Raw genomic sequence first — 68,899 nt, 5'->3', positions numbered from 1 at the left:
CAATCCACGAAAATACATACAGAACTTATCTAACAAAAACTAAATCGAATTGAAACCGAAGCACTCTGCCTTGGATTCAAATTTCATATCCCAAGAAAATGCAACAGAATAGACACTGAGACCAAGTTTGAATACTTATATCAACAACTTTCAGACTTTAAACCCATGAACGACGAAAAGCACAGTTGGTTTAAATCTAAATTAGTGGATATCACAAACCAGTATGTTACGACACCAATCCCACACTCAAGGGTGTTCACCGAAGACCACCATCAAGCATTGGAAAAACTTATTAAAGACGAAACAATAATGCTACTTCGTCCGGATAAGGGTTCCAGTGTAGTCATTCTTAACAGAGAGGAATATATCAATAAAGTAATCTCCATTTTAAATAACTCCACCAGATTTATCATCGACAATACCCAGAAAGACTTAACAGATGCGACAGAGAAACGTGTCTTAAGAAAGTTGAGAGAACTTGTTAAGAAAAATCTAATAGATAATCATACGTATAACGAACTTAAACCAAAAGGGTCACAATTGCCATACTTATATGGGCTACCCAAAACACATAAACCCGACATCCCTATAAGACCAATATTATCGATGGCCAAATCACCCTTCCATAAACTTGCCCGCTGGCTTACTAGATGCTTGGAACCGATTCGCAAAAAACTAGCAGCTTACAGTTTGAAAGACAGCTTTGAATTTGTACAAAAACTTGATAACCTTAATGTCTCTGACAAATTCATGGTTTCATTTGATGTCTCTTCGCTTTTCACAAATATCCCTTTGGAAGAAACGGCAGAGATCATATGTGAATATCCAGAACTCCTGCCTTTACCACCCCAGGAATTTAAACAGCTCCTGTTTTTGTGTACAAAAACATACAATTTAAATTCAACAATGTTCTGTACCGACAGATTGATGGAATAGCAATGGGCAGCCCTCTAGGCCCAATTCTTGCCGACATATTTATGGGACATCTGGAACAAAAGAAATTGAAGCACGCAATCGACAGTACCACACTCTACTGCAGATATATGGATGACACGTTCCTTGTCTGCAAAAATCACCAACACTCCATGTACCTACTTAGTCTGTTCAATAAAGTCCACAAAGATATAGAATTTACCATGGAACATGAAGTTGATGATAAATTCCATTTCCTAGATATTGGAATTAGGCGAACACCAGATGGCACACTACAAAGACACATTCACCGCAAAAATACTTGGAGCGGAGTTTATCTCAACTTTAATAGTTTCTGTCCATTGAGTTATAAAAGGGTATTGTGCGAAACCTTTTTGACCGCGCACGAAAAATCTGCTCAAAAGAATGCCTCGAAGAAGAAATTACTACAATCACCAAATGCTTACGTGAAAATGCATATCCGGATAAATTCATCCACAAATATGCTAATACAAACCCTCCGATTAAGCATGATACAGTTGAAAAGAAAACCTGCTTCCTATCCTTACGCTTTAAAGGAGATGAAGTCGCCGGAATTATCAATCACAGAATTAATTCCGCCTTAAAAGTGACCTACCCGGCAGCCAAACTAACTACGTTATGGAAAACATACTGCTCACTGAAACAAACGAAAATCGACAAGTCCTCTCCCCTCAGTTGCTCCAACTGCATTTACCAATTCACATGTACGTGCCGTAGCACATACATTGGAAGAACTGAGAGAAGAGTACAGGTTCGCATTTCTGAGCATATTCCGAAGAACTTGACGCTGCGAGGGACTAAAGCTTTTAACAGTGCAATAGCTCGGCATCTACTTGACACCGGGCATACCGTCGATATTATGCGCGCGTTTAAAATCATCAATAGACAAAAAACTACTACCACTCTCCGCTTCGCTGAATCCATTGCAATTAAGAAACTGAAACCGGACTTATGCATCCAAAAAGAGACTTTAATAAACTTATCACTACCCTGGTAATCTTTTTGTTTCTGTTTGTTTTGTGTTTTTGGTTATTTTATTCCTTTACTTATTCTGAGATAATTTATACCCCTATTACCTAATTTTTAAATAAATTTTATTCACACATTTCCATCACCTGATCCTCTTAAATCATCTTAACTTTCCAAACCCTATTTAATTATTATTACGTAATCTACCTTATCATTATTTAATTCCATTAATCTCTACAATTATCACACAATTTGTGGACTTCACTAAATTATTACACCACCCACCCTGGATTAACCCCCTCTTTTGACCTCTGACCTGTTTCTAGCATATATATATATATATATATAGTTATTATTGTAATCAAGTTATTTACACTCATTTATGTCAATTGTTTCACACTATCTCCATGTAAAATTCTATCACAATTTTGGTTTGTAAGCAGCTGACGAGAAACCTCGAAATAATATGAATTCATACTATTCTGCATCAATGTTTGTTCTTGCTCTATTTAAATTCATAAAGGGAACCAATTGCATGAAATTTCTGAAAAACCGTCTCCCCGTCCACATTTTCAAGTCACTCAACAAGTTGGTGACAATTCGTTGCAGGATATCGAGAGAAACAACAAGATTAAAATTTTTGTCACGTTGCCTTAATGATGGATGCTTTCCTCGCCACATTTTTAAAGCTGTCCGCGCCTGTAAAATACCTCCTTCGTTAAAAATCTTCGACGTGTCACCAAATCCCAAATCGAATGCACTAAGGATCTTATCTCTAAACTTAAAATAGAATCCTTTGGTTATGACAAAATCGTTATGGATTTAAATATTGTATGTCGTATTAAACTTATTAACTTCATTCGTGATGTTCAGTCGAAAACCAGTCACAAATTCATGAAGACATTAACCAAAACACTTGTTAAAGAACAAAACCACGTGGCATTTCCTACCAATCCACGAAAATACATACAGAACTTATCTAACAAAAACTAAATCGAATTGAAACCGAAGCACTCTGCCTTGGATTCAAATTTCATATCCCAAGAAAATGCAACAGAATAGACACTGAGACCAAGTTTGAATACTTATATCAACAACTTTCAGACTTTAAACCCATGAACGACGAAAAGCACAGTTGGTTTAAATCTAAATTAGTGGATATCACAAACCAGTATGTTACGACACCAATCCCACACTCAAGGGTGTTCACCGAAGACCACCATCAAGCATTGGAAAAACTTATTAAAGACGAAACAATAATGCTACTTCGTCCGGATAAGGGTTCCAGTGTAGTCATTCTTAACAGAGAGGAATATATCAATAAAGTAATCTCCATTTTAAATAACTCCACCAGATTTATCATCGACAATACCCAGAAAGACTTAACAGATGCGACAGAGAAACGTGTCTTAAGAAAGTTGAGAGAACTTGTTAAGAAAAATCTAATAGATAATCATACGTATAACGAACTTAAACCAAAAGGGTCACAATTGCCATACTTATATGGGCTACCCAAAACACATAAACCCGACATCCCTATAAGACCAATATTATCGATGGCCAAATCACCCTTCCATAAACTTGCCCGCTGGCTTACTAGATGCTTGGAACCGATTCGCAAAAAACTAGCAGCTTACAGTTTGAAAGACAGCTTTGAATTTGTACAAAAACTTGATAACCTTAATGTCTCTGACAAATTCATGGTTTCATTTGATGTCTCTTCGCTTTTCACAAATATCCCTTTGGAAGAAACGGCAGAGATCATATGTGAATATCCAGAACTCCTGCCTTTACCACCCCAGGAATTTAAACAGCTCCTGTTTTTGTGTACAAAAACATACAATTTAAATTCAACAATGTTCTGTACCGACAGATTGATGGAATAGCAATGGGCAGCCCTCTAGGCCCAATTCTTGCCGACATATTTATGGGACATCTGGAACAAAAGAAATTGAAGCACGCAATCGACAGTACCACACTCTACTGCAGATATATGGATGACACGTTCCTTGTCTGCAAAAATCACCAACACTCCATGTACCTACTTAGTCTGTTCAATAAAGTCCACAAAGATATAGAATTTACCATGGAACATGAAGTTGATGATAAATTCCATTTCCTAGATATTGGAATTAGGCGAACACCAGATGGCACACTACAAAGACACATTCACCGCAAAAATACTTGGAGCGGAGTTTATCTCAACTTTAATAGTTTCTGTCCATTGAGTTATAAAAAGGGTATTGTGCGAAACCTTTTTGACCGCGCACGAAAAATCTGCTCAAAAGAATGCCTCGAAGAAGAAATTACTACAATCACCAAATGCTTACGTGAAAATGCATATCCGGATAAATTCATCCACAAATATGCTAATACAAACCCTCCGATTAAGCATGATACAGTTGAAAAGAAAACCTGCTTCCTATCCTTACGCTTTAAAGGAGATGAAGTCGCCGGAATTATCAATCACAGAATTAATTCCGCCTTAAAAGTGACCTACCCGGCAGCCAAACTAACTACGTTATGGAAAACATACTGCTCACTGAAACAAACGAAAATCGACAAGTCCTCTCCCTCAGTTGCTCCAACTGCATTTACCAATTCACATGTACGTGCCGTAGCACATACATTGGAAGAACTGAGAGAAGAGTACAGGTTCGCATTTCTGAGCATATTCCGAAGAACTTGACGCTGCGAGGGACTAAAGCTTTTAACAGTGCAATAGCTCGGCATCTACTTGACACCGGGCATACCGTCGATATTATGCGCGCGTTTAAAATCATCAATAGACAAAAACTACTACCACTCTCCGCTTCGCTGAATCCATTGCAATTAAGAAACTGAAACCGGACTTATGCATCCAAAAAGAGACTTTAATAAACTTATCACTACCCTGGTAATCTTTTTGTTTCTGTTTGTTTTGTGTTTTTGGTTATTTTATTCCTTTACTTATTCTGAGATAATTTATACCCCTATTACCTAATTTTTAAATAAATTTTATTCACACATTTCCATCACCTGATCCTCTTAAATCATCTTAACTTTCCAAACCCTATTTAATTATTATTACGTAATCTACCTTATCATTATTTAATTCCATTAATCTCTACAATTATCACACAATTTGTGGACTTCACTAAATTATTACACCACCCACCCTGGATTAACCCCCTCTTTTGACCTCTGACCTGTTTCTAGCATATATATATATATATATATATAGTTATTATTGTAATCAAGTTATTTACACTCATTTATGTCAATTGTTTCACACTATCTCCATGTAAAATTCTATCACAATTTTGGTTTGTAAGCAGCTGACGAGAAACCTCGAAATAATATGAATTCATACTATTCTGCATCAATGTTTGTTCTTGTCTAAAATAGTTGCTCTGTTTAGCGTGTGTTATATTCAAGAAGCACTGGTCTCTGTGAAAGACCCCTGAAGGTTATGGAAATATCGTCAATTATTGATTAATGTGCATCATTGGTCCACCTTTTCAAAACTTATTTTCATATAGTCAACTTCACATTCTCAGTTCTTAGTTATTTAAATCCTATACTAAAACACTGATGAGGCCAAAAGATTTAAACAAACAAAAGAAGTATCAAGAAAATTTCAATGGTTAAGATCATGAGTCAGTTGAAGCTAGACCACCATGGAAAACATGGAAGCATTGGACGGCCGTTCCGTCGTATTGTGGAACTCCTCAGCAGTGCGTATCCCCTGGCTTCAGGATGTATATACTGAAGTTCTAGTGAGAAGTAGTGACTAGTGGAGTTCAACCAGGTCTGTTGTGAGATAGTAACTAATTAAAGACAATGTTGGATGCGTCGCCCACTTTCGTGAATTAGTTGAAGTTAGACATTAACACCGTTGGATCCCGGCCTGCTCAGTGGTCTAATTGTTAAGTGCTCGGATGCGAAACCAGTAGGTCCTAGGTTCGAATCTCGCACGGGGCGAGGTCGTGGATGCACACTACTGCAGAGTCCCACAAGTGGACGAAACGGCCATCCAGTGCTTCCAGGTTTTCCCTGTTGGTCTAGCTTCAACTGACTCATGATCTCAACCATTGAAATTACTATAATATCCACAAAACCTGTCTGATTTATCAAGCAAAGTTGTTGCTTTTCTTAAGAGTTATGATTAGGAGTCAGGTTTAAAAGACTTTCATCATTCCAGTGTCATTTAGTGAAGAGTGGAAGTTTCCGGTCATGTGGACCCTGACAATACATGTATCTGACCAGCTTAAATGTAGGGTTGACAGATTTGGCAGATTGTATATTCGCTCTTATAACGTTTATGGAATTCACTACTACTAATTCTAATCAACTAGTTGATAGTTCTTTGATATTTTCAAACTTCTACAAAACAATCTGGATGTAACAGTTGACTGATATTTGGAGAGTACTTTCTGAAAAAATAGTTGGTTGTTATTCCGTTCTGTATTAGTTGTTTGGATCTTCCCATTGATGTTTACGACTGTGATTGATCGGTCTCTTATTGACACCTCTGTTTACAATATGTGTTTCCAATGTGTTTCTTTTTTAATTTTTAACCCTGACACAACTTTCACTAATTAACTTGATAAACAGTAGTCATGTGCACACTATCGATTATCTTTTCGAGATGAAGTTTCGAAGTTCTACTGTGATTTCTAGATTTCAACCATGCTGAGAATAAGGACGATAGATTTGATGGGATCAGACGAATTTCATGGCAGATTGTGTATTGATTGAAAATAAATGTAAAGATCATTGAAATATTGTTTGGATTCCTAAAACTAGCCTATTAATTGAGACAAATAAAGTTTCTGAATTTCATCTCATTTACATTTATGAGTGATTACTGATGGAGAGTTTAGAATCAGATCAAAACAATCAATTAATATTATTTAGTTGTTGCAAACGATCCACCAATTAAATTTCACTTTATGATGAAAATAGTCTTTCAGTTAAGCAAAGATGAATAGTGGCTAGCAGTGGAATCTGGGAAGCGCGTTTTTTCTAAACATCGATGCGAACTTTCAAGTGAACAATACCAAGTGATGAGAGAGGGATTTTGTGGATATTATAGCAAATTAATGGTTGAATTTACGAGTCATTTGGAGCCAGACTACCATGGAAAACCTGAAAGCACTAGTATATATACTAAATGACAAGGGTTCGAGTCCCTGAGCGAACATCAACTCTTGGATGCAGGTACATCCAGCTGACGAGTCTTAAATAGGACGACACGCGCATCAAACTGGATTTCGCTTCTAGTCATTATCCATCCTTGCTTAAAATGCTTGTGACTTAAGGCTATATCGAGGCAATCCACACAGGATGCACATATGGCAATAAGAGACTGATCAATTGTAGTCATAAATAAGAATGAGTAGATACAAGTAACCAATAAAATGAACGTCACTAAAGAAGAACAGTAAATCGTATGATAATAGTCTATAGATGAAAATGAATCTTATAATGAGAGGAATATGAATATACACAATCTAATTACTGAAAAGTTAAACAATAAGAATATATTTCTAGCATTATTTCATTGAGATAATCTGTTTCAAATGCCGATTAACTTGCGAAATGCAACCAACCATTTATAAATACTTGTACCTTCTTGACAAAGTTCGACCACTATGAGCAGCCCAATGTCCTTATTGGAATGCGACCGCTTCGCCATCATTGTAAAAATATATTACTTAAATTTTCTTAAAATTAACAAATAGATTTGTAACATAAATCGATTGAATTTTCTCTTCTTTTTATTATTTTTAATTCCTAGTCAAAGGAAGATATGAAAAGGACGTATAACAACTGGAAAGGGTTGGAGAGGGTTGACTAGAACATAGTTGAATGGAGAGTGTTGGTTGGCGGCCTATCCTCGCTCCTTCATGAGGAGTAACAGGGGTAAGTAGTCAAATATTAGCATAGATCATTGAGGATCTTAAAATATAGTCATTTCAAATTATCGCTCCATACAGTTATTGTGTGATAAAAGCATTTTGATTGATTTTTATTATTATTACTTTATTGAGTAACTTCAACTTCTGTGAATAAGCTAATATGTATGGATTATTAGATGTCAGTTTCAGTTTATACGTACATGATTATAGCAGAAGACAAAATACGAAGATTGTTATATTCTAATGAAGATTAAACTATGGGCAACTTCTGTCAACTAATAATGAACTAATACTATAAATATATTCTTATTGTATAACCATTCAGCAACTAGATTGTGTATATTCATTTTTGTGTATTCATTTTGATCGATAGACTATGATCATACGATTTACTGTTCTTAAATTATACTCAGTTTATTGATTACAGTCTCACCACAATCACTCCCACAGCCACATCTTGACTTCACATTTCATAAATGTTATTTCCTATTGGATAGTGTGATGCGGCGGTGTGTTTGGCTGGTATATAAACCAAGTATGTTTGAAATAAATGGTTTACATAATGGAAGCTTTTATTGATGTTCTGGACTGAAGTCGACGGGCTAGGAAACCAAAAGAACTGATAAGGATATTAGGCTGTTCATAGTGGTCGAACGTTATTGCTTTGGTACAGTTTTAAACCTGTATAAGTTTTATTTCAATTTGCGGATAACTCACGTGAAAACTAGCTGGGTTTCAAAGTCACAACAAAGTGTTAACAATTTCATAGAATGTGTTGTTCATATAACAGTCGATCATAATGCAATCACTAAATGAATTTAAATTCAGGTCGAAGTAGAAAATGGTAGAATGCTATATCAGTAATTCATAAGGTTATTGAGTTCATTGAGATAATCTATTTCAGATGCCAATTTACTTTAGAAATGCAACCAACTATCAATCCATTGATGAATACATATTGGTCCCATAACACCATTCTGTTGACGTACTAACGAGTTTCTATGCAGATAACGTGGAATATGTTCTAAATGATTTGCTGCCGAAAACGTTTTGAGTTTCAGGCTGAAAATTAATCATAATCTCTTAAAAAGAAATCTCAGTTTATACATATTTTTAGAATGGGAATGTGGGTTTGTGGAGATTGTAGTAATTGAATGGTCGAATTCATGAGTCGATTTAAGATAGGCCATCACAGAAAACTTGGAAAGACTGGACGGCCGTTTCGCTGTAGTATGGAACTCTTAAGCGGTGTGCATCCACGATCCCGTACTAAGGACTCGAACCCAGAAACCTCGATCTCGCTCTTGAACGCTTACCCTCTAGACCACTGAGCTGGAATCCAATAGTATTTATGTCTAACTTCGACCAGTCTGAGATATTGCGCGATCATCCACCATTATCTTCGAGTCGATAGTGCGATCAGTGGTCTGGAGTTTTGTTCTATGAGCTGGCCCGACCTTTGTTGTTACCTTGACCTGGTGGTCGGGTTTGCCCATCGCGATGAAACAACCGAGCTATACTGGCTGGAACAACCGTTCCTCAAGGTCCTACTATGTCCGACAGGTCGGTTGGAGAGCGGTGAGACTAAAAGCAACAAACCCATATTCCGGATGCGAAGTCGTACAGCTGGCTGTACAGAGGTGTGACAGCAGTAAGGTGTTTCCTTCAGACAACCAGCATGACAGCGATGCTGCCTTCCAACAAGGAGGGGTTGGGTTAGAAAAGGTTTACCTTAAAAATGCACACCTCGCCTTATCCCACGGATATCCGTCTCCGGCGATAAGGTCTCAACAAGTATGGAGCTGATACAAAAATTACCCATAGAAGATTGTTGCTCATTCTGGACTTTGACCATGCCCTAATATGGGCACGCATCTGCTTGCGCCTCACTGGATGCAAAAAAAGCCACACCAAAAATAACCATTAGAGTTGAATTGAGTAACGAGAAAACCAAAGTAGGTTCCAGGGACAACTGAGGTCACACTTAGGTAGTTCTGAAAACGAGGCTGATCCAGATGTTGCTTGGAAAGCTATACAAACAGCTGTGGAAACAGCAGTGACATCTATCAGTGATTAAAACCACAGGGTTACAAAGAACTAATGAATTTCTTCTAGGTCTATTGCACTGATGGATTCTCGTAAACTCATCTTATCAGGCCCTGAACACGATGAAGAGCGACAACAAAGCAGATCAAGATTAAGCAAAAGTCTAAGGAACGACCGTGAGCAGTGGTGGGCAATGAAAGCAAAAGAAATGAAAAAGGCGGCGACTATAGGGAACACAAGACAGCTCTATAGGCCAATAAAGGAAACTGAAATTAACAAGTCAAGTGTAAGTCAGGCTATTTCGGAAAAACACGACACCCTCATCTGCTCTCAGTCCAGACGTTTAGAACCATGGGCGGAACATTTCAGAGAACTGTTCAGCTGGCCTTCAGCTACTCTACAGCTACCCTCCGTTCCCAGACAGTGTGAATGGAACATTGAAGTAGGTCCCCAACTCTAGCAGAAGTTCAAAAGGCTATAGTTAATCTGAAACGAGGAAGGTCAGGTGGTCCAGATGGATTGGCTCCAGAGGTCTTTAAGGATGGTGGTCCAATTTTATCGATTACGTTGACGAATATTTTAGCTAAGATCTGGGAGTTAGACGTTATTCTATCTGACTGGCCACAATCACTTATCGTCCCAATATATAAGAGAGAGTCAAAATCATCCTGTGGAAACCATAGAGGGATTAGTTTAACTAATATAGTATCTAAAATACTAGCCTCGATAATTATCAGACGCCTAACCAAGACTCGTGAACTGCAAACACGAGAGAATCAAGCTGGGTTCAGACCTGGTCGTGGCTGCATCCACCACATATTTACCATTCTTCTGTGGGAGGGAACAAACCAGCTTCCAGCTGAGTAGGAAATTAGGAAACGACGATGGAAATGGATAAGACATGCGTTACGGACATCAGCAAACTGCATCACGATGCAAGTCCTAACGTGCAACCCTGAATGGAAACAGAAATGAGGGAGACCGAAGAACACAGTACATCGAGAATTGGAAGAAGACTTGAAAAGGATTGTCTAGGATAGCGTTTGATGGAAAGTACTACTAGGCGTCCTATGCTCCTCCATAAGGAATAACAACCATAAGTTAATCGTGAGTTACAAATCTTCTCCACTATCTTATAAACCCTCAGTCGTAAAAGAATTTTCAGTCAAATTGATTGCCTGATTATATTTACCAATAAAGTCTATTCGTTAATTTGACTATCATTTTATACATAAACTATATCCAATCATCAATTTAGGAAAATAGATTTTAACCCTCTGACCAGTCATTAAAACTATGCCAAAAACAAGTCAGACCTAAATTTTAGTTGTCCCTTATATGATGAACGCGCTTAGGTATGTGCATCCGTAAGGTATGTCAGTCCGTTACAGATCCACATATATATCCATCGATCTATATATCTGTGGGAAATACAAGCATTGGTTTTTATTAGATGTACATATAGAGTCAACGTTTATAGGTTCTATTTACCAGATCTATATCTATATTTAGGCATAATGTTTATAAACAAAACAGTAAACCCAGTATTATTAGGATACATATATCCCTATATCTATATAGAATGTTCTACATCAAAATGGATAGATATAACACATTATAACTGATAAACTATCGACAATATCCTCCTCCTCCTCCTCATCATCATCAGTATTATTCTTGTTTCTACATAGATGTAAATAGATCTTTTCTTTTTCTTCTTTTTCTTTTCTTTTTTTTCTTTCTTTTTGAGGGGGGCGGGGTTGGTGAATGTAACTTTGTTTCTTTTCTTAAATGGTTCCATCATCGAATTGAAAAAAAAACAAAATGAGTATGATCCAACATTTTCATAAAAGATCCGATTTGATTAGGATCATTCTATCGATTATAATGATTTGGTGTATGATTATGTTAATGGATTTATCCAATGGTCATTTATTGATGAAAGAAGAAAAATTTCACGGAAATTAGTCAATTTGATTCATGCCACAACAACAAATGATTTCAATCTATGTACAATTCATTCACGTCAATTACAATATTTATTATATACTACTTATAATACTACTACTACTACTGCTACTACTACTCATTATAATGATATTCCATCAGCAGCAGGAGCGGGAACAGGGGCGTCGTCAGCATCATCAGCAGAAGGATCAGGATCATCAACAATGATTAATTTAAATGAAACATTTTATCCAATATTTCATCATTTAACCACACAAAACTCTTTAACACAAAATTTCTTGCATGATATATATAGATCTATACAGATTATGAGAAATTTCAATCGTTGGCATAGCAACAACCACTACCACGACAACCACAACCTCAACAATCATGATACCAGGAAACAATTAGAAGTCTATTTATTTCATTTATTACAATTAAATCAGCCAAATGAATTTTATAATATGAAATTATTCAATAATTTCATCACTATGAATGATGATTATGATCAAAAATCCAATTTAATTGGTATTGGTTATTGTTGTTTCAATAGGATATTAATGGCTTATGTCAATAATCATACTACTACTACTAATAGTAGTATTAGTAGTAGTACTGATGATTCCTCAGATCGTAATTCTATATGTAGTCAATTTCTATTGAATGTAGAATTATTTGATAATAATAATGAGACTATACGGTTTAATGATTATAAATATGGAGAATTTTCATCCTTTGGGGCACCAATTCAATGTGAATCTAATTCAACCATATCAATAGTTTTACGATATTTTATTTATGCAAAAGGAAAAAGGTAAGTCTAGGAGTAAAGTGTGTTACGCCGGTTACTCCCAATGGAGTATCGACCACTGACCAGCATTCTCCAATTCACTCAGTTCTCGGCCTTCCTTTCTAGTTCTATCCAAGTTTCGTTTATTTTTCTCATGTTTGTCTCCATTTCTCGGCGTAATGTGTTCTGTAGTCTTCCTCTTCTCCTCCTTTGGCCTTGGGGACTCCATGTGAGAGCGTGTCATGTGATACAGTTGGGTACTTTCCTCAATGTGTATCCTATCCACTTCCTGCGTTTGAAGCGAACGGTACCGGATTCGAGTCCCGGAATGAGCATCAACTCCGGGAGACAGGTTCATCCAGCTGATGACTCCCAAATAGGATTAAACGCGCGTCAAACTGGATTCCACTGCTAGCAACTATCCATCTTTGCTTAATAAGCGATCTTGTTAGCACATTGATGTGTATTATTTTGTCATATTTTTGGTTATCCCACTAACAGTATATTCACTAATACTGTTACTGAATACATCATGATGTCCACAGTGAACACATAAATTCTTATATTGTCAAATCTCCAGTCACAGTATTTAATAGTCACCTAGGTCACTAATATTTCTATTTTTAGACCTATATGTTTTGCGGTTACATTTATAAAAAATGAGACCACAAAGATAATGATCAATAGTGGTAGTGGAATTCTGTGTATTAGGTTTGTAGTGTAACTACAAGGTTTAATGATCCAATAGTTAGTCACCATGGATTAGTCTATGAAACCAATTGATGTCAGACAACTTCTCCTCATTCAGTAATTTCAATAGAAACTTCATGGATAGAAGTTATTGGCAGAGAGGACTTTAGTTATTGATTGGCTTGTTCTGTCAGTCTATTGTTTGAATATCATACTGAACAATCTAAGAATCCATTCTGAATATAAATTTGGTGAATACAAAAGTCACTTATGAATTGTCATAAAAAAATTGACTGACCATAAATATACTGCGTATTTTTCATTTAAGCTCAAAGATTGTGTTCTTCACAAAATTTCTGAATTTATTAGGTGTGCAAAGATAGTTAGTAGTAAGTCCTTGACTTAAAGTTGCTACTGGTTGACGTCAGCAACATATACCTAGAATCTTAAACGGAACTGATGTTGTCTGTGAAATCTCATAAAAGCCAATCAGTTCGACAATTAGAAATGATATCAACAAGTTATTTGGGTTGTGGCAGATCTTCTGTACAACTTAGATGTCGACACTAATTTATAGCTGAATAATATCTGAAGTTGCAAAAATAAGCCCCTGGGTCTTGACTCAGTCACCGTACTCGCCGCACGGCCTGAAGTTTCTAAATGAAATCCGTGATAAATTATTAAATGCACACTACCTCAGAGTTGTAAACTAGAATCAAATATTGATTCCATTCATAGAAGGGGAGACAAAGAGTATATACATCTACACTAATGTGGTCGATTGTCAGCTATGTCACCCACAGTCTCCAAACGCTGGTTACGGCAGTCACGCGGACCCCAACCAAGTAGTCTACTATTATCTACCAACATGGTTCAGACTAGAAGTTAGTGACTTCAACCACTGATGCCACGTTTTGGTTTGGTCCCCCCCTTACTTTCTTCCAACCACCTCCAGCACCGGTTAGCATTGCACGTCGTGATAATCGGTGTTCGGGCATACGTAACACGTGGCCCAACCATCTCGGTCGATGAAGATTCACAACCTTATAGACTGATTTACCATCATCATTCCCTAATACCCTGCATCTAAACTCACTACTACTTATCCGGTGATCCCAGCAGATGCCAGCAATATTTCTGAGCCATTTGTGGTCAAATACTAGTATCTTACGAGTATCTTCTACTCTTAATGGCCATGTTTTACAGCCGCAAAGTAGAACAGAACGAACTGATATAGAGTGTACTTGTCTTTTTATTGACAGGTGGATATCTCACCTTCGCCATAGGTGACGTACGTCGGCAATGGCGAAATGAGCTTTTTGAATCTGTGCTGAGGTTTCGTCAGACACCAACGCATTAGGGTTGACCAGACATTCAAGATAAGTGAAGTTGTCGACACGTTTGACTACTTCACTTCCAATCTATAGTTCAGGTGTTGACGCGGGCCGGTCCTGAAGCAACAACTTGCATTTAGAGTGGGAGAAACACATTCTAAACATCCTGGCATTGTTGCTCATTGGAACCAAAAGACTGCATTTTATCAGCGTCTTCACCAAACAGAACTATGTCATCTGCATATTCTATGTCGATAAGTGGATCTCCTGGAAGGAGATCAATACCCGAGAATTCAGTAGACGAGAATGTTCATCCCATCAATAGGCCTATGATGAAGTTAAACAAAAATGGAGAAAGTGGACAGCCGTGACGGACACCACTTGAGGTTGCAAAAGTAGATGACAGATCGCCATAATTCAACTTAGTCAACAACAACAGAATGATGTTGAGTGACAGATTGCTCAAAACTATGAAATATGGGAATAACATTAGTCAGTGGTAATCTGTTGGCTAGTGAAAAGTCTGTTAACATTATCATAGTACATGCATGACGGCTTATCATCCATTTGATGATTCTGATAGATGGATTGAATAAATGAATAAATAGTTGAAACTAAATAGATAATGAGCATCCAAATTTATGAATGAGTTATTATTATTGTTTTTAAAGTGATTGTTTATCACATCACTTTAATCGTATTCTATGTAAAAGGACAGTAGGTAGTTAATGATCAGCCCCTCTAGACCAATTATGAAAACAGCTGCACACCTTCCAACGGAATGATGTATGGCGTTTGATCGATTTTCTTGAATTCGCCTAATAATACAAAGGCCTTTAAATAGCTTGCATTTAAGAATAAGATTTGATAAACTGAGAATTCTGTCCGATTAAACCGATTGAATATAGCGTAACACTGCGTTCTATCATTTCCTTTACTTCCTATATAATTTTCAAAGTAAAATTTATGATTTCTTATTCTCAGTGTATATTATTTGAGCATTTAGTTAATGAGCATATTTCTGTTGAACTCAAGTGTCTACAGAAACATCATTGATCATACTTTGTTGTTGTCTATCACCTCATTTCATCTCGTTAATCAAACAACATGGTATTCTCTTTACTGTATGCTGTATGGTGGGCGTAATATGAATCTTAATTAGAATAGAACTTATCGCATTCCAATGATGTGCTTATGTGACTAACCTCCACCTACATACATTCACGGAACTGAAATGAGTGAATTTTTCATTTCAGAAACGATTGATACTTTTCTAAATACAAAATGAAGTGAAAACAATTCATTTGGTTGTCATTTCATAGAAAGTCTTACTCTAACTATGAGTGAACAATATGACCATTCGCCATCTAATTTCGAGTGAGTTGAGTGATCGTTTACTCATAGAACCATTTGGTTTTCGCCTTCTTTAAAATCAAGAGAATGACATATTAAGAGTATTGACTGAAATCGAAGTAGTGAATAACTATTGTATGATGGTAAATAATTTGATCACTTCGATGGCGGATCATGAATCGATGAATGTCAGACCAACAATGAGAACCTGGAAGGGTCAAACGGTCGTCTTGTCACAGCACGGAACTCAGCAGCAGTGAGATTCGGATCCAGGTCTATTGGTCTCACGTGCGAACACTTAACCTGTATACCATTGAGTCGACCGGCATCCAACGGTTTCAATGTCTAATTTCAGTTAATCCACGATATTTTGCGACTGTTCACTATTGCGTTCAGTGAGTAAGTGCATCACAACACACATGGATGAAATCCAATCATCACGGCTTCTCACTATGACTTCATGGAATCCATCATGAAACCAGTCCCTAGTCATCACATGTAGTGGATAATAGCGGATAAGATAACAATAATTTCATCATAGAATATCGATGTTTGGAGAGTATTTGACAGACGCTCGATATCAGATATATGAAATGAACAATGATTTGAATAAACGTCAAATGCTCTTTAAGCAGACGACGTATGGAAGTAGTAAGTCACTGATCATGATATATTTTATGAGAACCGAAAGTATTGAGATCAATTGAAAAAATGTCAACACCTTTCACATCACTGACTACATCACATCAATTCATAGAACATGGCTGGAGAACAAATTAAACAGAATAGAGGGAAGTAGTATTTGGATCGGCCACAATTAACGGCTACTTAATTACGACTCTTCCTCCGCGAGGAGGAGCATAGGCCATTCAGCAGTATTCTCCATCTAACCCTGTCCTTAGTAATCCTTCTAGCTCCTTCCAGTTTTCATTCATCTTTTTCGTATGTTCTTATATTTCCCGACGTAGTGTGTTCTTTCGCCTTCTTCTTTTCCGCTTCCCTTCAGGATTCCAAGTTGGGGCTTGCCCCGTGATGCAGTTTAGTGATTTCCGTAACGCATGTCCTATCCATTTCCATCGTCGTTTCCTAATTCTCTCTTCAGCTGGAAGCTGGTTTGTTCTCTTCCACAGAAGGCTATTGCTGATGGTATCCGGCCAATGGATGTTGAGTATCTTGCGTAGACAGCTATTTATAAATACTTGTACCTTCTTGATGACGGTTGTTGTAGTTCTCCAAGTTTCAGCTTCGTACAGTAGAACTGCCTTGACGTTGGTATGGAAGATCCTCACCTCGATATTGGTTGAAAGTTGTTTTGAGTTCCATACGCTGTTGAATTGCAGGAATGCGGACCTTGCTTTGCCAATCCTCGCCTTTACGTTTGCATCTGAATAAATTGTTCATCGATGTTGATTCTCAGGTACATGTCCTAGAGAGATTCGTCACGAAGTATGATTGAGTGGTTGTCTTCCGTGTTGCATTTGGCGATGTTGGATTTTCCCTTGAGTATGTTGAGATCTACTGATGCAGAGATTGCTGCTACACTGGCTGTCTTTATCTGCATTTGCTGGTATGTATGCGATAGGAGGGCTAGGCCGTCTGCGAGATCCAAATCGCCTAATTTATTCTTAGCTGTGCATTGCATGCCATGTTTTCCCTCAGATGTCCAGGTCTTCAAAATTCATTCGACCAGCAGAAGAAGGAAGAAGGGGGAGAGCAAAAAGACTTGTCTGACACTGGAACCAACTTGGAATGCATCTGTCAGCTGATCTCCATGCAACAATTTACACTGTAATCCGTCGTATGAGTTCCGGATAATGTTGATAATCTTCTTAAGAACTCAGGAGTGTCGAGCAAGTTTCAATAAAGTCCTCCTATCTACACTGTCAAATGCCTTTACATAATCAATGAGGTTGATGTACAGTGTTGAGTTTCACTCAAATAATTGTTCGACGATGATCCGTAGTGTCTCAATTTGGTCTATGCACGATTGATCCTTACGGAATCCATCCTGTCGATCTCGAGTTCGGGTGTCTACTGCGTCTTTTGTTCGGTTCAGCAACACTCTGTTAAAGACGTTCCCTGGTACTGACATTAGTGTGATGCATCTGCAGTCCTCATATTTGCTCAGATCTACTTTCTTTGCTATCTTGATGATTTGCCTTTCTTTTCAGTCCGTCCGTATTTCGTCCTCCCCCCAATTCCTCGTCAATAGAAGGTGGAGCATATTCGCAGTTACTTGAATGTGTGACTTCAATTCTTCAGCTGGTATATTGTCAGGTCCTGCTGCTTTTCTGCTCTTGATTTGTCTGATAGCCATTCCGGTTTCTCCGGTTGTTCGTCTAGATAGGTCTGAGCGTGCTTGTCTGATGTCCGGTGGATTCTATAGAGCTGGTCTATTCAACAGTTCCCCAAAGTACTCTACCTATCTATTCCTCGATTCCTGAATCTTGATGATTGTCTTTTCTTCTTTGTCCGGTCTCTTTGGTTTAGTATATTTCCCTGCAAGTTTCTTCGTTGTACCGAATAGTTGTTTCATATTTCCTTCTCTTGCAGCTCTTTCCACCGTGGTTAATAGTTCTTCTTAGCATTCCTACTTGTCGGCTTTAATGTTCTTCTTCACTTGCTTGTTTGCTTCTATGTACTCAACCTGTGTCTTGACTATCTCTGCTCGTTTTCGGCTGTGATTAGTTGCTGTGTTCTTGTTCTTCCTTCATTCAATCTCGTCCAGTGTTCCTACAGAGATCCATTCTCTATAATGATGCTTGTTGCTGCCTCCTGGCACCTCTTAACACGTTGACGCTAGTGCTTCTTTGCTACCTTTCCAGTTGTCCTCCATAGTAGTTTCTTCCTCCTCCAGTAAATCCTATAAGGCTTGGAACCTGTTGTTGAGGGCTAGTTTGAATTCGTTGAATTTGTTAGTATCTCGAAGGAAGGGTGTATTATACCCCGTTAGTGCTGTTTGTTCAGTTGTTCAGTTCTTCTTTAGCTTCAGGTTTAAATTGGCGACAACTAGGTGGTGTTGTGATCTGAAGCTCTGTCAGCTCCTCTCCTGCTTCTCACTTGTTCAATTGTCCATGAGAGTTTTCGTTGATGCTGATATGATCTATCTGGTTCTCTGTGGTGTGATGCAGTGAGATCCAAGTAGCTTTGTGTATAAAAGTGTGTGGAAATATTGTGCCACCTGACCAAGTTGTTGAATGCATACAGATTTGCAAATCTCCACCCATTTTCGTTTCTCTCTCCCAGTCAATCCATGTCCTCTCATGATATCTTCATATCGAGTGTTGTCTATTCCGACTTTTGCGTTTAGATCTCCCATCTGAATGGTGAGGTTGTTTCTTGAGCACTTCGCTGTGATTGACTGCAGCCTATCGTAGAACTGATCTCTATCGTCGTCGTTGCTATCATCGGTGGGTGCATATGATTTAAAAGCATTCATCGTGATCCCGTTCATATTTGTGTTGAATGATGCTTTGATGATTTTAGATCCGTGAGATTCCTATCCTACATGTGCGTTTCGCGCTACTTTCTACAGCATTAGAACAACTCCCTGAGTGTGCGAAGCATTTTCCTCTTCATAACCGGGGTGTAGCAGGATCTCTCCTGTATTCAGCCTTTGTTGTTCAGCTTGAGTCCAATTGGTTTCGTTGATTTCCAGTACTGCCAAATTGTATCTCCTTATTTCTGTTGCCATTTGACTAATCTCTCCGGTCCCCACATTGTCCGGACGTTCCATGTACCTATAACAATTTTTGCTTTGGCTGTTAGAAGCAGCACCTGCCTAGTGACTCTTGCAGGAACTTGGTTTTCATCATGAAGCGTCATAGTTCTTCAAAATGGAGACCTTCTTACTCCCAGAGCAGTGTTTAAATGGTGTGAAATAATTTTTCTGTTAAGTGTTTTTCTGGCGAGTTAGTTTTCTACGGGACGGGGCCGCTAACCGCATGCATAATCATTGTCTTTTACCCAGGCTTGGGACCGGCAGTAACTCTAGAAGAGCTACAGGCGGGGTTAAAAATAATGGTAATCGCTGCTAAATCTGATAAAAGTTTATTCGAATGATTATGAAGACAGACTTCCCATAAGTCACCTTCGCCGAACACTTGAGAACAATCAATGTGACTCGGAATATCTTCAGGTTCAACTGTGGTGCGTGTTTGCCTCAACAAACGGGGATTCAATGTCGAAGACTGAATTCTTAGCCCATCATAGCACTTAACACAGGGGGCCATGACCGTTTTAACCAAAGCATCAGAATCTTCTTTGAAAGCTAGTGAGGGCAAGTTATTTTAGTGCCCCTCTAAATTCAAAGTTCAAATAAAATGATTGACGGTATACTGCCTGTGTCAACAATGGGATTGCGGAATGAACAAAAAGACATATTTAATTGCTCTCACATGTGGCAAGCGCATTCAAAATCGTGGATGAAAGCAAAATATTATCACAAAAGGCTCCAATCATATTAGAATTTAATAATGGTGTCTGGTATCATCAATAAGTCTAAAATACCGACATAATGTATCCAGTTTTGTGACAATTTAAGCGTTCAGGATCACAAACAATATATGAGTTCCGAGAATGCAGTTTGCCACAGGACAAACATTTATTAATCCCTGTTCACCTAATTATGGTGTATTGAAGCTGTGTGCAGAAGGTAGTGAATATACATGTTGATAACTTAGGGGATGACGCGACGATTTTCGAAGAAAACAATACTGAGTCCGAGTACCACAGTGACACACCAACTCTGTGATACAGGTGCAGCCAGCTGACGAGTCAATCTTTGTATGATGTTTTCCCATATTTCCATGAGATTAGGATCGATTATTTACATTACAGTGTGCTTTTTTAAAAAATCTTTCATCTTATTTAGCAATGCTACGACAGGACTGTTACTAGTTTATTGAACCTATATTTTTCCTCATTAATACTTGAGTATCAGCTTAACCCTATAGAAATATTTCATAATCAGCATTCATAACTCCTAATTAACAATAGTCTGTCATCAGGCTTTTACTAAACAGTGGATAATCGAATAACGGAGGAATGAGGTGCATCGTTAAATGTCAATGCGGTATTCCGACAATTCAGTTTCAAACAACGAACATCGACACTTTCAAATGATATTTTTCAGTAGTGAGGCTTCATCAAACTGGACATTCACAACGGATTCACTGTTGATTACAATTGTCACATAATCACGTATACACGATACTGTTAATTCACAAAATGGAATGCCGTAAACTCTTGTAAAACTAATCAGTTTTTACCGAATGAAAACAATCACATAAACACAGAAAACCATATTATATATTCTACAAACAATCATGAATATTGTGTGTATTTCCATGAAACAATCAGCAATTTATTGAAATGATTAACATAATCAAAATTGTTTTAATCAAATGAAAAGTAAAATAACAGTCAGCTTGATGAAAACAACAAATAAGAAGGCGTTTGTGCGAATCATGGCATACTTCTCTTCTTTCTGTAAAACCATAACCCTATGACACATCCACTGCATACGACAATGAATGTGACAATTACTGGTACGATAATATACGAGTAATTGCGGGACTTCTTTTGCTCTTCATCGTCTGTCGTATCTGTAGTCACATTCTGAAAAAGCAAAACAGTACAATAACTACTCAATATCGAATATTTACCAAATGCGTTTCAGTGTTACTAGTAGTCTGCCTCAATTCATTTCTTAAGTCAGCTTCATTTATTGTTGGAGTTGTTTTTCTTTTTTTCGATAAGTGCTGGTTCTCCAGGAACGTCGACAATCGAGCTCTTCAGAAGAATGAAATAGTAGCAATATAACCAAATATCAAATATTTACCAAATGCGTTTCAGTGTTATTAGTAGTCTGCCTCAATTCATTTCTTAAGCCGGCTTCATTTACTGTTGGAGTTGTTTCTTCTTCTTCTTCGATAGGTTTTGGTTCTCTAGAAACGTCGACAATCGAGCTCTTCAGAAGAATGAAATAAAGGCAATATAATAAAATATTAAATATTTGATCATTCAATATACATTATTTTCAGTATTGTTGACACAAGTGAATTCAACTAATAGTTACATAATTTATTTTTGTACTGTGTGATCAATGAATAATGATTCAAGATATCTGCTACCGATTTGACAGTCAATGTGATAAGTATACATTGTCCTACAATCAACAAACGACTAATATTTGTGTGATGAATTTTTTCCCTGGATGTCGAATCTTATCACAATCTCAATATCAATCAACAGACTTATAACTGTCGGTTTTATTGATGCTGTTCATACAGAACACACATTTCACAACAAGGAATCAGAAATACTTATTCTGAATTTGAACTACGACAGTTTTGGGAACTTGCACTAATCACTCAATCGCGCTACACGATTTTCAACAGATTACGCTTGATCATTTAAACTATTTTCACCGATATCTTTCGACAGCGTCCGTAGATTTACGGTTTCATATTGGATATTGGAAGTCTGTTCACATTCTATGAGCTGAAAATGGACAGGTTTTCAGGCATTAGTCTTAAACAATGCAGTGAAATGTTCTTCCGAGTAAGTAGATTTACAAATATGTTGATACTGAATACAACCTGTGAAGTCTACCGATTACTTACTTTCTTCCGGCAACCATCGACTTTGTGAGTATCCTTATCATTACTGGTAATGCACATATTGGCATGTTCACACCACATACACTTTGCGTTCAATATTTTTGCGTCTCCACATGCTTTAATCGACTCGTGGTTTGGGCAATCTTTGGTGAAAACAATAAAGTGATCGCATTACAAGTTATCAAATAAAACATTGGTGAACTAAAAAACATGTAACTATAACTCAATGACATGATGGTAATTTCGCAGTTGGGTGATGTTTCATTCAGTGTGAATTTTTCATCATATTGCGCAACACGAAATTCAGTACACTTTCAATGTCACTCACATTTGACGACATCATGTTGATGTTGAACAAAACTACGTTCAATAATGAACGATGAGTATCGGCGAGCAAATTTCGTGGATTTTATTGACTGTGAACTTTCAGGAATGTACATACTGTGCTGTCACTGCATTCAGCAAAGCGTGTTGCACTTGATGTTTGTTGAATTTCATTTCATGATGTCAGTTTAATGACTGAAAGATGGGTTGTATCCCACGCCCTAATATGAACTGAATAACGTTTATGGTTATTCACTTAAGTATTCACCAGAAAGAAAACATACTCATTCCATGAAAATCGTCAGTATTTTTGATACTGTATTAATATCTCCTGACAATGATAAATTAAAATCCGACAAGTAACTTGTATATACCTTCAATTTACCGGTCGAGTAGGATAAAGTAAAGATTTAGGAAATTGTGATATTGCATTCAACCTATTTAAAATTTCACAGTGTTTCCGTGAATCCAACACCTCGTGGAAATTCACTATCATAAGTTCCACATGAAAAAATAAATGACACTGTCGAGTCAATGCAAAATCAACTAACTGGCTTATATCATCTGAACTACCGTTTTGTCTAGGTAAATTTCATCAAAGTGATGACTTGTATCGTGGTTCAAAATGTGTCTCTAATCATTTTAAATATTCAACAGTGAGTAGACGTTTGATGTGACGAGAGTTGAGATTGATGGTTAAATATCATTTAATAACTGACCAAAATTATACATGAACTCTTCAATTTTACGAAACAGAAATTGTGCAACCAAGTGTGAGAATAGTCAACTATGATAAAATAATATTGAACATACCCCGGCAACTTCATACTCGACCAAAGTTTTAGTTTTGATCCATCTTCCATCAACAATAATATTAGAATGTTTCAGTCCTTGTTCAAATAAGGTTTACGGATGAAGAAACTTAAAATATTGATTTTCGATTTATGTATAACAATGTGTTTGCTCGTATAAGGAGCAATCAAAATAAGAAACAGTTTAATATCTTATCATGAATACAATAATGGTCAAACAGCATTTTCACGCAATATGCTTTAAATCACATTTGGTTTCGAAAGCGGTCATCGTCTAACCAGTAAATGAAAAATGATGTCGTTAAGTTTCTGAATTTGTGTTATAAGCGTGTCAGTGCAACATCTTTAAAATATATGTTAAGCTCATTAGAAATAATTTCACAAATTATCAACATTGAGGTTTACTGTGAAACGACTCAGCAACACATTGCAACAGATCATCAGGTAACTCTTAACCAAATGCTTAATACACTTTCTCACATCCAATTATTATAGACTGCATCCAACCTAATCACTTACACTAAACGCTTGCCTTGGAACTCAGCTTCACCTTTCAACAACATACGACCATTTCAGCTTAGCGTGAAGTTTCAGCATTGTGTAAAACAACTATGAGTCCTGTTCGACAAAATATGCTTCCTTTTGTATTGAGTAGTATAAAACTAAGGACTACAGGTTTGACGACTTGAACAGTGAGTAAGTGAATAAAATAATGGCTGTATCATCTACCTAATTTGGTTGTTCATATATCCCTGTCTGGATCAGTCAATCAGTAAACATATGCGAAATATTCCTTCAAATATCCAATGACTCTTTATCTCATGTGACATGACATGTGTTGATACACAGAAAATAAGTTACAAAAAGAGAGCGACATTAGTCTAACAGATGGTTGTTCATGTATTTCAGTGTAAATCAGAATATAAATGACATTTGTTACCTCCACACTCAAATCGAACGTAAACGGTTGATTTCAATTCATTTTCCCCGATTTCCATAGGAACCTGAAAATATGTAATGGATGTCTGAGTCAAGATCTGTCAACACACTAACACCTATCACAAAATCAACCAACCATTGAAGTAATGTGTCGCCATTCACATTATATTATACAAAGACAAATTATCACACTCACAGTAACCGCAATGATCTCTCAGTTGCCTTAGAACTATGTTCCATCTAGTCTACAAACATATTCTGACTCACCTCATTTGTCAACTTCAGAGAAGTTAGATGAACGATTTATCTATCTATCTATCATGGAATGAGGTGATATACTGTGAGATGAATTTCCACGTCGGTCGACAAAAATGTGATTGTGAGCAACTGTAATTTTGCTGCATGTGTATGTGTTGTCATGTGGTGTGATTGTGTTGATGTGCTCACTTCCATCCATTAGAGTTCATTTCGCTGGCGAATGCTTCCCATAATGTGTTCCGATTACCTCGAAACAATCAAAACTGATTCAGTTCAACACACATGACACCTTTCATCTTACAAGCCCATCCTGATTGCCTGTATTCCGAATGGGTGAATCAATAAAACCTGACATTCAAACAGTCACACACTGAAAAGCAATCAATATTTGAACAAATTATGACTAAGATTATTCAAGAGTGAACACTTCAAACATCTAATCTTCAGAAGACGTAACGAAGCTTGACAATATATAATTGTTCCTTTGTAGTGTGGTGCGGGTTACTTATATCCATATAAGAAGTATATGACGTTAGGCAGGAACGGAATGTCTGGCACCAGAGAGACAAGAGGATTGAGCAGTAAACATTGAAGACAGAATGCAATTTGTATGAAAATGCAAGAAAATTGAAGTCTGAGTCATTTTAAGACAATTGATGGACATTTTGCAAATTAAGCATCTACTATATGATTGTTAGATTTTATTAACAAGTTCTGTAATTTCCTATCAATTATATTCGATTGCCCCCACTCATGTTCTTGTTCATTACAGTAGTACCCTAACCCACACTGTTTGTCTTTAGTCGGCACGAAGACACCAGAATTTCTTCAGTTGACTCCTTACCATTCACTCTTTTATAAAAATGCTAGAATAAAGTGTGTCACAAAAGGATTGTTAATAGTTTCATATGGTCTGTATGCACATGAAAAAATGTTGATCTCTTTCTGTCGTCTTCAATGTATCTTGATGCATTCGACTGTATTGAATTGCATTAAATAGTGTAATAATCTGAAAGACTTGAAACAAAACAACTGTAATTTATTCAATTGTGCGACTTACGTTCTCATAATAAATTGATATCTTCCCGCTTGGATGTATGAGATTTAACACCTTCAATTCAACATCTGTAACAAGAAAACTGTCGTCATTTAAAATTTCAGGAATTTATGATGAGCATGTTATTGTCAGATGTGACTTTGTATGTGTCTACCCACACAGTGATCAGATTTAGGCAGATATTTATCGTGTTTTCTCAAATGATTTCTCAAGGTGAATTCGAAGTAAATATAATCTGCTGAACGTCATGCAATTATACCTGTAGCTCTCCTACAATTACTAACCCTCCCAAGAACGAGTAAAGAAGAATTGTTGAACATGAGATCGACTAATCAAGTAGCTACTGAGATAAGGAGAAACACCTTGGTGGTGATCAGAATAAGTTAATCGAATTGAACGAAATCGAGTCACGAACAGAAAAATGCTCCACACACTCAGGAAGTAGCACGAAACGCACATGTAGGATGGGAATCTCACGGATCTAAAATCATCAAAGCATCATTCAACACAAATATGAACGGGATCACGATGAATGCTTTTAAATCATATGCACCCACCGATGATAGCAACGACGACGATAGAGATCAGTTCTACGATAGGCTGCAGTCAATCACAGCGAAGTGCTCAAGAAACAACCTCACCATTCAGATGGGAGATCTAAACGCAAAAGTCGGAATAGACAACACTCGATATGAAGATATCATGAGAGGACATGGATTGACTGGGAGAGAGAAACGAAAATGGGTGGAGATTTGCAAATCTGTATGCATTCAACAACTTGGTCAGGTGGCACAATATTTCCACACACTTTTATACACAAAGCTACTTGGATCTCACTGCATCACACCACAGAGAACCAGATAGATCATATCAGCATCAACGAAAACTCTCATGGACAATTGAACAAGTGAGAAGCAGGAGAGGAGCTGACAGAGCTTCAGATCACAACACCACCTAGTTGTCGCCAATTTAAACCTGAAGCTAAAGAAGAACTGAACAACTGAACAAACAGCACTAACGGGGTATAATACACCCTTCCTTCGAGATACTAACAAATTCAACGAATTCAAACTAGCCCTCAACAACAGGTTCCAAGCCTTATAGGATTTACTGGAGGAGGAAGAAACTACTATGGAGGACAACTGGAAAGGTAGCAAAGAAGCACTAGCGTCAACGTGTTAAGAGGTGCCAGGAGGCAGCAACAAGCATCATTATAGAGAATGGATCTCTGTAGGAACACTGGACGAGATTGAATGAAGGAAGAACAAGAACACAGCAACTAATCACAGCCGAACACGAGCAGAGATAGTCAAGACACAGGTTGAGTACATAGAAGCAAACAAGCAAGTGAAGAAGAACATTAAAGCCGACAAGTAGGAATGCTAAGAAGAACTATTAACCACGGTGGAAAGAGCTGCAAGAGAAGGAAATATGAAACAACTATTCGGTACGACGAAGAAACTTGCAGGGAAATATACTAAACCAAAGAGACCGGACAAAGAAGAAAAGACAATCATCAAGATTCAGGAATCGAGGAATAGATAGGTAGAGTACTTTGGGGAACTGTTGAATAGACCAGCTCTATAGAATCCACCGGACATCAGACAAGCACGCTCAGACCTATCTATAGATGTCACTACACGAACAACCGGAGAAACCGGAATGGCTATCAGACAAATCAAGAGCAGAAAAGCAGCAGGACCTGACAATATACCAGCTGAAGAATTGAAGTCACACATTCAAGTAACTGCGAATATGCTCCACCTTCTATTGACGAGGAATTGGGGGGAGGACGAAATACGGACGGACTGAAAAGAAAGGCAAATCATCAAGATAGCAAAGAAAGTAGATCTGAGCAAATATGAGGACTGCAGATGCATCACACTAATGTCAGTACCAGGGAACGTCTTTAACAGAGTGTTGCTGAACCGAACAAAAGACGCAGTAGACACCCGAACTCGAGATCGACAGGATGGATTCCGTAAGGATCAATCGTGCATAGACCAAATTGAGACACTACGGATCATCGTCGAACAATTATTTGAGTGAAACTCAACACTGTACATCAACTTCATTGATTATGTAAAGGCATTTGACAGTGTAGATAGGAGGACTTTATTGAAACTTCTTCGAAACTCCTAAGTTCTTGAGAAGATTATCAACATTATCCGGAACTCAACAGACGGACTACAGTGCAAGATCGTTCATAGAGGACAACTGATAAATGGATTCAAAATAAGTACCGGACTACAGGTTTATCACACTACTGAGATTTTGAATTGATTTATCCACATTGATCTATTTATTACTCGCCAAATCTAGTATGTTCGTGCTTATTTCATCTGTTTTTTATATCTCAATCTATGTGTTCAAACAATCAGTGGATTCCATATATAGTTTCCGCCTAATTTTTCAGAATGTTCACGCTGCATTACTTCAGTCAATTTTTGAAAAGAATTCAGTTACGCGTGTCAAATAGAAAACGTGAGAGTAATTACAAGGAATGATGGTGTAAGTGTTAATATATCACATGCGTTCAAACAATCATTTAATGAATACATACTTTTACCATCAACGTTTCGGTGAAAAATGCTTCGGACAGCCAATAATTCCTCTGAAATAATGAAAGAAAAAGAAGTTGTGTTTATACATCTGCATTCTGAATATCCGCCCCTTTAAAAAACATGCATTTCAACACAGAATGAGTTTAGAAACCAGCTATCATCTTCTTTTCAACATTTAAATAAACCACTTCAAGTAGATGAGAGTTTGAAGGATCCTTATCATTATTATCATTATTATTTCAACGACGAGATGAACATTTCAATGTCGACAACAGTGAAGAATATTTTACATCTAGAACGTCGGTTCTAAAACTTTTTGGTTAACTAAGATACCGTTGATATCCTACCGACCATGCACATACGAAATAATTTTCCGAGATCCTGTTATTCCAATGAATCAGTGTTTGCTCTATTTACCTAGCTATTATGCAGAAATGCTATTCCAATGTCATTAATCCTGATAACTGAGCGAGTGAATTAACTTCATTTTTATGTTCTAAGTGTTCTGGTTCGAATCAATCATGTTGTACTAGCAGGTTGTCAATGGTTGTTCGTTGACTAGATGTTTAAGAAAGCGCATTAGTTCTAACTTCATGATCATACGAATATGATAATCAAGAAAATGTGACGAGAGACACTTAACGTTTAAGAACTATGTAAGTGACAGAAAAGATTTAGAGGACATCGCACATAACATGACAGTTCACGTGCTTCAATAATGCAAACTGATTTCCCACACAACATTGCTTATTGTTGTAGCTGTAGTTTGATTCAATTCATTGAGTCTACCACGAAGTGTCACAGTGGTGAGATGTCTGTTTTATAGTAGTTTGAACAGACAGTAGAGCAGGTGGTTTTCACTTGAGTGACTGCATCATCAGATTTGTTATTTCTACTCAATCAATTTGTACCTATTTCTAAAGTAAATCACTGTTTCATTCCACGTTTTCATTGGACAGTAATACGTGCTGTGAACACATTTCAGGCTACCGAATCACAGAAACAAAATAATCACTGTGTACTGCTGAGTTTTCATGAAATAACCAAGTAAAGTAATGAATCGTTTACGCAAAACGGAAAGTGCGAAATAAAAAACGAGACAAAATATCACTGAATAATATAATAACTCACTCTTATTCAAAATCTGATGTTCATGCAACCCACCCTTTTGTAAGTCAGTGTAAATCGTTCCTGATCCTTTTGTTGCTTTCATTTCTATTGTACCTGTGTTTATTGAATGAAAATATGTAATTTGATTGACAATCTGCAGTGAATGAAGGAAACACTTTGAAATAAACTGGAGACTAAAATGAATTGTATGAACCGTGTGAATAAGCAAAACTCAATAACAATTTTTGTTCGAAGAAAATCATTCTCTTACCATGACTGTACATCGTTAGTTCACTGACGTCTGTGCCATAGAATTTAAACAGGAATTTCGGAGGGATTTTCTTGAAAATATACAAACATATGAATTAATACGGTCATTACAAACTGAGATCAACTCACCTCGTCAGCAGTCAATCTTACAAACGTTTCATCTACAACTGGAGAAGGCTGATTACGGCGGATTGTCCGGAAATAGTAGTAATAGTGAGACTGAATATGTGTATTAGAACCCGACTGATTTCTTACGTATTCATGTGAGTCGTCTCCAAAAATTAATTTTCTATAATCCAATAGTCCAGGATTCTTGCAAATTTCATGACAATCAAAAAATGTTGAAATTATTACGATAACCGAACTCAGCAGTATGAACTGGCCAGATGGAAAAGTATATCTGAAATAGTTCAGATGAACAAAACAACGTTGTCTCATTAGATCACATTGAAATTCATAGAACACGCTCATTTGTCTCAACTGCACAGTCAACACTCACCTCATCATAGTGTCCAAAACCATAATAATTGTTGTTAGATCTTGTTGAGTTTATATAGATTCTTAAGTGCTAGTTTGGTTCTTTCTGATTGGATGGTTCAAAGTGTGATCATTTAGACGATCAAAATTCATAAAACCATACGATCATTGTTAACCAATCATCATGTTGGTAGATGAACACATCGTTATACAATATTCTTCTGGCTAGCTATTGACGCATATCAGCTGACCCGTTTCCACTGTTGGTTGAAATTCTTCACGATTTTTAATGATAACCCTTTTTGGATATCACTAGTATTACTTTACTTCATCAAGTGACTAGTGAACTTGTAGTTCAAAATGTGTGCTCATATATTCACGAACAAACATTCTGTTGCTTTGAATAATCATCTATGAATTTATTGTCAATGATTCATTGTTTCTATATATATATTTCTAAATATATTTAGTCTATGCTATATATAATGAATTAATCAGATGGTTGTTGGCGGTAGTCGACAGTCGACTGGCGGCCATATGACATCATGGTCGATAGCATTCGATCTGCACCAATTATAAGGACTGGAAACACATGACATTGATCACTACCCAGTGATCAATCAATTGTGATAATGAATGAATTATTGATGAATGAATAACACTCTACACTTTCGTAAACGAATAGTAATCTCAGTGCAAGAAACCTAGACTATTTATGTTTTGATTATATTTGCAAAGAGTAATTCTTCGTATTGTGAAGGTGAATTATGCACTTCAAAATGTTGTCGACAATCAATAACATTTTACATTCTCGTGTATTACAATATGTAGTTGAATAAACGGTTGATCAGCATTAGAATTATCATCATTTGTACATGAAATTGTACAACTAATATGTGGTCTGTTATCACATAATTATTGACTTTTCTTCTTCTTCTTCTTCATAGTGTAAGTAGTAGTAGTTACTTGTATTCATATAACGTATTCACTAGAGCTTGATAAGAATTTACCTGAGTGTCAGATCAGTCATTGATATCCATGGAAATCCTGTTGATTGGAATAGTGAACTAATCTCAAAGAATGATTATCAGTTTCTCCTCATAGGAAAAGTCCACATTAATGTCGATTGAAACTTGATGTTTTTCATATGATGATTAGGTTCAATAAACATTTCAAGTTTGTAAATTATTTTATTCATTATTCATTGAATTCCATTGAGTATGAAGGGAGTTCATGTTCAGTAATAAAAACTACATATCGATGACATGATTCCATTCACTAAGATAACATATAATGCATATCAGTGAATGCAAAACTATATTAGTGTACCGGCGAATACACAAGGGTCAGTAATGACAGAGCTGAACGTATTATTCACTTTTTCACTCATCACCATAGTACAACAGCGAATTTCTCGAATCTCTCATTTTTTTCTGCACAGCATACATTCAATGTGCCTCACTTATTTCAAGAACTGCATGTTATATCTTCTCATTTAAAGAACATTTGCGACATAGACCTCGTGACTTCCAAAGAACTTCGGCATTCACGAAGTGGATTCATAATTCTCCAAATGATGATCTTGCATAATTCGCTATGCTGAATTAGTATGATGTAAATGATATTTTCTGGTCAGCAATTTTTAGACCAAGTATAAAGTAACCATTAGTTTATACAAACATCACTGGCTTTCAAATAGTTTGCAATTAAGAATAAGATTTGATAAACTGAGAATTCTGTCCGATACACAGATAACACCAACGTCTATCATTTCTGTTACTTCCTATACAATCTTCAAAGTAAAATTTACTATTTTCTATTCTCAGTGTAAATTATTTGAGCATTTAGTTAATGAGCATATTTCTGCTGAACTCAAGTGTCTACAGAAACATCATTGATTATAGTTTGTTGTTGTCTACCACTTCATTTCATCTCGTTAATCAAACAACATGGTATTCTCTTTACTGTATGCTGTATAGTGGGCGTAATATGAATCTTAATTAGAATAGAACTTATCGCATTCCAATGATGTGCTTATGTGACTAACCTCCACCTACATACATTCACGGAACTGAAATGAGTGAATTTTTCATTTCAGAAACGATTGATACTTTTCTAAATACAAAATGAAGTGAAAACAATTCATTTGGTTGTCATTTCATAGAAAGTCTTACTCTAACTATGAGTGAACAATATGACCATTCGCCATCTAATTTCGAGTGAGTTGAGTGATCGTTTACTCATAGAACCATTTGGTTTTCGCCTTCTTTAAAATCAAGAGAATGACATATTAAGAGTATTGACTGAAATCGAAGTAGTGAATAACTATTGTATGATGGTAAATAATTTGATCACTTCAATGGGGGATTATGGAGATTGTCATATTTTTGGTTGAGTTGATGAACCGATGAATGTCAGACCACCAATGAGAACCTGGAAGCGTCAATCGGTCGTCTCATCACAGTACGGAAGTCAGCAGCAGTGAGATTCGAATCCAGGACTATTGGTCTCACGTGCGAACACTTAACCTGTATACCATTGAGTCGGCCGGCATCCAACGGTTTCAATGTCTAATTTCAATTAATCCACGATATTGTGCGACTGTTCTCTCGAACTCCATCGACGCAATACGCACAATATTCACATATGCTAATAAGAGGCTGATCAATTGCGGTCCTAAACATCAACGGGAATATTCAAGTAAACAATTAGAGACTGAATTTTTAACTCCCCTCACTGCGGAAGCGAGTGGATATCTGGACTCAGTAGGCAGGTAGTGTTTGAAGACAACGATGCTGGGCTCGAATCCTGGAGTGAACAGCGATGTGCTCAAAATATGTGTTCAATAAATTCATCATCAGTACTTACCTAGCTAGAATCAGTCTGTGTAAATGGACAGTTTTTTTGTTATGAAAATGATAACAAGAACACTTTCAATCTATGATAACACAAATCAACTTTTACTGATTACTTTGAATGTTCTAAGTAGCATACAATCGTATTTCTGATGACTCTAATCAAGAGTATTGAGATTTCTTTTTAAGAAAAAGAAAAACTGAGAATTTAAAAGTTCATTTCTGATCTTGATTAACTCGTTCATACATAATATATAATTATCGATTATTATCATGTTTTATTTCAACTTGTTTCATTCTTACTTCTTGTTCTTCTTACTTTCATCAACTTGTTCTTATTAGATGGTGATTAGATGTAGTCGACAGGAAACCCTGGACCAGTGTTTCGTGCTAATTAGCACTCGTCAGCAAGGTGTACTTGTAATCTTGAGGCAACTGGTGGCCACATTGCAACATGTTCGATAGCATTCGATCTGCACTAAATAAGCACTTGACACGCATAACATTGATCACCACCCAATGATCACTCTGTTGTGACTTGTTCTTATTTCATAGTTGATGAACAAGTGTTTTGATTGTTCTGTGTTTGTATAACAACACAGTATTCAATATTCAATAATAATGATGTTCTTCATTCCAGTTATACTTTCTGGTCATTATTGTTAGATAAAGTCAGAAAGTCATCTACATACACGTAACTTATAGTCTATAACTAAGATAACAAATCTGGTTCCGATTGAAATCGCGTAAATAATCGTAATACTTTGCAATAAATGAGGAATATGCTAAAGGTTGAGCGTTTGCAATTGAGTCTGATATTTCCTGTGTTCGAATCTGGTGAGGTGAGATCCTGAGTGCGCACTGGAGAGGAGTTCCACAATATAAAGTATATATATATATATATATGGGAATTTTCTTTTGTTAAAGTACTAATTCTATGAGGAAATATAAATAAAGAATAATTAAGATTGTGTAATAGAAAAACTATATTGTTAGATTACTTAATACGAATAATAATAACAATAGACTTAACAAGTTAGTAACGAATTATAACGTGAATGTGATATGATTCAAGTGCTTTTGTTACTTTTGTTCATTAAAGGTCACAGACGTGTAGGGAATAAGTAAAGTGATATCATGAGCACTTATGAGTTAGACAATGAGAATGTGACACATCAGTAAAGGGGAAATGTAGTAATAATACGAATGATCATACGTTCATTGAAATCGAACGTATTTCGAATGATCATTAATTTTGCTATGAATCACTTAGTAGTAGTTAGTAATAGATTAAGATTCAAAATTCTGTTTTTGTCTCCTTATAAACCATAGAAACGTTTAACATACACATAAAATGATCCATTTATTAAGTGTAAGCATATGTGACTTTGAATCAGAACGATTGTCTTTCAATTTTAACCCATTTCTCTAGGTTGACTGATAAGTCTGCATTATTGATAGTCAATAATATCTATTCCTTGATGAAATTACTTTCTGCAGTGCTATTCGATACTCCGAGAACACACAATGAAATTAGAATGATTTGTGAATTGTTGTTCTGTCTACTGAACAGTAACTAACTGCTATCCAGTTTCTCAAATGAACGGAAAGTTTTTCATCTGGTTTATTTTCTATCTGTTGAAATAACCGTCTAAATATTATCATACATCATATTTACTTTTCGGTGATGAACAACACCTCTCAATGCATAGAAAAACGTATCATTATGATGGGACTCTTTAGATCGTAAACATTAGTTTTGACATCTTCATTATGCAATTGAAAGTTTAATGGGTTGTGTCTTTATGATGCTTATAAAGCCTATCTACATTAACATTCATATGATGTAAAGATAATGCTTCTGAGAAACATAGATGTTACCTGGAAATATGTACTTGGTGTTATGAACTAGTGTAGAAACATAATTTGCCGTAAATCAACTACTTAAAATCGAAACACCGCTCCAGTCATTTAGATTGATGTCTGCATTGTAACTTGACCGATGAAGTTGATATTTGGCTGGAGAATCCTCGGTGGGCGCTTTTTCTTGTGCTTGTGGAGGAGCCGATCTGAATAATTTATTATGGAATGCTGGCAAATTATTATTAATTGAGGCTAAACCAGTTAAGCTGCAAGTTGATGCGGGGTCTGACGTAACATTAATTTCTAGAGAAACGTGGATAAAACTTGTTTGACCTCAATTTCAACCTACATATTATGATGCAAAGGGTGCCTGTGATGCTTGAATGAACTAATGATTCCTTTGTACGGTGTGAACGACACACGTGTAAAACTCCTCACACTAGTCAAAGCACTACCGTGCGAATTCAACAGGTACGTAGCACCTAGTATATTTACTAGTGTTTTTCTGAACACTACAAAACACGGAAACGATATATCTATAAACGCGGAGACCTAATCGATAGACAAAGTTTAGACCAAATCCTTAATAACATCCGCCTGCAACACGGTTCTGCAACGGACATATTGCAACGAATGAGAAAGATTATCGGCCAAAAGCCCTTCAATAGTGGCCTGTTCAAACAACTTTCCTTATCCAAACTTCCTGAGCAGGTGCAACCTGTACTGTTTTCGTTTCAAAACAACGCCTTAGACGAGCTGGCTGCATCTGCCGACCGCATTTTAGAAATCACGAAATCTAATGTCGAGGTTTTTCCCTCAAAGAAAAGCCTCTAACGACTCAGAATGACGTAACAGAGTTATGTCATACCCTTACACGTTATCTTAAATTTCGTAGCGATCTGTCTCTAGACCACGAGAGACTGATAATCCCGACTGGTACTGGCATCATAACCAGTATGAAAAGTCTCCCAGAAATTGAAGGAAACCTTGCAATTTTCTTCGTCGGTAGTGGCGCAGAAGTTAGCGTTCTTCCTTCAAATTCTAACGATCGTCTTCACGAATCGGCTTTAAACTTACAGGCGGCAAACGGAAAGACTATCACCATATACGGTATAACGTACGTTTCCCTTAACGTGGGTTTACGCAAACCTATACACTGGATCTTCGTTGTTGCAGATGTTTCTATGCCAATCATTAATATAAACCTTCTACAACACCAGAATCCATTCATCGATACGCGCAAACGAAGGCCAGTAGACGGAAACAATAATTTATCTGTTTGCGTATCTTCTTTTCTGGTTGCGGATTATCTCTAGTCACAACTAAGCATACGATAGACCCATTCTATCAACAATTACTCGATAAGTATCCCGGAATACACCAAACGCAACCAAAGTAGCCGTGTGTGACCAGCAACGGTACACATCACATCATATCACATTAACGATTTGAGTTACCTTGAAGAAGGTCTTTTCGAAAACCGCCTTGGTTAAAGCGTATAACCAAGTCTCTATGGCTACTGACGATAGTCCGAAAACAGCTATCATTACTCCATTTGGACTCTATGAATTTTTGCGAATGTCTTTCGGTCTAAGAAACGCTGCTCAAACGTTAAAAAGGTTCGTAGACGACGTTTTTCGAGGTCTCAATTTCGTACATGCGTATGTTGACGACTGCCTAATCGCAAGTCCGGACAGAAAATCACATCTCAAGCATCTGGATCTTGTTTTCGAACGACTACAAAACCACGGCATTACTGTAAACGTTCAGAAATGCCGAATCGGAGCTGACTCATCAAACTTCCTAGGACACACTATAGATGCTCAGGGCATTTGACCCCTTAGGACCAAAGTGGTGGCAATTATGGATTACCCAGAACCGACCATGATCAAGCAACTACGAACATTTAACGGCCTTGTAAGTTTCTACAGACGATTCATACCGAAATGCGCTTCACTCATGAAACCGCTAACCGACCAACTTCGTGGAAACGCGAAATCCATTAATTTGAACGACAACGCACGAAAAGCATTCTCCACAATTAAGGAACTCATCGCTAAAGCAACAATGCGTGCATATCAGGACACCCGAGCACCCATTAGCATCGTAGTAGACGCATCCGACTCAGCAATCGGAGGAGTCTTACAACAAAGGGTTAACAACTCCTGACAACCATTGCCATTTTTCTCTAGACGGTTGCTAGACACCGAATCGAGGTACAGTACATTCGGTAGGGAACTCCCAACCATGTATTGTTCTGTAAGACATTTTCGACACTCCATCGCAGGTCGTGAATTCACTCTTTTCACTGACCATAAACCGCTCACCCTCCCTCTAAGCTATCCTTTAGAGAAGTACTCTCCCCATGAAATTCGACAACTGGACCACATTTCGCAGTTTACTTCAGATATTCAACATATTTCTAGAGCAAACAATGTAGTCGCAGACGCCTTATTTTGCATAACTTCCTTGAACAGTTTCCAAGGAATCGACCTTATTAAACTCGCCCAGAAGACACTGATCTTCAGCGTGATTTATCGTCTACAACCCTCAAACTACGCAACAAACAGATGGGAACAGGTAAGGAAACCTTACTTTAAGACGCATCTACAGGTAGAGATCACCCAATTGTGCCGAAACATTATCGACGCAATGTCTTCAATACGTTGCACAAACTCTCTCATTCATGTGTTCGTGCAACCATCAAGCTTATAGCAGAACGGTTTTGCTGGCCTGGTATGAATAAAGACGTAAGGGAGTGGGCGCGCTACTGTGTAAGCTGCCAAAAATCTAAGGTTATCAGACACAACAAATGTCCCTTAAGCTCTTTCAAAACTCCTGATGCTCGTTTCGACCACGTTCACCTGGATTTGGTAGGACCCTTACCAGATTCAAATGGATACTCTTGCCTCTTGTCTTGCGTAGATCGTTTCACTCGAAGGCCAGAAGCAGTACCTATCAAGGACATCACTGCTGAAACAGTGACCTGCGCTTACAAACGCAATGCGTTCAGTTAAACCTGTTTCCATTCGACCGCGATAAACTGATGTTTTCGTTCAACCTGACTTACGATATAGTACACGCTTATTCGTACTTCGGGACTCGCATCAACGAACTTTCGAATCAGCATACGAAGGACTTTACAAAGTTCATCAACGAGAACCTAGGTACTGTATAATCGATCACCAGTCGTTGTAAGAAAATCTGATGGTTAGTTACGTGTATGTGGTGACCTCTCGTTTGGGTTAAATAAAGCACTACAGGACCATTTATACCCTTTACCCAATCCAAGAGGATTTGTTCACTAAGTTGAGTGGATGCGCCATATTTTCGAAGACTGAATTTTCGGATGCTGTGGAAGAACACGTAGTGAGACGGGCCAAAAATGTAAAAGATCCACCGAGAGTATAATCCCATCCATGGTAAGAGACGAACAAGCCTTGGGTCCGACTACACGTCAATTATGCTGGAAGAGGTAGATAAATAACATAAAAGTCTGTACTGTACATCTGAAACACTGCTACGTCTCAGACAACTATTTAGTTGGTTCTAAACACCTGATGTTTTGGTTTAAGATAACAGAACTCAAGTTACGTCGTCAGAAATTGAGTTCTGTAAACAAAATGGGATCGAAGATAATAGAACAGTTCCGCTTCAACATCGGTCAAATCACTTACCTACATACCGCGTGAATTTTTAAGACCCTCCCGGACTCCCATAGTGTAACCCACCTTTCACCGTGCGGAGTTATAACTCTTTTAAATGAAGTCCTTCTAAATCTCACAGTAGAGTCTAAATGTTTTTCAATTATTTTTTTCGGTTAATGCTTTCAAGCGAGTTAGTTTCCTACCTGATATGATCGCCAACCCCATACCGAACTCTCCTCTTTTATCCGGGCTTCAGACCAAAAGAAGCCTCAGAAATGATACAGGTTGAGTTATCCCAATCAAACTAGAAAGAGGAAAATATGCTAATATTCTTGGGCGAGCTCTCTTAAAGATGTGAGGAGAAGATAATGTGGAAGAGGCTCTGCAACAGTTTTTAGCTTCTCATAGAATTAGACCTAGTACAAACTGTCAAGACGGAAAACCACCGACCGAAATAATATTAGGTCAACCAATTATGACGTATTTTGATGTTTTAATCCAAAAGACTGAACGAGAGAACTATTAAGAATAGAAAAGGGGATTGCCCGATAATTTTAAGCAGGCCACTTAGTTAATAAACTCCGCCTGGAGTCCGTCAGAGGGCTACTACCTATCTCGTCCCCGGATAAAGGAGAAGCATTGGGTATGGGGTTAGCGACCTCATTCCGTAGAAGACCTTTTAAACTCCGCCCTCGGAGACTAGTTGTACAAAGACCAAATTGTGACACTGCGGTTAATCGTCGAACAATTATTTGAGTGAAACTCAACACTGTACATCAACTTCATTGATTATGTAAAGGCATTTGACAGTGTAGATAGGAGGACTTTATGGAAACTTCTTCGACACTCCTGAGTTTTTGAGAAGATTATCAGCATTATCCGATACTCATACGACGGACTACAGTGCAAATCGGTGCATGGAAGACGGCTGACGGATGCATTCCAAATAAGGACCGGAGTCAGACAACATTGTCTACTCTCTCCCTTCCTCTTTCTTCTAGTGGTTGACTGAATTATGAAGATCTCGACACCTGAAGGGAAACGCGGCATACAACAGACATCTCAGAACCAATTAGACGGTCTGAACTTCGCAGATGACTTAGCCCTCCCATCGCATACACACGAACAAATGCCGACAAGGACAGCCAATGTAGCAGCAGCCTCTGAATCAGTAGGGGAAAATCAAAGTCCTCAAATACAACACGGAGAACAGTAATCCAATCACTCTTGATGGCGAAACTCTGGAAGATGTAGAATCCTTCACATACTTAGGAAGCGTCATCGATGAACAGGGAGGATCCGATGAAGACGTAAAGGAGAGGATTGATAAAGCAAGGGCCGCATTTCTACAATTGAAGAACATATGGAACTCAAAAAAACTTTCAACCAATATCGAAGTGAGAATCTTCAATACGAACGTCAAGGCAGTTCTACTGTACGCAGCTGAAACTTGGAGAACTACAACAACCACAATCAAGAAAGTACAAGTATTTATAAATAGCTGTCTACTCAAGATACTCAACATCCATTGGCCGGATACCATCAGCAATAGCCTTCTGTGAGAGAGAACAAACCAACTTCCAGCTGAAGAGGAAATTAGGAAAAGACGATGGAAATGGATAGGACATACATTACACAAATCGTCAAACTGCATCACAAGGCAAGCCCTAACTTGGAATTCTGAAGGAAGCAGAATAGAGGAAGTCCAAGGAGCACATTACCTCGGGAAATAGAAGCAGATATGGAAAAGTTGAATTATAATTGAAAAGAGCTGGAAATGTTTGCCCATAACAGGGTTGCACGGAGAAGTAAGTAAGTAAGTGAGTAAATGTTTTATTCTTTAAGAAGGTTAGAGTTAAAAAAGCAAGTTCAACTCTTATCAATACATGGTTTAAATGTTGCTCAATTTCAATGAGATATGATGATCGTAGTTTGTTTCTTAAAATGAATGCTGTATTTGCAATGCTATGGTGGTTTGTGCGAATGCAAAATAAATCCTTACTCTTCCACAACTTTTGACAGCTTTTCAACTAAACCTTGTATGTACAAACTCTGCCTGGAGTCCATTAGGGGCTACTGCCGGTCGTAAACATGGATAAAAGAGGAGCATTGGGCATAAGGTTAGCGAACCCATCCCGTAGAAAACTAACTCGCTAAAAAATATCGCTAACCAGAAAAAGTTATTCAAACCTTTTAAACTCCGCCCTGGGAGTCAGAGGGCCTTCATTTAGAAGAACTATGATGCCTCATGATGAAAGCCGAGTTCTTTCAGAAGTCACGAGGCCGATGCCTCTTCTGACAACCAGAGCAACCATTTATTTAGGTCATGGAATACTCGTACAATGTGTGACACCGGGAGAGTCTTTCAAACTGCTGCAGAAATGAGGAGATACAACCTGGAGGTGCTTGGGATCAGTGAAACACATTGGACGCAAGTTGGACAACAACGACTAACTTCAGGAGAGCTTCTGTTATACTCCGGCCATGAAGAAGAAAATGCACCACATACACAAGGAGTTGCATTGATGCTGTCCAAACAAGCTCAAACTGCACTTATAGGATGGGAATCTCATGGACCAAGGATCATCAAAGCCTCCTTCAAAACAAAGAAAGAGGGCATTTCAATGAACATCATCCAATGCTATGCGCCTACCAACGACTACAATGAAGAAGCTAAAGATCAATTCCACAATAGGCTGCAATCAATCATCGAGAAGTGCCCAACAAAGGACCTGACCATTCTGATGGAAGATTTCAACGCCAAGGTTGGAACGGACAACACTGGATATGAAGATATCATGGGACGACACGGACTGGGAGAAAGGAACGAAAATGGTGAGAGATTTGCAAACCTATGTGTCTTCAATAAACTGGTCATTGGCGACGCCATATTCCCACATAAGCATATTCACAAAATCACATGGACTACACCGGATCACACTACGCAAAACGAAATCGACCATATTTGCATCAACAAAACGTTCAGGAGGACAATGGAAGACGTGAGAACCAAGAAAGGAGCTGATATAGCATCAGATCATCACTTGCTGGTCGCCAAGATGAAATTGAAACTCAATAACATCCCAGCAGAGGCACTAAAGGCAGACGTATCGGCAAGTGCAAGGATACTCCACATTCTCTTCAATAAGATTTGGGATGAGGAACAAGTACCAACAGACTGGAAAGAAGGACTTCTGATCAAAATACCGAAGAAAGGCGGTCTCAAAAACTGTGATAACTACAGTGGCATCACTATCCTCTCAATATCGGGAAAAGTCTTGAACAGGGTATTGTTAAACAGGATGAAGGACTGCGTAGACGCCTAACTTCGTGATCAACAGGCAGGATTCCGTAAGGTTAGATCGTGTACAGACCAAATCGCAACTCTACGGATCATTGTGGAACAATCAGTGAATGGAATTCATCACGCTACATCAACTTTATTGATTACGAAAAGCATTTGATGACGTGAACAGAACAACACTATGGAAACTTCATCGACACTATGGCGTGCCTCAGAAGATAGTCACTATCATACGGGATTTGTATAATGGGTTAAACTGCAAAATTGTGCGTGGAGGACAATTGACAAAGTCGTTCGAAGTAAAGACCCGTTTCAGGTAAGGTTGCTTACTCTCAATTTCTCTCTTTTTCCAGATGATCGACTGGATCATGAAGACGTCAACGTCTGAAGGGAAGCACGGGATACAATGGACATCTAGGATTTAGTTGGACGATCTTGACTTCGCAGATGATCTGCCCCTTCTATCCCAAACGCAACAACAGATGCAGGAGAAGACGATTGGTGTGGCAGCAGCCTCAGCAGCAGTAGGTCTCGATATACACAAAGGGAAAAGCAAGATTCTCCAATACAACACAGCATGCACCAATCCAGTCACAATTAAGGAGACGGTTTGGAAGATGTAAAAACCGTCACATATTTGGGCAGCGTCATTGATGTACAGGGTAGATCTGATGCAGATGTGAAAGCACGGATCGGCAAAGCAAGAGCAGCATATTTACAACTGAAGAACATCTGGAACTCAAAACAACTGAATGTCAACCAACACCAAAGTCTGGATTTTCAATACAAATGTCAAGACAGTTCTTTTGTATGGGGCGGAAACCTGGAGAACTACGAAAGCCATCATCCAGAAAATACAGGTGTTTATTAACAGTTGTCTACGCAAAATACTTCAGATCCGTTGGCCGGACACTATTAGGAACAACGTACTGTGGGAGAGGACAAATCGGATCCTAGTGGAGGAAGAAATAAGGATAGGCGCTGGAAGTGGATAGGACACACATTGAAGAAAGCACCCGACTGCGTCACAAGACAAGCCCTCACGTGGAATCCTCAGGGCCAAAGGAGAAGAGGAGGACCAAAGAACACATTACGCCGGGAAATGGAGATAGACCTGAGAAAAATGAACAAGAATTGGATGGAATTAGGAAGGAAGTCCCAGGACAGAGTGTGTTGGAGAATGCTGGTCGGCGGCCTATGCTCCATTAGGAGTAACAGGCGGAAGTAAGTCAGTAAGTATATTGTATTTCACTGTCCCTTATAGTAAGGAATACGACCAGACGCTGCTAAACCCAGCAAGCTATCAGAAGAGTGTTTACCACTGACATAACTCGTTGAGTTTGAACTTCTGGCTGGCCACATCTTAGGGTCATCACTACCCCACTAGGAGGGAGAGATCTGTAGCGGTAAATAAATCCCCAAAATAAATAGCTCTGTAAGTTTTCGACATTGGATGCTGACCATATGTTTTAGTGGACTCATCTAACTGAAGGCGCTCGGTCGTGCGTCCGCACCAGATCACTTGTGGGAACGCCGTGCCTAACATCTACTGCAATCGTTAGCCAGATTATGTCAAAGGATTCTCGATATATTGGCAGTCAATAAATATGTCTTCCGATCTCCTCGATCCTGTCTTTTGATTTCTCTTGGTGGGTACGCTTCATATTAGAAGATGTTACTGGTTAAAGCGTTGTCAAACACTGAATACCTGTGCCATCTTCAAATTAAATAGCTCAACGAGGAACAATACCACCATTCTTTGGCGCGCTTTCGAACGGGAAATTTAATCTTAACGTGATTTGCATTTATCAAACTTTTACTGTGTTCTTACGCAACAAAAGTACCATTTCAGTTCTAAAGGATCTATCCTGAGCTATACGTTCGGTAGATTACTTTTTTTAGTTTCAGCATGTTTATTATTTAACTGCGGTTTTGCCTCAGCCTATTATTCGGTCTTTTTTGCTTTTCACGTAAAGACTAACTCAGTTTATCTCACTCGTTTTTATCCATTTTTGTCTGTTTTCAGTGTGCTTTTTAGTGTATTTTTACGGTCTTAGGCGTTTCCAAGCATCTATAACATAGTTTGCTTCAACATAACCAATTCGCGCGCGCTACGGACTGGACGTTACTTTCAGGCCGAGGCCTTTAGTTTTATTTTTCTAGGATTCTCGCAGAGCTGAATGGATTATTTTTTACTTGGAATTATGGAAGATAACTCAATTCCTAATTATTGTAGGATCCAAACCACGTTTGGACTGCTGGACAGCTGCCTGGATAAGTTGGATACGCGCCCTCACCCGTTTGAAACCAAAACAAGGTGATTGGGTAAGATAGCGGTTCTATAATTTATCATAAATTTAAGTATACATTATTGCCTAAACAAATATAACCACACAGCTATCCAACCAATAATTGTTTAATTGATCAAATCTAAACTACAATAAATAAGAAAGTTGATAAAGAATGCAAGAAAATTACCAATCACCACAAATAAATGTTATTCTATCCTATCTGGATAGATCACGTACAGATTCGTTCAAAAGGTAATAATTGGTCACTCTATAACACAGAGTGTTTTAAATTCTGGAAGAGTGCTTCAATTCACAACCAAAATGCACAATTCCAGTCAACACAGGTCAAGCAATCAAAAGCAGGAACCAACCAAAATGGCTGCCGCTCAGACTTAGTATAAAGTAAAACAACATAAGTGCAGATCGGGAAGAAACATGGGGAATTAGTGAAGGTGTGGTAAAAACGAAAACTATAATAAAATACAAATATTAACAATTCAAATGTAGTCCAAAAGTTAACAATGTACAACTAAGAAGATCAATAGGAACAAAGTGCAAGTATATACATGGAGGGATTTTCACAAACACACAAAGCATTCAAAATGGATCTTACAACTATTAACATATAAACTGTGAATTTCATTCCATGTGATAAGATCTGAGTTTACCTTATGGTATTTATGATCATATTCATACAATAATTCATATTTATATAATTACATATATTCATTTTGATTATACGATCAAACTATGCTCTGTTATTTTGAAACCATATATAATCATATTTGACGAAGATTTGCATTTCATATCTGTATTCTATTCTTTAAGGAATATATGGTTATATCGTATTCGGATGCTTTAACCCACGTGCTTTATGAATCTACAGGATCTATTCAAACCTCTACCTAATATCAAGAAATATATATAACTGTGTATGTTAAAGGACTGTATTCACTATTTTACGAACTATCATTTTAATCGTATTTGGATACTATAAACCATTTAATTTCCGAAAATACCTGTCCGATTCGGTGAGTCTGTAATAGTTTTTATCCAAAAAGTTGTTTCATATATTTGTTCATGAAGCAACATAATAATCTTAGACGGTAATAATCTTTTGAATTACTTATCCCTGCACCTCCCAATTTTTACTAATATGGACTTTCAGTTTATATATTTAACACACACACCGTACTCACTTTGATTGTTTGATACTAACTATCGACATTTCTAAATTACTTTACTATATAAGGCTATCTTTTGTGTCATATATATGTTAAAATTTATACAACTTGCTCCTTTATATTCTGTTTTGCCTCCACACAGATACTGACATAAATATTTCATCTCCACTACTATCTTCCTGCCAATGTCATCTTTTGTTTTTGACACCACTAATCCTCACGACACATTCACTCTTGGTTAAAACATAGATTTTGATTTTTAGACTAACTTGAGCCCTCGGAATTGATTTTTCACCCCTTCTATTTCCGAATTTCTGTTCAGTCCATTTGCTCTACGTCACTTTCTTATCATGCCACAAGAGAAAATGAAGACCCCTGCTTCTAGGCGTTCAGCAAAACGTAGGAAAACTACACAGTTTAACAGCACTACTGACACGATTTCCGACAGTTTCAACGAGACGAGCCACTCCGTCCATCCGGAAGCAGACAAGATTTTACCAGTTGTCTCTATTCCAGACATGTTGAAAACTCTGCTGGTAAACAGTGATGATAATCGCAACTGCAATCATATGGATGCTAGAAAAAAATTGCAAGCAGACATGAACATTCTCAATCCGCTTAAATATCTGATCAACCCCAACCTCACAGAGACACCAGATCAAATGAATGACATAAATATTTTCCTAGATCGTGTTGTATCAGAGGTATTTGAAAGAATAAGACGATCTAGCAATGCGTCTGTGTTTAATATACCGGATACACATGCCCTTAAAAATATCAAATCTAGTCTCCTTAGAGCCAGCAATATGATACACGTACCATGTGTATGCACAAGATTAAAAAGAAGTTATCCTGGTATGCACTCACCGATCTTGTTCAAATTCAACTCACTTGTTGACGCCAGTGAATATTTAAATTCCTCCAATTCATTGAGACAAAAACAGATTTTCGAGGATATTAGGACTCTTCCGGATAAAACACCATGCCAGCGAAAAGCAGAAAGAGATAGCTACAGACCACCAGCGTCAAACTCTTAAACGTATCATAATACTAATGGTCGTAAAGTTAAGTCCGATTCTAAGAGGACGTCTAGCTTTACAAGTATGCCGCCACCGAAAAACTCTTCTGAATTCCTAAAGTTCAAAACCCTGAAGAAAGTAATCTCGATGTAGGTGGTGTCCATCCTCTTAAGAATGTTGACTTAGATTCAACCCGAAATAGTTGTGCTGAAGACGAATGAGATAACACAGTCCAAACCTCTGTTAGTGCAACACCCAGTTACAGTAACTGTGCAACGGATAACAGGAAAACTAATCATAACATTCATATAACTGACCACGCACTTAACGTTGATATATTCGAACCTCGCAAACCATCGCAAGTATGTTTAACAGTTTACAATCCTCTCCAACTTATGAAGAAGCCGAAATCAACTACAAACCCTGGAAATAAACGTCTTAAACACTTTACCCATACATCAGGTATAAATAGTTATCTGAATTGTAATTGACCACTTGGTCGCACACATAGACCTGATAGCCTTCTTGGTCCGGCTCCCAATATGTACACTATTCCTTTATCAGATGTTACATCCAATAACAATGAGAAGACTTTTTTGTAATTCCGCCGGCTTTCCTGCGGGCAACAGTAAACATATTTCACATGATGACAAAGTGGTTGAATCTACTCTAACCTGCTTCACTATGATAACTCTGAGTTTCTTATTCCTTCCGCTCTCTGTCTAATAAAATTATTCATCTTAAAACTCTTTTATTCCTTGTAAATCCAACCATTGTACTTATTACGGAAACGTGGTGTAATTCATCTATATCCGATCATTCCTTGAATGTAAATAACTACGTTTTCTTTAGAACCGATAGATGTTATGGAATAGGAGGCGGTACAATTATCTATGTCCGTTCAGACATTCAAGCGTGCAAATTTGAGGATAAATCCCTTGATGCTATAGACGACTCCACTTGGGTTACTGTAAACTGTGGATCCCAAAATTATTTACTGGTGGGATGCATATATAGACCACCTCATGCGGATACTAAATTTGACAGATTACTAACAAACATATTTTCCATTGCTTCGCACCAACCGCATACTTTTAAAATCATCGGAGGTGATTTTAATCTGCCAAAAATTACATGGGGCTTGACTCCGGTGCCAGGTCGATATAACAAGCTAGTTGAAACATTAGAAATTTGTGGATGAGTTCAACAGGTCCGAAAACCGATCAGGGGGAATAATACACTTGATTTAATGTTCACAATCAACATAGAATCTATCTCAGTGCATACCAGTCGTGAGTTTTTCATGAGTGACCATAAAATTGTATTGAGTATTATTCACTCTTTAAACGCCATACAATTGAACTCTAAAGCTTCAGTGATGTACCAGAGCAGACATTTCGATCAACAAACATGGAAACGGACTGAAACTCTCATTCGATGTTTACCATGAGAAACTTATTTTACCACAAATAATGTTGACATTGCGCTTTCCAATCTATACCACAACCTGATATATTGCCTTGACTGCACTGCTCCAGTTATTGGCCGTGTGTCTTATAATGCTAATAAGGGCCACAATACTTTTAAATGAAAGCTGAGGAAATAAAAATGCCGCTCCTACGAGCAGAATGATGTGTATGCACTTCAGAGTATATTTAAATTGATCGACAGAGATGCTTCGTCTAAACGTAAGTATTTTATGAATATAGAAAATAAAGCTCTACGTAGTAAAAGCCCGGAATTATCAATACTTCAACTTTTTAAATTCCGTGTAAGTCAAATTCCCTTGGCACGACTAAATTCTTCATAGTTAACGGAATCATTGCTAACAACCCGAATACTATATGAGAACAATTCAACAAGCACTTCTCGCAGTGCTACAAAACTGGAACTGAAAACTCCATCACTACATTTCCAATGCTGACATCCAGACATCTGTCGAAAATTGATTTCACACTCTCCAACATGAAGCAGGCCATAGCTGCCCTGAAAAGGTCTTATGATGGTGGACCTGATAGGATACCTTCATCATTTGTGTAATATGGAAGTAGAGAAGTTCCACAATTTTGTTCGAAACTTTTCAATCCATCTATGGAATATGGGACCTATCCATCTGTATGGAAAACATCCCTTATCACCCCTAGATTCATAACAGGACCACGTAGTGATATTATTAACTATAGGCCAATTAAATTGACACCCGTGCTCTCAAGAACCATGAAAATATCATCCAAAAACAGCTATCATCATTTTTACTTTCGGCTAGTTTGATCAGCCCATCCCAACACGGTTTTATGACTAAACGCTCATGTTTCACATCGCACCTGGAGTTTTTGATCAAATTACCCAGAGAAGAGATGTTCGTCAGTCAGTGATAATTCTTTACTTCGATTTAAGCAAGGCTTCCGACAGTGTCTCACACAAACTTGTTCTTTTAAAACTCTCTTCATTTGGCATACAGAATCCCTTTTTATCTTGGCTCAAATCTTTTTTAGAAGAACGTAGCCAAATCGTTCGCTTTGGATCTTGCTACTCTAAACCTGTGAATCTAGCCAGTGGGGTTATACAAGGAAGGGTGGTTGGTCCATTACTCTTTCTCCTTTTCATCAATGACGTGTTTTCCCTCTTTCAGTATGGTAAGCCTTTCCGTTTTGCTGATGACCTGAAAGTAGTTTATTCCTTCTCTTCTCCCACGAAAGAGAGCTGTATTTCAGCGGTAATCCAAGAGGAAATAAACAAGTTGTACGAATGGACTGTTTCGTGGAGTGTGCCACTTACTGTTGACAAAAGTGGATTTATTCACATCGGTCGCTGCCTTAACTTAAATCTGACTATACAAAAACATACACTCAGGCTTCTTAACACTGTTTGTGACTTAAGTTTAAGATATAGCAACAGTCTGAACCTTTCTGAGTACATTTCATTACAAGTATCCAAAGCTAGAAAGCTCATGGGATTCATGATGATAAACTACAATAATATCGAATCGAGATTGTTACTATACAGAAAATGTGTCTTACCCATTCTTGAATATGGTATTTTAGTTTACACTAATTGCAGACGTAATGACCTGAATAAAATTGAAGGTGTTCAAAGAAAGTTCACCAAAGCTGTTCTGAGGTATTCCGATAACAAAGACTATCACCAAGGATGTCAACAACTCAACTTTGAACCTCTTTGGATTAGACGTATCAAATTAAATCTTGTCTTTATCTACCGATTTATTAACGGTATTTTCTACTCTTCGGTATCCACCCCTTCATACCTTGTGATATCATACCACAATCTACGCAATAAGGAGAATATTCTAGCGATTCCAATAACCCACACAAACTTACGTCAGAATTTTTTCCTTATTCGCTACTCAACCATGTGGAACAGACTGCCAGTGAACCTCCGTTGCAGTGAAACTACAACCCGGTTCAAAAGTCTCCTTGACGATTTTCTTTCCGAAAGTGGATTATGTCACCTATTGAACATCAATGTATTCAATAATGATTTATACAAACAAGGTCCGTCATCCATTTAGTTGCATGAAAAGCAAAATAAAACCTTTAAACCTTTCCACGTCTATTTTATTTTATTTCTATTTATCTTAATATATGAAGTCTGCTTACGTTCGTGTTTATCATTATTACTGTTATTATTATCATTATTAGTTCTCCGACACATCAGATCTTCTTTTTATCTTTTCTTATCCTTTTAAACATATTTAACTCCAGATTGTCCTTTGAAATCAATTTTGACTTTCATAGCATCATTCTTAATTATTATTGCACAAATATTTATACTAATATCCGGTTTCACTCTGTATACTATTACATAAATCTAAATGTATTCATCCGAGTGCTTTGGAGGATTTTTATTTTATTTTTCTAAATTGTTGGTTTCCTTCTGAGGTTGATATTCATTACGCAATTATTATTCTTATCATGGATCAAAACTTTTCACTAGGTATCCACTTCTCTTGTCTCTCTTCTTTCCCTTCTATATAAATATTATTCTTAAGATTACGAAGTACGTAGTTAAGACAATAAGTTGTGTTACACTTAAATTAACTTCTCACACTCTTTTTATGTTCACTATGCATATATAACTCATACATATTGATATTTCATCATCCTTTTCATTTAATTGAGACTTTCATAGCATCACTCCAAACTGTGTGACTGCACAAACATTTATATTCTAGCGTCATAACCTACTGCGATAATAAGTTGTTATTTCTTAATCATTTTTTGTTACTAATTTGACGATATATACATAGTTGTTTGTTCTTGTTTTATGTTCATAAACACACCAATTAAACTGTTTGCGTATTTCACGCCTCCTTTATTTTCTCCATTTCCTTCTTTAAACTCAATTCAATATTCTTCTCAATTACACAGACCCGATTTATTATTATTCATATTCTACTATTATTGCTCTAATTTTTTTTTAAATGGCGAGTATAATGTTAACAGTATTGAAAATTTTTGCACGAAAACAAATGGTGATTTTGTCGCACAGTCAACCCCCAAGAATGTTCGTCCAGTCATCAAAGAGCCCAAGATTCAAAAATGTGCCTTGACCTCCAAACAACAAGGTATTAAACCTAAACCCATAGGGAAACCTGGTAAATCAACAACAGTTCGTGACCATTTTCTCATAATTACGAATCTCGTTGACAATCCTGACCTTCCTCTCAGTCTGCAGGACAAAAATGATAGGATGCTCTGGGGTGAATTGAACGAGAAGCTCGAACTTCCCAGAATTTACCCTTTGACGGTCACCTGGCTCACTCGAGGAAGGAGTTTTAAACATCTAAATCACCCGAGGCTTCTTCGAGTAACACAGAAGAATGCTACCGACGTAGAGGACGTCTTGCTAGCCAGTCACTTGCTGAAATCCGATGGGGACGTACGAATATTGCCCGACATACCGTACTCTGAGCGCAATATCATACGCAACACTCCTAAAGAATCTCGCGAGACGTTTCTCCGCGGAAGAAACATAATTGTGCTAGGTATACCGGTAAATACGGACCCTACTCAATCAAAAACTGACATCAGGGAATGGAAACTCATTAACCAGTCCTTGAGGCTCAAACACATACTGACTCAGCATGTGACAAGATTAGCCAAGAAGGATGGTGACCCTAGACCCCGTCGAATGAAGATAACCTTCCCATCCTCCCACATGGAGGCCGCAAATCTGGGAGCATTCCATGCAAACAGACGTCGATTGCTACCTGGAATCCACATGCACCCGGATAGGCCATACGAAGCTAGGACCAAACACAAAGGCAAGATGGAGCTGACCATTCCACTTGTGGGCTGTCTGGATGATAAAAACGTGTAAAGGACAGAACCTTTAAAGGACAGAACACTTATGTACCCATAAGATGTCTGTGAATAATAATAATAATAGCTGCAAGCCACCTACAGTAATCAAGAACCGTACCCTTCGCCTGCTAAGCCGCAAAAGGCACTGTTGGGTGGAATACAAACGAACTGATATAGACGGAGCGTATAGGCAATATAAACATATAAGGAACATATGCACGAAGGCTATAAGAGAAGACAGGCTTCAGTACCAGACAAAGCTTATGGACAAATTTGTCTCTAATCCTAGAAGCCTATTCCGTTATGCAGCCTCTCTTTGTCAAGCCAAAACAGGAATTTCTCAACTGCTAGGTCTTAACGGCTCGACCAACAACGATGGCGACGCCGCCAACCTTCTGGCGGAAAACGTTTCAACCGGCTGACATCAGCTTTACTGACGACAGTTTCATCTGCAATTCCACAGGACTTTCCGAAGTGGACCTAAGCGCTGACTTGGTGTTCCGGAAATTGCAGCACTTAAGACTAGACACTTCTCCTGGCCCGGATATGGTTCATCCTGCCATACTGAGGGAGGCAGCTTCACTCCTGGCAACGCCGCTTAGCGTGATGTTCTCACACTGGCTTAGCCAAGGCAAACTATTGGAAAATTGGAAGCTGGCTCACATCACACCAATTTTCAAAGGAGGTCGACGCAATGAACCTTCAAGTTTTCGGCCGGTGGCTCTTCTGTCAATACCTTAAAAGCTCATGGAGCCCCCGATATGCGATGGTTTAAACGACTATCTACTGTCCTTAAATTTCTTCTCACCCCAACAGCATGATTTCAGGAAGGGTTACACTTGTATAACCAACCTGCTGACTGCGGTGGACAGATTGACAAGCATTCTCGATCGCAAGGGAAAGGTTGACATCATCTACCTAGATTTCTCAAAAGCTTTTGATAAGGTTAACCATTTATGTCTTATCAATAAGCTCAAATGACTAGGTATCAGACCACCTCTATTCGATTGGCTTACCTCAAACCTGAAAAATCTACTCTTTATGGTTAGGGTTAATTTCACTTTATCTCAGGCTATTGAATGTCCTAGTGGGGTCCCCCAAGGCTCAGTACTAGGACCTCTTTTCTTCTTGATCTACATAAATGATCTTCCTCAACAGGTAACGTCAGAATTATTACTCTTTGTCGATGATGTTAAACTTTGGATAGAGATACGCAGTCAAGACGGTATACAGGCACTTCAGGAGGATCTGACTCGACTCCAAAGTTGGGCAGATAATAATGGACTTACTTTTAACACTTCTATGTGTAAAGTAGTCCATCAGCGACATGTTGCAGATTGCAGTTATATCCTGGGAAACTCCTCTCTAGTAGTATCCCAAGTCGAAAAAGATTTACGAGTCCTAATGCCCCATGACTTCGAGTCTTACGCTAACTGTGACAAAAATGCCTTCCGAGCAAACCTTGCACTGGTAACGTTGAAGTGCATATTTGAACAGTTCGACGGAAGAACATTCCACATAATCTTCTATAGTTTCATCCGTCCCTACTTAGAGTACGGAAACATAGTACTTCCCCCTCACTCCAAAAGAATAAGGACACTTTGGAGCGTATCCAACGGCGAGCCACGAAATCAGTTCGAGGACTCAAATTTAAACCTTATGAAGAGCGCCTCTATTCAATAGACCCTTACCCATTAGAGTATAGGCGTCTTAGAGGTGATCTATTAGTGGCTTATAGTATTCTCAACACTTCTGGACATCCTCTTAAACACCTACTTAAACTAAGTTCCAACACTAAACTAAGGGGTAACACATAGAAACTGGAGACACAACATAGCAAGAAGGAATGTAGACACAACTTCTACTCTTCAAGAGTTTTCAAAAGCTCGAGTTCTCTGCCGGCCAATCTAGTCCAAGCGACTTTCCTGGAGTCCTTCAAGAGGCAACTTGACCTATTCTTAGGGACAATGGACAACATCATACAGTGATTTGCCAACTTCTCTTTCTTCTTTTATTGTTAACATACCTAGGTTCCTGCTTGGAGTATTTTGTGATTCCTCACTCCTAAACACAAAAGCCTGTTAAGCGAAAGCTTCTTCCATTCCGCCCACAACCACTTGAACCATTTGAAAGAAAGGTCGCAGTTTAAATTGCGCGTTACTTTGGGCGTAATGGTGTTTTGCATTATGAGAGTGATTAACAAAAGTTATTCGCGACTGAAATTCACACTCCCCTCAATCATCAAATGAAGTGCCATATATATTTCAGTGTTTTGACGAAGCTTTAAAGACTAAGAACTCTAAATTACTAAGCAAATTTATTAGAATACTGGTCAGGCAGCTATGTGTTTGTCGTAACTAGAGAATAGAATTTGATTGTAATTTAAAGGTTTTCCTAACAAATTTTCTCGTGAGAATGGCTGCGAGTGTAAAATCCACAGCATCAAGGGTTTTATTACACTGAGTTCATAGTAATATGTGTAGTCGTACGCGAGCACCCAATTTCGGGAAAAATTTGACCCGCTATAGTGAACTTTGGCGAACTGGCACCGAAACCCCAAAATGTCCCTGGATCTGGGGAGATTCCTCTATAATCCTGGTGAAAGTCATTTGACTTTGGAGGTCTTCCCAAACCAGGGAGATTGGGAAGCCTAGTCCCAGTCCTCTGATTTTGGGTGAATTTCGGGGTTTACCCCAAAGTCGTATAAAAATTTGTAGATCCCTCCAAATTCTCAGGTTTTTTGTCACTTCCTCAATTTTTCTATTGTGGCTTCCGTAAAACTGACAATTTTTCCTCGAAATTGGAAGATTAGGGTAGGCTATAATCCGAATTGGTAGGACTAAATTTTATGGACGACCTTTGAACGAATCTTTAGGTGACATTGAAGCTATTAGCCAATCAGAATAGAGTTAGTATAAAGTGAAAACATACTATAAAAAACTTATGAATTACAGAGGATATTCATCTTTTACATGATTTAAAAATTTGTTAAGGTTAGATAAATGTTCAGATGTCCTGAAATCATAGTGCATGGGGTTAGGGTTTATGGTTAAGGTTAGGGTTAGGGTTAAGGTTAGGGTTTAGGGTGTAGTGACTCAAATTTATCACGAGAACACGACTGATTTAATAAAAACAATTATTATTATAACCAACTGTACCAGTGTTTGTTTTAATGTGCTTTTGTTTGACTGTGCTAATGACAGCTATATTGTGCTTCCATTCTTATTTACACACTTTGATTGTGACTTCGCGCGAGTTCGGTTACGTTCTGTAGCCAAGCTTGTATTCTGACACGATCTCGGTATACTTTCGATACCACGAGATCGCCAGCAAATATATCTCGACTTGTTCCATTAACTGCCTTCTCAGGGATTTTATGGATTTATTTGGCTACGTTCAACCCTCGCCTTCTGATTTACTTGGCACGTGTTTCTTGGTAGTGGTGTTCATAGTTAATCTCAACGCGACACCACGCTAAAAGGGTTAAGATTAGGGTTTAGGTTAGGGTTAGGGGTTAGATTAGGGTTTAGCGTTAGGGTGCACATCTGCAAAAGCCGCAGCCAGTGTTACTGGTGACTTCATAATCCAATTCGCAACAATAATCATGATTTGCCTTAATCTGAGTCGTGATCGAGCGAAGAAAGTGCCAGTTCGAGCAGATTTTATCTTCTAACATATAGTACAACGAAATCTAATGTCATCACAGTAGTCTGTAGATCATGCTGCAGTCATTTGATTGACGCAGTCACAGATACAGCAACTTCTTAATAGTACCATCTATTGTAGTCGCTCAAAAATCACCTCTTCTCTAAAATCTACTGTAAATCGATAGAATGTGTGCATCTCGTATTGAACTTAGCACCGTGATCTTGAAATTCATCAAATGCTCCTGATTGGCTCGTTCTTTTGACTCCTCCAACTTGTGGTACCTGTGTTATAAGTAAAATGTCCGTGCTCCAACGTCACATTAGTTCGACCTCTATTTATGGATATGAAGTGACTTCTAAAGTTAGGTATTTGTGAATTATTACCATCTAGTTACGAGTGTCGTCAAAGAATTACTTACGTATGTTGTGACTGCCGAATGAGCAATGCAAAGGTAGGACTCAGGGTACTGGATAGAGATATGTAAGGTGGTGTGTGTTTGGCCCGTGGATTTGACTCCATTTAGATCGTACGAATGTTTGTCATCACCTATCCTTGTATACAATCATCGACTTAAATCACGTTAGTCAATGACGGAATTTAGATAAGTCTTTGAATACATATTTTTGTATGTAAAGTGGATGTGATAGAACAAAGCGAAATGACGCGCAGGGAATATGGCTGGGAAGCCAACTCCATTTCTAGCCAGGCGTTACGCAATATTTATAGGCAGACAAAATAAACTTCAGACATGTGATGAGTCATGGGACATGAAGTGTGCACACACATACATAAATAGTCAGGGCTAATAAGCGAATAATTAACAAGGTCAAAATATGACTCAAGTAGAATGAATGAATTGGTTTGTCCAAAAACTAGAATAAGATATATTACGGGCTAAAAATAATGACTGACACTACAGTGTCTTCATTAACTAAGGTGATTAGAACATGTATTATGTGTCCTTTCAACGAACCAACATCGCTATGTATTCCGATCTGAGCAGTCTTCACAATGTTATCAATGACAAAGTTGAAGGGAAATGACGAGCTTAACGAATCATAATACCTAAGGCATTTCTAGAATGGAATAATGTAAAAACGTGTTTGTGTGCACTTACTATCTGAGATGTTTGTGTAGTAAGCCTTCAAAGTGTCAATAAATTTCTCAGACACACCCTACTTGAACACACAATCTCAGGTGAAAGTCCTCAATGAGACGAAGGTGATCATGATATGAGGAAGCACGACTGTTAAAATGCGATAATTGTGACGGTATTTTAATGTCAAATTCCCAGTTAGCTTTAGTAGTAATTCACTAGAATGTTGTATAAAGGTCTGTGATCTACTGCAAACATCAATGTTAGCAGTTACCAAATGCATGACCAAACTTATCTGTTGTCTCATTTTCTTCAGTGTACGGACGTTGGAGAAGGACAGCATTTGACTTTTCGGGAAAAACTGATCTGGATTCCGTATTTGGTGGTGGCATCCAGGGTTTCGACCACTTAGAGACTTGGGATCGCTTAGACAAGACGGAGCTTTCGACGTAGATGAGCTGCAGAGTAAGTTGGGATACAAAGATAAATAGAGAACGGAATAGGAGTTTGATGCTTTGTAAAATCGACACGTTTGTAATAGAATCATAGTGAGTAACGGTTGAGTAGGTAGCTTAGCGGAGCGAATATTAGCACTTTCTTCATAGTTATACATTATCTTATTTGTGAGAAGACTGACATACTGTCTGGATACACAGATTGAAGCATTTCAGTCAGTCTTTCGGCTACAACGTAGGACCAGGCACATATATGCATCGGTCCAAGTCACCACACCTCATTAACACAACAAGGTGAACACCGGATTCATAAAAGTAGTTAATTCAGAGGTGTTGATATATAAAAGAAAGATTGCATATAGAGATATAGTACAGGAAGAAAGATATGAAGCGATTTTAATCTCTTAGTTTAAGGGAAGACAGAGAGTGTATACACCTACGCCATTGTGGTCGATTCTGAGCCATCTCACTAAGAGTCTCCAACCATTGGTTACGATAGTCACGCGGATCTCAACCAAGTAGTCTGCATCTACCAACATGGCTCAGACTAGAGGTTAGTGACTTCAAGCACTGATGCTACGTTTTGGTTTGGCCGCCCCTAACTTTCTTCCAACCATCTCCAACACCGGTTAGCATTGCAAGTCGTGGTTGTCGGTGTCCAGGCATGAGTAACACGTGGCCCAACCATCTCAGTCGATGAAGATTCAAAACTTCATCAGGTGATTTATCATCATCATTCCTTAATACCCTGCATCTAACCTCACTATTACTTACCCGGTGATCCCAACAGACGCCAGCAATATTTCTAAGGCATCTGTGGTCAAATACTGGTAGTTTACGAGTATCTTCTACTCTTAATGGCCATGTTTCGCTGCCGTAAAGTAAAACAGTATACTTTATTATTAATAGACGGATATCTCGCCTTCGCCATAGGTGACGAGCTTTTCGAATCCGTGCTGAGATTTCTTCAGACACCAACCCATTAGGGCTGATGAGACTTCCAAAATAAATGAAGTTGCCAACGCGTTCGACTACTTCACTCGCTCTCCTTAATTCAGCACGTGGTTATCTTAGGGACCGTTTGATCCAGAGGTCTTATCCAAAGGTCAATGGGGTTTTCGATGGAGTTTTTTCTCTGAGCTGGATGGTTTGGTCGTGGGGCTTTCATCGTTCTTCTGAATGACATCATCAGCATAAACTTCAGATAGAAGTGAAGTGTTTGGTCTGCCCTCGATTCTACGGCAGACCAAAAATACACAAACCAAACATTCCACTACGTACAATTGTAGCACTCCTCGGAACGCCAGCATACAATTTGTCAAAAGAAATTTCACGAATACTGAAACATTTATTAGATTCATCCAACTACTTCATCAAGTCCCCCACACAATGCCTGGACCAAATTAAGGACATTCAAATCAATAAGGACGAACTGATGATATCTTTCTATGTAACGGCGTTTTTCACCTCAGTTGAACCAAGGTTAGCAAAAGAAACTATATCCCTGCTCCTCACCAACGACACAAATCTCACTGAGTACACGGTGCTTCAAATTCAAAGTCTACTAGAACTCATCGATTTATGCCTAACAACATATTTTCAACTCAACAACAAAATCTACGAACAAACGAGAGGGACACCAATGGGATCATTAATATCAGGAGTGATCGCAGAGGCAGTGATGCAAAGACCAGAAGCCGCGATAATACGAGTGATCAAGCCAAAAATTTGGATTTGCTATGTAGACGACACATTCATCATCGTCAAAAAGAATGAACTGGAAAACACTTACAAACTGATGAACAAAGTTTTCAATGACATCAAGTTCACAATGGAACAGGAGTCAAACAACAAACGATCATTCTTGGATATATTAATCACTAGAACCGACACAGGAAAACTGGAGACTAAAGTGTATATAAAACCGACCCATACAGATCAAATTCTCAACTACAATAGCAACAACCCAAGAGCTCACAAAATCAACTGCGTACAAACTTTGTTCAAGAGGGAAGGACACACTGGCAGCACGAAAAAATGAAGAGAAATACCTGAAGGACGTATTTCAAAAGAACAGTGACCCAATCAACTTCATCAAAAACCACCAACCATACGCAGCATCAGAACCCAAGTCAAGCACAGAAATCAACAAAAATATCGCCCTACAATACATAAAAGGCATGTCAGAAACCTCAACGGGACTGCTGAAAACCTTCGTAATAGGCGTGGCACACAAACCGACAAAATCACTACAATCAATCCTATGCAAACCAAAGGATGAAATAGCAAAGGAAGACAAATCAAACATCATCTACAAATTAGATTGTGCCAATTACGAAAAACACTACATCAAACAAAGCGGACGCTCCCTTCACCCTTGCCTACATGAACATCAATTAGCAGTCAGACGTTATGATATTTCCTCACTTATATCAATACGTGTGGACAACTGCGGACACTCATTCGATTGGAAAAATGTGGGAATCTTAAACGGAAGAAATTCCAGAAACACCAGAGAATTTTTAGAAGCCTGGTACTCAGGTCAATCAACTTCTGCGCCAGTTTTGACTAGGTAGCGAACTCTCGTTGTCACAGCTGTGACGTATAACAGACGGCTATGTTCGTCGGCTACGGCCGTTAGCACGTACCGGCTTAGGAGTTTCCCGAGTTGTTTTCCGAGACAGTCGGTTTTGAGTTGGGAAGATTGCAGGGTTTTCTGCAATTTCTGGAAGACTTTCCATACTGGTTGTGATACCAGCACCAGTCGAGGTTATCCGTCTCTCGTGGTCTAGAGACAGATCGCTTACGTGAGGTGCTTCTACGTGGGGTGTGTGATTACTTACGGTTGTTACGAAAATGAAGATAACGCGTGAGTGTATGACATAAATCGGTTATGTCATTCTGAGTCGTTTGAGGCTTTTCTTTGACTGAAAAAACCTCGGTAGTAGATTTCGTAACTTCTTAGATACGATCGGCAGCTTGGTACTCAGGTCAATCAACAAGCACATTGAAATCGATCCAGTTTATCAATCAATCCGGAAAATTATGCACAAATATAAGAACAAAATTCAAGTGGATGGGAGACAAACAAAACAAAGAAGTAAGCAATGACAAATTTAAGGTCAATACGAACCAGTAAATCAGACGGAAAACCATCTTCGATAATAATAAAACGTGGGAAGACCAAGAGAGATCAGAGGAAATGGTGACACCAAGATAATTGACCTTCGACACTGTGTTTATCAAAGTTTCTCCAATGGCACAAGCATTATGGAATCTCAAAATGGTGGTTAGATGCCATTCATGCCTCATGCTGAAGTTAACAGCTTGACATTTAGACGGATTAAGTATAAGACCATTACCAACAGACCAACAATCAATACAAGACAGAAACTCATTCATTTCTATGGGATGTAAAAAGGAAGAGATAGGCATACATACAGTGAGATCATCCGCACATTTCACAAAAGTGTTTCCTGTAGAAGATATCAGATCATGCAAAAAAAAGAGAAAAGAAGAGGTGAGAGAACAGCTCCTTGTGGTACAACTTCATGAGACAGTAGAGACTCTGGACACTTTCCTCCAAATACAGTGTACTGTTTACTTCCAGAGAGGTAGGGACATAGCCAGTTGATTGTCCAGGTGTCAGTGTTGACGCTGATTACCTTGTTAATTATGCGTTGTCTTGGTATACAATCAAAGTATAGTAAAGTCCAGAAAAGCTCATCTAACATACTTCTTACTCTTTTCTAGGTTGAACACTATATTGTGATGCAGAACAGCAACAGAATCGTAGGTGCCTCTTTTGCATCTGTAGGCAAACTGATTCGGATCAATATGCTCTTTTATCACAGGATGAGGTGGAAGTACTAATAATTTTTCCATCGTAGACATTAACAATGTAGGATATTCGTAGGTTATTAGTGTTCGACCATAGATTTCTTCGAAGCATTGTTTGCGTATTCTTGCACCATCTAATAAGCAATCCCTGGGTTTGGAATAGAGTATCAGGCGAATATGGGGAGTCGATTGATGAGGTAGTAAATGTTAACCTAGGCGATTGAAACATGTTTTATGTATACCCAACTCCCGTCTACCCTGACGGGCGATGTAGGCCGGAAGAAAGCTAGTAGGGTGAAATAAAATACGGCATCAGTCCATGAAGTTACTGACGGTTGAATTGAGGCGTAGACTACTCGGTTTGAAGCGTCGTTATTATCGTAAGTAATGGTTCAAGTTTCTAAGTGACATGGTTCAAAATTGTTTGAAATTATGCATGTACATCCACTCCTTGTCCTCCCTTAGATGCTAAGTTTCTAAATTCCTCATGAATTTCTTTACTTCGATAATCTGATTCATTTTTTCGATGCCTAATCTTTTGTATTGCTACTATTACTGTTACTGTCTCTACTACTCTTGGACTTGCTCAGAAAATTCCATTTCGCTGTGTTAACGAGGTAATGGCAAATTGAACCGGATTTTACGTCACACTTGACCGACTGGCTGAATCGAAGAAGTTGATACAGTATCCATGTACAAGATTTTAGTGCTCGAGTGCTAGTCACTCATCGGTTGTTATTTAAGTGATTATAGGTTAATATGTCAAACTCAATCATGACCACTTGATAAATCACTGAAATGCAAACTCGAGTAACTTGAACCTTACTCTCGAATCAACTAGCAGTCCAGTTCACTTGAAACTGAATAAAATGGAGTTAATTTACAATCAAATTATTTGACTTAGAAATCAATGTTTTCAGATCATTTGAGTGTCAGTCTAGCCTAGCTGACCACAGTTGGTGTAATCCTACTTCAATCTGGGCTTTTACTTAGTCACTGAACAAGAGTAACGATTTTGAAAATAGTAAAACAAAACCCAATGAGATAGTGTACTGTTACTTCATAATCTACTAAATAGAGCGTCAATAATTCATAACATTGACTCTGAAAAGCAAGTTATGCCAGTGAGTGCATTTCCGATGAATACATTCTTCACTTAGTTCGCTGTATGATCATTGATCATCATTTGTATTTACTCCCAAATTATTTTATTACTCTCCGTTGTTCTACGTACCTCGCATATCGATGAGATTTCGTTCTCCATTCAATTAAATGGAGGGTTTATCTGTCTTCGAAATGAAGGCATTTGAATATTTTGATGTAACTATACAGTCTTTCCAGTCTCAATCCGTATTTAGATTCGACACATCTATATTAGACTGAAATAAATTAAGGGTTCAACTGATAAATATTTAAATGAGAAATGATGAAACTGAGTTGGAGAATGTTTTTGGAATAATCCATAGTTAAGCTGGTGGTTGGAGGTAGTCAACAGGAAACCCTGGACCCGGGTTTTGTGTTATATGGTACCTGTAATCTCGAGGAAACTGATGTTCCCTGGCGGATTCGATCCGGTGTCACCCAGCTTCACAGTCACCTAAACTAGTGGCCACATTGCAGCTTGGTCGATAGCATTCAATCTGCACTAAGAAGGAGTTGACACACATGACATTGATCACCACTCAGTGATCGATCAATTGTGAATAATCCGTAGTATTATGCTGTGAAAGGTGATTTACTAAAAATACCTGTTCATATATATGACAATTTCATAAGTTCTTTTTATAGGTTTACTTCACTGAAAGTCATACTGATACACACTACTCATCTAAACGAACAAGAAAATCATCAAAAGTGTTGAGTAAATCCCAGTAAACATTGAAAATGTTGCGGATAACCTTAGATAATTTCATGTTTTAATAAATTTAAGTTATATCCTTTTTGATTAGAAGTTGATCAACTATTCTCTTTGAATAGCTATTTTTTTAATCCAGTTGGTAACCTATATTGTTCTTGATTTCATCTCGTACTTACTTACTTGTAAGATGTTCCAATCTAAAAATCAATTCGTCCCAACTAAAATGTTTTCTAGTCATTACTTACTTGCTTTACTTACGCCTGTTACTCCAAATTGAGCATAGGCCGCTGACCAGCATGTAAGATCCATTTTGAATGTTTTGTGTGTTTGTGAAAATCCCTCCATGTATATACTTGTACTTTGTTCCTATTGATTCCCTTAGTTGTACATTGTTGTATTTTGATTACATTTGAGTTGTTAATACTTGTATTTTTTATTATAGTTTTTCTTTTCTTACGCATTCACTAAGTTTGTGTTTCTTCCTGAACTGCATCTGTGTTGTTTTACTTGACACTTGTTCTTGGCGGTAGCCATATTGATTTGTTCCTCCTGTTGTGTGTGATCTATCCAGCCAGGATAGAATAACGTTGATTTGTTGTGATTGGTAAATTTCTTGCATCCTTTATCAACTTTCTTATTTATTGTAATTAGATTTGATCAATTGAACAATTATTGGTTGGATAGCTGAGTGGTTATATTTGTTTAGGTAATAATGTACACTTAAATTTATGATAAATTATAGAACCGCTATCTTACCCAATTCCTTTGTTTTGGTTTCAATCGGGCGAGGGCGCGTATCTAACTCATCCAGACAGCTGTCCAGCAGTCCAAACGTAGTTTGGATCTTACAAGCATTCTCCAACACAATCTGTCCTGGGCTTTGCTTTCGAGTTCTGTCCATTTTTCTCATGTTTGTTTCAGTTTCTCGGCGTAACGTGTTCTGTAATCTTCCGCTTTTCCTCCTTCGGCCTTGGGGACTCCACGTGAGGGCTTGCCTTGTGACGCACTTGTGTGCTTTCCTCAATGTGTGTCCTATCCACTTCCAGCACTTCTTCCTACTTTCATTCTCCTCTGGAATCTGGTTTGTTCTCCTATAGTAAGTTGTTGTTGATAGTGTCTGGCCAACGGATCTGAAGTATTTTGTATAGACAACTGATAATAAACACTTGTATCTTCTGGATGATAACTTTCATAGTTCTCCATTTTTCTACCCCATACAGTAGAACTGTCTTGACAGTTGCATTGAAAATTCTGACTTTGGTGTTGGTTGACATTCAGTTGTTTTGAGTCCCAGATGTTCTTCAGTTGTAAATATGCTGCTCTTGTTTTGCCGATCCTTGCTTTTACATCTGCATCAGGTCCACCGTGTTCATCAATAATCCTCTGAACAACATCATGAGCACAAACTTCAGGTATAAGTAGTTCAGAAGAACGACGAAAGCTCCACGACCAAACCATCCAGCTCAGAGAAAAAAACTCGAAATGTATCCACCGGAGTTACAAATCTTCTCCACCATCTCAAAGTTTCTTTTTGTCCTTCCTTTTTTCTTTTCTAATTAAACAGAACCTTATCTACCTTCATTCACAATGTTCTAATGTAACTTACATGAGTTTAAAATTATTTGACTTTGAGTGATTTAAAACTTACGAAGAGTACCAGTTCCCTTCAGATTACGAATTTCCTGAGCTAACGAGTGTCAAGTAACATATTGTCTAATTTCAGGCTTCCATGACAATTGCCTACAAAAACATCTCCAACAGTCTAAAAAGGTTCATTCTGATATCAATCTTATTTGAGACACTATTGTATTATGAAGTGAATTTCTATATGCTCATTCAATAGATTCATTCATTTATTTAGTCCAATCATGATTAGCGTTATTTGTGCTGATTATATTACTAACCATCGCTTAATTTATAACCACCACCATCCTGTCGCATATTAGCCCATACAGTTTCTTCTATCCACCGATAATCAATTAGAATACGAGAACAACAAATTGTTCAAACTCCTATTATTATTACTCAAAAACTAACGGACTAATATAGATCAGTTACAAGGCCAAAACACGCCACAAATACCTAATGATACACTGTAAATAACTCGGTTATTTGTAATGAAGATATGAGTAACTGATGCATATTTATAGGGTTGTTGAGATTGTTGAAATTCGATTGAGATCATGAATTGATTGATGTCAGACCACCATTGAAAACCTGTAAGAACTGGATGTTATTTTCGTCCTATTGTAGGACTCCCCGGTAGTGCGCATCCACGGTCCGGCTTGCAGGATACGAACCCACGCGCTCACCAGTGATTGACTTCCTGTGGGAATTCTCGGAGTTCTAGTGGGAAGTCGTGACCAGTGGAGCTAATCCGTGTCGGTTAGAGGTAGGTATTTACCTCAGTACAATGGACAATGGTAGCGCAACTTCGTGGTTTGGTTCAAGTTCGACATTAACACTACATTGAATAATCATTACATTGAATTAGAAAGGAAGTCATCTTGAACAAAACTCATAATGAGTAAATCAATCGGAAATTGACTTTTCTTTCCATCATATCACATACAACGAGCTTTGATTGTTCTTTTAAAGAACTGTGAATGTTCTATGACCAAACCATCCAGCTCAGAGAACAAAACTCCACCGAAATCATCCATCTGAACTACAAATCTTCTCCACCATATTATTCATTTATTTTATTTGAGTTCTGAGTTTATACAATTCATCAAACGTCTTAGGTTAAACAATCCATAATAAGAAATTAAACGGAATGAAAATTTATTAATCCCATCGTATCCAAAACAGACTTAATCTCAAAGAGTATTGTGCAGAAACCATAAACGGTGATTACTGAATCAACGTAATAACCAAAGACTAATCAACTTCTGAACACCACTTCATAGAATTTTATCTAAGAAGATGAACTACTTTATTAATAATCAGTATTGGTGATATGTCATAAAGCATTTTGTTTAAAATAGTTGCTCTGTTTAGCGTGTGTTATATTCAAGAAGCACTTGTCTCTGTGAAAGACCATTAAAGGTTATGGGAATATTGTCAATTATTGATTAACGTGTATTATTGGTACACGTTTTTAAAACTTATTTTCACCTAGTCAACTTCACATTCTCAGTTCTTAGTTATTTAAAGCCTATACTAAAACACTGATGAGGCCAAAAGATTTCAATGGTTAAGATCATGAGTCAGTTGAAGCTAGACCACCATGGAAAACATGGACGGCCGTTCCGTCGTATTGTGGGACTCCTCAGCAGTGCGTATCCCCTGGCTTAAGGATGTATATACTGGAGTTCTAGTGAGAAGTAGTGACTAGTGGAGTTCAACCAGGTCTGTTGTGAGATGGTAACTCACTGAAGACAATGATGGATGCGTCGCTGACTTTCGTGGATTGGTTGAAGTTAGAAATTAACATGGTTGGATGCCGGCCTGCTCAGTGGTCTAGTTGTTAAGTGCTTGCGTGCGAAACCAGTAGGTCCTAGGTTCGAATCTCGCACGAGGCGAGGTCGTGGATGCACACTACTGCAGAGTCCCACAATTGGACGAAACGGCCATCCAGTGCTTCCAGGTTTTCCCTGTTGGTCTAGCTTCAACTGACTCATGATCTCAACCATTGAAATTACTATAATATCCACAAAACCTGTCTGATTTATAAAGAAAGGTTGTTGCTTTTCTTAAGAGTTATGATTAAAAGTCAGGTTTGAAAGACTTTCATCATTCCAGTATCATTTAGTGAAGGGTGAAAGTTTCTGGTCATGTGGACCCTCACAATACATGTATCTGACCAGCTTAAATGTAGGGTTGACAGATTTGGCAGATTGTATATTCGCTCTTATAACGTTTATGGAATTCACTACTACTAATTCTAATCAATTAGTTGATAGTTCTTTGATATTTTCATACTTCTACAAAACAATCTGGATGTAACAGTTGACTGATATTTGGAGAGTACTTTCTGAAAAAATAGTTGGTTGTTATTCCGTTCTGTATTAGTTGTTTGGATCTTCCCATTGATGTTTATGAATATGATTGATCGGTCTCCTATTGACATCTCTGTCTACAATATGTGTTTGCAATGTGTTTCTTTTTTAATTTTTAACCCTGACACAACTTTCACTAATTAACTTGATAAACAGTAGTCATGTGCACACTATCGATTATCTTTTCGAGATGAAGTTTCGAAGTTCTACTGTGATTTCTAGATTTCAACCATGCTGAGAATAAGGACGATAGATTTGATGGGATCAGACGAATTTCATGGCAGATTGTGTATTGATTGAAAATAAATGTAAAGATCATTGAAATATTGTTTGGATTCCAAAACTAGAATGTTAATTGAGACAAATAAAGTTTCTGAATTTCATCTTATGTACATTTATGAATGTTTACTGATGAAGAGTTTAGAACCAGATCAAAGCAACGAATTAATACTGTTTAGTTGCTGCAAACGATCCACTAATTAAATTCATTTTATGATGAAAATAGTCTTTCAGGTAAGCAAAGATGAATAGTGGCTGGCAGTGGAATCCAGGAGGCGCGTTTCTTTCTAAACATCGATGCGAACATTCAAGTGAACAATACCAAGTGATCAGAGAGGGATTTTGTGGATAATATAGCAAATTAATGGTTGAATTCATGAGTCATTTGGAGCTAGACTACCATGGAAAACCTGATAGAACTAGTATATATACTAAATGACAAGGATTCGAGTCCCTGAGCGAACATCAACTCTTGGATGCAGGTACATCCAGCTGACGAGTCTTAAATAGGACGACACGCGCATCAAACTGGATTTCGCTTCTAGTCATTATCCATCCTTGCTTAAAATGCTTGTGACTTAAGGCTATATCGAGGCAATCCACACAGGATGCACATATGGCAATAAGAGACTGGTCAATTGTAGTCATAAATAAGAATGAGTAGATAAAAGTAATCAATAAAATGAACGTAACTAAAGAAGAACAGTAAATCGTATGATAATAGTCTACAGATAAAAATGAATCTTATAATAAGAGGAATATGAATATACACAATCTAATTACTGAATAGTTAAACAATAAGAATATATGTCTAGCATTATTTCCTTGAGATAATCTGTTTCAGATGCCGATTAACTTGCGAAATGCAACCAACTATTTATAAATACTTGTACTTTTTGACGACGTTCGACGACTATGAGCAGCCCAATGTCCTTATTGGAATGCGACCGCTTCTCCACCATTGTAAAAATATATTACTTAAATTTTTTTTTAAATTAACAAATAGATTTGTAACATAAATCGATTGAATTTTCTCTTCTTTTTATTATTTTTAATTCCTAGTCAAAGGAAGATATGAAAAGGACGTATAACAACTGGAAAGGGTTGGAGAGGGTTGGTTAGAACAAAGTTGAATGCAACCAACTATCAATCCATTGATGAATACATATTGGTCCCATAACACCATTCTGTTGACGTACTAACGAGTTTCTATGCAGATAACGTGGAATATGTTCTAAATGATTTGCTGCCGAAAACGTTTTGAGTTTCAGGCTGAAAATTAATCATAATCTCTTAAAAAGAAATCTCAGTTTATACATATTTTTATAATGGGAATGTGGGTTTGTGGAGATTGTAGTAATTGAATGGTTGAATTCATGAGTCGATTTAAGATAGGCCATCACAGAAAACTTGGAGAGACTGGACGGCCGTTTCGCTGTAGTATGGAACTCTTAAGCGGTGTGCATCCACGATCCCGTACTAAGGACTCGAACCCAGAAACCTCGATCTCGCTCTTGAACGCTTACCCTCTAGACCACTGAGCTGGAATCCAATAGTATTTATGTCTAACTTCGACCAGTCTGAGATATTGCGCGATCATCCACCATTATCTTCGAGTCGATAGTGCGATCAGTGGTCTGGAGTTTCGTTCTATGAGCTGGCCCGACCTTTGTTGTTACCTTGACCTGGTGGTCGGGTTTACCATAAAAATGCACACCTCGCCCTATTCCACGGATATCCGTCTCAGGCGATGAGGTCTCAACAAGTATGGAGCTAATACAAAAATTACCCATAGAAGATTGTTGCTCATTC

At 37.9% G+C, this 68,899-nt stretch overlaps 2 protein-coding genes across 2 annotated transcripts; one reads left to right on the top strand and one right to left on the bottom strand.

Annotated features, from left to right (window-relative positions):
* Positions 1 to 11,314: 11,314 nt before the first annotated feature.
* Positions 11,315 to 33,943, top strand: MS3_00002447 (uncharacterized protein). The gene is made up of 2 exons (XM_051210048.1): positions 11,315 to 12,636; positions 33,621 to 33,943. The coding sequence occupies exons 1-2, from the start codon at positions 12,044 to 12,046 to the stop codon at positions 33,625 to 33,627; spliced, it is 600 nt and encodes a 199-aa protein (XP_051075534.1). The 5' UTR covers positions 11,315 to 12,043; the 3' UTR covers positions 33,628 to 33,943.
* MS3_00002448 (uncharacterized protein) lies at positions 28,403 to 30,643 on the bottom strand. Its single transcript, XM_051210049.1, has 4 exons — positions 30,076 to 30,643; positions 29,948 to 30,017; positions 29,698 to 29,790; positions 28,403 to 28,616 (listed from the first exon to the last, which is right to left on the bottom strand). The coding sequence occupies exons 1-4, from the start codon at positions 30,415 to 30,417 to the stop codon at positions 28,474 to 28,476; spliced, it is 648 nt and encodes a 215-aa protein (XP_051075535.1). The 5' UTR covers positions 30,418 to 30,643; the 3' UTR covers positions 28,403 to 28,473.
* Positions 33,944 to 68,899: the final 34,956 nt, after the last annotated feature.

This window comes from Schistosoma haematobium, chromosome 1, assembly GCF_000699445.3.
Source record: "Schistosoma haematobium chromosome 1, whole genome shotgun sequence".
In the NCBI taxonomy this organism is placed as follows: domain Eukaryota; kingdom Metazoa; phylum Platyhelminthes; class Trematoda; order Strigeidida; family Schistosomatidae; genus Schistosoma; species Schistosoma haematobium.
Note: the sequence above shows the minus strand (reverse complement) of the source record. Positions and strands in the feature narration are given on the sequence as shown.

What these genes read in the sequence shown, in the direction of transcription:
- MS3_00002448 (XM_051210049.1), bottom strand. Translation starts at nt 30,417, where the DNA reads ATGAGCGTGTTCTATGAATTTCAATGTGATCTAATGAGACAACGTTGT. An exon ending in TAAGATTGACTGCTGACGAG is followed by an intron (nt 30,018 to 30,075) that starts GTGAGTTGATCT and finishes TATATTTTCAAG; the next exon opens with AAAATCCCTCCGAAATTCCT. An exon ending in ACATCAGATTTTGAATAAGA is followed by an intron (nt 28,617 to 29,697) that starts GTGAGTTATTAT and finishes TCATTATTTCAG; the next exon opens with AGGAATTATTGGCTGTCCGA.
- MS3_00002447 (XM_051210048.1), top strand. Translation starts at nt 12,044, where the DNA reads ATGATTAATTTAAATGAAACATTTTATCCAATATTTCATCATTTAACC.